We start from the raw sequence: 72,089 nt of genomic DNA on the forward strand, positions 1-72,089 counted from the left end.
TACTCTTGACCGTCGCATTCACCTGAGCAGTCAGGCGAAGGGAAGAGTCAAGAAGCACCCCCAGACTGCGCACGGAGTCCTTCACGGGGAGCGTGACCCCATTCAGAACAGGTGGAACCACCGTCATTCCTGGTCCAGGGGAACCTATCACTAGTACCTCCGTTTTTTCTGGATTAAGCTTGAGTCGGTTTTCCCTCATCCAGCCCATTACTGACTCCAGACAGGCCACGAGAGGAGAGACGCCATCCCCGGTCACTGCATCAGTCGGAGACATAGAGAAAATGATTTGGGTGTCATCAGCGTACTGATAACCCCGCGCCCCATATCTCCGGATGATCTCTCCCAGCGGTTTCATGTAAATGTTAAATAGCATGGGGGACAAAATGGCTCCTTGAGGGACCCCAGTTTTAAGGGCCCGCTCACTGGAGCACACGTCCCCCAGCTGCACCATCTGGGACCTCCCAGAGAGGTAGGAGCGGAACCACTGGAGCGCAGTGCCCCCGATTCCCACCTCAGCCAGGCGCCCCAGAAGGATACCATGGTCTATGGTATCGAAAGCCGCTGAGATGTCCAAGAGCACCAACAGGGACACGCTTCCCCTGTCAATGCCCAGACGGAGATCATCGACCAAGGCGACCATGGCCGTCTCAACCCCGTGACCCGCCCGGAAGCCAGTTTGAAATGGGTCCAGATAATCCGTTTCATCCAAGACCGCCTGAAGCTGGATCGCAACCGCCCTCTCAATCACCTTCCCCAAGAATGGTAGCAGCGACACCGGCCGATAATTATTATGAACCAGGGGGTCAAGGGAGGGCTTTTTTAGGATCGGTCTTACTATGGCCAATTTAAGATCCGATGGAAATCGTCCATCCCTGAAAGATGTATTAATTATCCGGCGTAACAAAAGTGTCACCGCCGGTCCCCCCTGGGCCGCTAACCATGAGGGACAGGGATCAAGAGAGCAGGTTGTTTTCCGAACACTTCCGAGGATCTTGTCCACATCCTCGGTACTCACCGACTCAAACTGATCCAGTATAATAATTATAAATATCTAATGCCATTATTCCTGCTTTCTGCTTTCTTTTCTCTATTATATTTATTTTATTCAGTACTCTTCCTATTAAATTTGACATTTGTCTTCCTTGCACAAATCCACATTGATCATTTTGAATATATTTATATATAAACTTATTCATTCTTTTTGCCATTATGGCTGTTAATATTTTAGCATCCTGATTGATAAGGGATATAGGTCTATATGACCCTGGGTCTAACAAGTCTTTATCTGGTTTTGGAATCAGTATTATCATTGAATGATCCCATGATGGTGGGATCCTTTCTCCATTTAAAATTTTATTGTATAACACTTCTAATTTAGGTATTAAAACCTTTTTAAAAGTTTTATAATATTCTGGTCCTAATCCATCCATTCCTGGTGATTTCCCTCCTTTTAATTTATCTATCACTTCTTCAATTTCTTTTTTCGAAACTGGTTGTTCCATTATTTCTTTATCCTCTTCTTCTATCTTTGTTCTCCAATTTTTCTCTATATATTCCTCAATTTTGTCAATTGAACTATCCTCTGCTGTATATAAATCTTTGTAGTATTCTTCAAATATCTTTATCTTTTCTTTCATCAGCATACATTTTTTCCCTTTTTTGTCCTTTATAACTCCTATCAGATTTTTCTCTTTCTTTTTTTGTGTTAATCTTGCTAACATTTTTGAATTTTTGTTACTATATTCAAAAAACTCCCTCCGTAAATATATCAAATTTTTCTGGATCTGATCTATTTCTATCTTCTCTAATTCCTTTCTTTTCGCTTGCAGCTTTATATATATATATTTACTTCTATTCTTTATATAATCCTTATTTAATTTTTCAATTTCCGTTTCCAATTTGATTTTTCTCTCTTCCTTTTGTCTCCTTACCTTGCATGTCTCCCTAATACAAATCCCTCTTGCCACTGCTTTCATAGTATCCCATAATAAAGCTTGAGAAATCTCTTTATTATTAATATCCCATATAACCTGCCATTCTTCCTCTATTTTATTCACTATTTCTTTATTATTAAGTATGCTAGTGTCTAACCTCCATCTTTTTGCTTCTCTATAATCTTTTTAATTATGAAATCCATGTTTACTATTCCATGATCTGTAACTTTTATTCCTTCTATTTCACTATTTAATACCCTTGACATCATATTTTTGGATACAAAAATGAAATCTATTCTAGAATAATTTTTATGAATCGCTGAATAGTAAGTATAGTTCTTTTCATCTCCTTTAATCAATCTCCATACATCTTTCAATTCTTTCCTATTCATTATCTTGTTCAAAGGTGTAATCTTATTAAGTCTGTCCCTTATTGTTGGGTCTGATTTATCTTTAACCTTATCCATGACCATATTGAAATCTCCTGCCATAATTGTGTAATCTCCCTGCATATCCTCCATTTCCTTAAATACTTTTTCATAAAATTCCATTTGATTTTCATTTGGAGCATACACATTTACCAACAAGTATTTTTCTCCCCCCATCGTTCCTTGCACCAATACAAATCTTCCTTTTTCATCTGACTTAAATTTTAGTATATCAAACCCACATTTCTTAGATATTAAGGTTGCTACTCCTCTTGCTTTAGAAGTACCATATGCTTTTTCATATGTGGCAACCCAGTTCATCTTCAATTCCGACAATCCTGATTTTGCTTGGTGCGTTTCCTGAATAAAAAAATATCCGCTTTCTGTTTTTTCATTAATGATTCAATCCTTTTCCTTTTAATTACAGACCCCAGTCCTTTCACGTTTAATGTTGCTATCCTTATTTTGTTATCCATGTTGCTATTCTACATCTTCTATCTAGGCTCTTCAGTGCACTACCCCTACAAACATTTCCCCCCTCCCTCCCTCCCTCTCCCTCCCGTCCCTCCCCCCCTTCCCCATTTAACCCACCTATCCCTTCTTCCCCTCCTCCATCCCCAAGGTCTTAGACCTCGCCCATGGCTTCTATTAGCCCACCAGGAAGGGGGGGGGGGGAGAAAGAAGCCATCTCTCCGATGTGTGGTCCATTTCTTCCTCCTGGTTGTTTATTATTAATCTCTCCTGTCATGTCCTTTTAAAAAAAAAGAAGAAAGTGAAGAAAAAGAAGAAAAAGAGAAAATTATAGAATAGCAAAAAAGTCAACGTCCTTGTCCTTGTTTTCTATCATTCCTTGGCTCCTCCAGCTGCACCCTTGTCGCTCTCTCCTCCTTGCTTGGCCAGATCCAATTGCTCCAACAGCTGCAATCCTTGCTCCATGGAGAAAATCTTGTGCTGCTTTCCTTTCCATTGAAATTTCAAAAATACAGGATAGCCCCAACTGTATCTTATTCCACTTTTTTGCAGAACTGCAATACAAGGCTTAATGCTTCTTCTCCAACTAATAGTCTCTGGACATAAATCATTGTAAATTTCAATTGTGGTGGTTCCATATTTCAGTCCTCCTGAGAGTTTCCTGATTTCTTTCATTAACTGATCTTTCTTGTAAAAACTTGTTATTTTCATGATTACATCTCTAGGGGTCAAGCCCCTTTTAACTGTTGATGCTCTGTGTAGTCGTTCCACTTCCTCCTCTGCCCAAGTCATCTGAGGGACAATGCTTTGTAGCCATTTAAGGATTTCTGTTTTTAATGATCTGGATGTTTCATTTGGCAACTCAGGAAAGCCTCGGATGCGGATATTATTCCTTCTGTTACGATCCTGCAAGTCAATAATTTTCCTTTCCAGCTGGTCCAATCTGGTTGAATGTTCCAAAGTTATTTTTTTTATCTTTCTTTTGACTTTGTATTAATTGAACTTTTTTATCCACTTGTTCAATTTCTTTTGTAATCATCTGAAAAGATTTGTTCATTTCACCCATAATTGTCTTAGTTATAGTTTCTGTTAAAATAGCATTATTTTTAATTATCAACTCGTTCATGGTCTCAAAACCTTTGTTTTGGTTTTCAGTGAGAGTTTTTTCTAACCATATCTTTATTTCTTCTTGTTTTGGCTCTGTTCCCGGAACTTCACCATGTTCTTTAGGTCTAGCTCCATTTTTTCCCACCGCCTCCATAGACGTTGTCTTTTTCATTTCTTTATTACAAGTTCCAAGCTTCTCTTCTGAACTTATTCTTTGCAAACGACTATAAGCCTTGTCGGAAGCGTGTTGTTTAGACTCTCTTCCCCAGTTTATCACTGTTTGTTTGAGTTCCTTATTTTTCTTTTGGCTTTTAGACATCTACCAGCAATCCAAGCGTCTGCTCGGCTGACAAACCTCTAGCTGGCAATGCCATATGTAAGATTGCTGTTTATTTCTCTTCCTTCCCTTTAAAACTTTAATTAAACAGTTCCAATCTGCTCTCTTCCCTTTCCAATATATTTATTTGCAGTTACTCACAGTTTTTTTTCTCATTAGGAGAGATTTTTTTAGCTTTTTAGGCTTTGCTTTCAGGAGCGGTCAATCTTAGCTGCTCACACCATCGCTCGTGGCTCCTCCCCCGGCTTCTGTTTGGTGTGAAATGTGAGGCGGAGGGGGTCAATGGGGGTGACACCAGGAGCGACCAACCCTAGGGACCCCACTGATCTGGCCCCATCCCCTGCCAAAGTGGGAAAGGCTTTACATTTGGTGTTTCTTCAGAAAACCAAAGCAGAGGAAAAGCTTTCTTCAACACTTTAACTCTCACAAAAGGTATGAACAGACACACTCCTCTCCACCTTGAACTGGGCCCTCTCCGTAAGACTCTGGTGGGGCAGGAGTGGGGCTGTGCCTCAGGAGAGGAGACCAATTCAGGGGGATTCAGAAGACAAAATGCCAGTAGCCCCTTTGTACTCCTGCACCCATTGGGAAGGGAGTATAGCTCAGTGGTTGGAGCAGCTGCTTTGCATGGAGGAACTCTGAGGCTTTGGCTTCACAGCCTCTCCCTCCCTTCTCCTGACCCTAAACTAGCCCTGGAGAGTCACGGCTGGCCTTCCCTCTGGACCCATGGCTCTATCAGGGGAGAGACCCTCAAGGAGGGTGACCAGATGTCCTCTCCACAAAGGAGGACAAGGCACTGCAAAGAGGAAGACATTCAAGGAAAATGGAGGGCTGTTCTCTTTATTCAACATTATTTCCTGTTCTAGATCAGAGTCTGATTTTTCCAGTATCGTATTGTTTTTTATCCATTAGGAAGAGCTTTCTTAATTGTCTGTAAAAGAACCATGAAAGATCATTACCCTGATCATTAGGATCTTCTCATGTCTTTACTCTATATCCAGTTCTATCTATTTGGGTTAATTCGTATAGGAGATCCAATTTGCGTCCTTTTTTGAATCTCTGGTCTCTTTTCGCAGGAACTTCATCTCAGCCCCCTTGAACACAGCTTTGGGGCACCTTTTGCTGGAAGTGACCCAAGTGCAAGACCACCAGGACCCCTGCCCACCTGATGGCCGACACAGAGGCCAAGCAGAGGGAGTTGGGCTCCAAGAGAAAGAGGATGCAGAGATACAAGAACTCTTTGGTGAGTCGAGGTTCTTGTCTATTAGTTCCATCTGTGTCACTGCTGGGCCAGCTCTTGAAAGCAGGCAGAGAACATACTCTCCCAATTTAGCAGAGACAGTCCTGGTTAATCCTCTGTCACCCCACTTTTTCATGGGCTTTTGAAAATGTCCCAGTTGTTCTCTCATCCTCCCATTTTCCCCCTTCTAAGCTCACTTCAGCTCCTGAGTGTCATTCAGTTTGCACCCCATCAACTCAAAAGTGGGGAGAGGAGAGGAAAGAAGGAGACATGATATTGCCCTTCGCAGGAGGCTGAAGCAAAAGCAAACTGCTGTGCCCTTCCTAGCTTGTGTGATCTTCCTCATAAACAACTTTGGCCATCTTCACTGCCTTCTGGGTTGCTTATCCACGTGTGTCTTGCTTTTCCAATCTGTCAAATATTGGGCGCTATGGGAGAACATCTGTGGATGTAAATATGGAGTGGGTCCAGTGGCCCTCAAGCCCAGAGTGCTCCCCAGAAATGTTTTTTAATAATGACATTTGGTTCTAAAATTTGGGAAGAAATATGGTCTAAACGCACCATAATTCTTTGGTGGCTAAATGTACTGTATGTGTTGGGATAGTCAGTATCCTAATCCATCATCAATATCCCAGCCATGGCCTAAATTATATTGTGTATTATATTGCATATTATATTGAAAAGATTCAAGACAAACTGGATCTCAAAGACAGTAGCTTTTTTCTTGCTGACAGAATTTAAAGTTTACTTCCTGGACTGAATTCAAAAGTGATGAAATAATATTTGGATGCACCATGTTCTTTCCTCCCCTTTTGCTTAGTCACTCTCTGGATGAGGGCTATTGTCTGTTGCAGGTGACCTTTGCGGATGTGGCAGTATATTTCACTGAGGACGAATGGAAACTGTTGACAAAGAAGCAGCGGCTTCTGTACAATTATATAATGATGGAGAATTATGAAAATGTGGCCTCTGTGGGTAAGGAACCGGAATCCACTAGCATTATAGAGTCATAGAGCTGGAATAGACCACAAGGGCCATCCAGTTCAACCCTCCTCTGCCATGCAGGAATACACATTCCAAGCACCATCCAGCCTCTGTTTAAAGACCTCCAAAGAACAGGACTCCGCCAAACTCTAAGGGAGTATATTCCACTGTGGAAGACCTTTTAATGTCCCAAAGTTCCTCCTAATCATGAGGTGGAACCTCTTTACCTGTGGCTTGCATCCACTGTGGTGTCTCCTTTTTTCTGTAGTAGAAGAAAGCAAGCTTGCTCCATCCTCAATACGACGACCCTTTCTGATCTTTAAACATGGATATCATATCCACTCTTAACTTTCTTTTCTTCAGGGTAAACATACTCAGCTCTCTAAGCTGTTCCCATGGGGTGAAAAATGGCTTTATGTTTTCCAGATCCTTCACCATTTTGGTAGCCCTCCTCTGGGCATGTTCCAACTGAATTTTGGAGCCCAGAACCAGACACAGAATTATTCCAAGTGAGGCCTGACCAAAGCTGAATAGAGTGGCACTATTACTTCCCTTGATCTAGAAATTATACTCATATTGATGCAGTCTAGAATCACATTGGCCTTTTTAGCTGTCGTATCACACTGTTGGCCCATGTTCAACTTGTGGTCTACTAGGAGTCCTAGATCCCTTTCAAGTGCAGTTTAATTGTGATAGCAACATCCTGTACAATATTTTAATTTGTAGTTTAGTGAGGCACTATTGGAGAGACACCAAAGGAGAGGGGCCTTGGGGATTGGGAGGCAGCCACGAACCTGACAGATTTTAAGACCTGGTTTGAGAGAACTTATGAGAATTGTGCCAAATCTTTGTTTTCAGACATATTTAGGGGTTCCATTTAGCAATTATGAGTAATATCTATGAAGGGAGGAAAGCGGGACACAAACCTGCTTTTCTTCTAATGTTTCTTTTCCAATCTGAGTTTGCTTAGTTCTATGGTTGATTCCAGAGACCCTTTGTTACCCAAAATGCTGGAGTCTGGGAAGAACACTCCCAAGTGCTTTGCTTTTAGGGGAATGTGGTACTTAGTTGAAAGCAGATATATAGTTTGGTTGGGGCAAAAGCAACCTTGGGATTCAGGTCAACTATACCAGGCCTGGAAGCACAGAGAACTCCAAAGGCATTTGAAATAGGTTTTTATGTTTTATTTAAGGGGAAAGCAATATACACGCATATACAAATATAGGTGTTCACACACACACACAAGAACTAGTAACAAAGGTGGGTGAATAGTGTGAGGGTTTGCTAATGATAAACCTTTACCTAGGTGGATCTTGATTGCAGTTGTTGAGGGTCCAGAATAGTGAGAGAAGTCAGGAACTTCCATGGCAAGTGGGGTTGGTGAGTGTAGTGTGTTGTTTAGCCATGTAAACCGACAGACTATCTGTCTGTAATTGTACTGACGTTGAAGAACAGTCAGTCAGGGCAGATATTTATACTGTAATTGTTTCTTGGGGTCAGAAACTGAGTGCTGAAAAAGGTTTATATCATTTAGAAAGATTCCTGGGGGAGAGAATGGTTTGAAACCAAATTGAATACAATGGGTGCTTGGTGGAAATATCTCAGACAGAAAGGATTAGCACACTGGCTCTTGGTCCTTCTTGGCTCTGAATTCTTATTGCGTTCACAAGCCAATATACAGCGCAATCTGAGGGTAACACTCCTAGATGCTGCTCAAGAATAACATTGCAGAGTATGGAAACAAATATCCAGATATAGATATTGGCAATACACTGGCCACTCTTCACTTAAAAATAAATCAGAAACACAATTGGTTTTATTTAAATCCTTGGATGCTCTCTCTCTTGAGTTGTAAAATAATACAAATATTTGCAGGCTCTCCTCTCTGACTTCCATCAACTTCACCATCTCTTGCTCACACAACTCTTATCCAATCCATACCAATCCGCATGTGAGCTGCATACTATATTGGTTGTGAGTCATCTCCTGGTGCCAAACAGCAGTTAGCTTCCATCATGCCTTGGGCTCTGACTCAGGACTATATGGCAGTCTCACAGGATATGATGCCACCTGTCAATCAAAGTATTTTTGCACATGTTTAATGGAATATGTTTTTCAACAGTCCTTTGACTATCTGCTTCCACTGATTCCCTCATGAAAATTCCCTCAATCTCTTCTTTGGTAGCTCCTATAAGTAAGAATACAATCATTATATGGATTTGGGGGCATCCAGAGCAGGGTCATGCTCAGGTCACTCACACCAACTTTATTAATCTAATCTAAAATAGGGAGGGGTGAACGTGGGGCTAAATCTTGGGATAACATCTTCTCTTAACACTGAGATTGTCTTGTCTGTCATTTTCCTTGTTTACAGAATCACTTGTCAGTCATGAGAGAATCCACACAAGAAAGAAGTCACATAAATGTCAGCATTGTGGGGAAAATTTTGCTTACAAGTCAATCCTAGTGACACATCAGAGAGTCCACACAGGAGAGAAGCCATACAAATCCCAATAATGAATTAACATTATTTTTGTCAATAATGAATACAAAAATATATTTTCAATCCAGTGGTGCTAAGAAAAGGCCCTTGTGATTTTGTTTGTAAGCTTTGTCTGTCGATATGTCTGTTTGTGTTTGTGTTCTAAAGTTGTATTTTGTTATTTTTAGGTTTTAATTGCTAATAGTATAGATAATTACTTTGGGTTGTAAATTTAGCTGGGGATTGTGGGTTGTGGTATAGGTTAGGTAGTTCGGGGGCTGGGATTTGTTATAGATGTGTAGAATAGTTATGGGAATGATAGCTTTTGCAATGTGGGGGATGTTGGCTGAAGAAAGTTGGGGGCAGGTATTGATAGAAAGGGATAGTTTCTGGGAATGGCAAAGGGGGGCTTGTTAATTGTGAGGCATAGACTGTGGGAATTGGAGGTGGGGGCTAGGATTGGAAGAGGGTGGAGTTTTTGATGTTGGGGTTTTAATGTACTGTTTGCTTGGCGTGGGCAGTTCTGACTTAAACATTGAATTTCTGACTCTGTTTTCTCAATAAAGTTCTTTGTTGTTTCAACACACTGGACTCTTTGATGCACAGAAGTTCTGAATTTGCCTGAAACTGACCTTTTCTTCTCGCTTCAGTCCTCAGCTCCATTCCCAGCTGTAAGAACAGAAGAGGCAAACACACACACACACACACACACACACACACGAACATACAGGATACACAGAGAGAACTATATTTCCAAAGCAGAGCCTTCCTTTCCTGCCTTTCCCTCCTGAGTCCAGCTCTGAACCTTGGGCTCCATTGCGGTCTCCAGGAAGGAAGGAAGAAAGGAAGGAAGGAAGGAAGGAAGGAAGGAAGGAAGGAAGGAAGGGGAGGCCGCTGAACCCACAGAGCATAACTTCCTTTCCCGCAAAGGCCCCCAGCGGAATAAGCAGCAGCATCTAGGCCCTGGCAATCCCTGCACATGCTGAGGTGGGGCATCAAGGGGGATGTTGAGGTCGCCCAGGACTAAAAGCCTAGGCGAATCCAGCAGCAGCACAAAGACCAGTTGTGTTAGCTCCACTGGGGAGTCTGTTAAAGAACAGTGCGGACAGTAAACCCACAGAATCCCCAGAGTTTCCCTAGTCTTTAAGCTGAGGCAAATACATTCGATGTGGTCCATCGTAGGGATAGGTATCCTGGCCAAAGCAAGATTGTCTTCATCTACCAAAGCGACGTCCCCTTACCTGCTCACTGATTGAGAATCCGGCTGGTAAGGCCTGATCCCAGGTGGCAGAGCTATCATTACCCAGCCAGGTCTCCGTGAAACAAGCCAGGTCAGCCTCTTCGTCCAGTAGGAGATCATGGACTATCTGCGTTGTATTTTTGACTGACCTGGCATTACACAAGTGCAGGGAAAGTTTCTGGGGTTGGTTTGGTATGCTCTCCAGCCCTTTTGGGATAGCTGGGTGAATGGAAGGGGAGAGAGATATCTGTCAGGGTCCTAATTGCAGCCCCTTTTGCAACACAAAAGGCAGTATTTGAAAAAGGAAGAAGAAGATACATGTAATAGAAGTGACTTTTTTGTCAGGAATGAAAGAAAGTATAGATATATCACTTTTATAACCATATCAATTAACCTGACCCCATTAACCAATAAAGCTAATTAACTGGATAGCCCTTTCCTGCGCAATGTCCTCCCAGCCAGGATTCTGGCAGCGTTTCTAAAAACAATTAAGCTCTCATGTGCCTTTTCTCAACCACTGCACCTGTGGCTTTCGACCACAGAACTCAGCCACACAACAGTTTTAATTAACATTATGGCTTAACTATATATATATATATATATAGAAACCCCATCAATCCCAATCTAATATGATACTATATGAAAATATAATAAGCATAAACACATAACAACATAATACAATATAACGATACCAATAACTATGTTCCCCCTCCTTTTACAGAGACCAGTCTTTTAAACTCCAGCCTCTGTTAGAAGGGTGATTCCCACACATTCCAATCCTAGCAAACAATCACATTCTTTAGCCATGGTCTCCCTGCCTCTTTCTAGTATCTTCTATTAAAGCACATATTAAAGCATATTATTTTAACCCACCATAAATCCCATCTATCTTAACTCTAATCTAAACCTAAACCTACAACCTTTATGGCATAAATGTCAAATGAATAAATGCATGAATAAAGATATTCATGACATATTGTGATTTCAGGCTGGTGCTCCTTCCCTGAATGAGACTGGCCCATTGCAACCTGAGGCTGATGCTTCTTGCCTGAAACACTGAGACTGGCCCATTGTGACCTCAGGCTGATGCTCCTTGGATGAAGGATTGAGACAGTACTGTTGTGACTTCAGGGTGGTGCTCTTTACCTGAAGGATTCAGACTGGCCCATTGCATGTCAGAAACAGTGTATAAGGGTTCTGCCATAAAGAGTAAAATATTAGGGTTTGGTTATTAAAGTAGGAGCTATAGTTGTAGTTCATAGTAGGTAGTGTAGAGTGATGGGTTATAGAGAGCATTTAGGGGGAAATGTTAGAAAGACATATCGAGTGGCTTTTAGATTCAGGAGGGCGTTTGGAGAGGGGCTGGGGTTGCAGCTGTAGATGGTTATCAAGGAGGAGTGAAGTTGGCTTGGGAAGACCGCTCTTCAAGGTGAGTCTGTCTGGGAGAAGGGAAGGGAAGTAGAGACAACCTTGGTATCTATGAAACCTCTGCTTGTGTTGCTTTATCTTGGGAATTGGGGGCTGGCTTAGGGGCTGAGTGGGTTAAGAAGGGAGCAAGTTCCTTTGGACTTCAGACTTTGCAAAAAGGTGTTAATGGATGTTTCTGCCTGGATCTATCAATAAAGCTTCTTTTGTTTCAAATGAGCTTGATTTTTTGAGCACAGGACTGACTCCAGATATCGCAGTTTGCAAAGTCTCACAGTTTTAACTCCAATGGAGACCCAGGAACAAGAAGAGCTCTTGGAGAACCCGGTGGTTCTGGAGATCCTGGTGGTGGAGGAGCAGGTGCCTTCTTCAGAGGAACTAGGGCCAAGCCCAAGACTGGGAAACCCCCTGAAGCTCACACCATCCAGGCCACCACTGGAGGATTTGGGTTTCTGGCCCCAGAATGGGGAAAGGAAGGCCGTCGGGGGGCAGAGAGACATCCTGGGACCTGGCAGTGGGGAAGTCACTTGACAGCCGCCCCAGGACAGAAGAACCCCAGGTAGAAGTTTATTGAATGGAGGAAGACATAAAGGAATTAAAGGACCTTATGAAGTGGATGGTGTCCAAGTTAAAGATGTAAGAGAAATGTGTGAGTTCTGACTTAAACCCAGAGCTGAAGAACCAAAGAACCAAGGAATGGTGTTTTAAATCAAGCTAAAGAACTAAACAAGATGGTTCCGCGCAGAGCATTGATGTGAAGGAGGGATTTGGCAACTGAGACGAGGAAAGGCTGAGGAATTTGGAAGCTGAAGCCGGGTGCTGTTCAGGTGTGTCGAACTATGACCGGGAAGGTGCCTTTTCTCCTGAGTCGCAATAAAGAGGAACTGACAGGACAATGGACTAATTTGAACAGAACGACCTGCCTTTGAACAGCTGTCTCCTCCCGAAAAGAAGAAGTTGAGTAATGGGCTGCAATGTTGCAAGACTTCAGCAACCAAAAGCCACAGAGAAGAAAAGTATAAGGATCCTTGGCTTTTACCCTAATTTTGTTGGCACCAAATGCGCAGCAATGATGTCATCCCCAGCCTTCGAGGACAACTGATCAATGTCCGGTGGAAGGAAAGTGTGTGTGAGTATTGTATGAATGTGTGAGTGAATGAAAGAGCTCTTGATAATCAATGTTTGTATTATTTTTGTGATTTAATAAATGTTGCATGTGTAGTGTTTAAACCCAAATTTGGTGTCTCACTATCTGTGTTAGCCCTGCTCTGAATAAGTCAACAGAAAGAGAAATTTTCATTACATGCTCTCAGGCTAAACAGGTTGCCCTTACAAACTTGGGCATAACAAAGATGTGGAGGAGGAAGATGTCAGAGGCGAAGTGAGGGCAGCTGATGCTCCTTGCCTGAAGCATTGAGACTGTCCCATTGTGACTTCAGTCTGATGCGCTTTGCCTGAAGCATTGAGACTGTCCCATTGTGACTTCAGTCTGATGCTCCTTGCCTGAAGCTTTGAGACTGTCCCATTGTGACTTCAGTCTGATGCTCCTTGCCTGAAGCATTGAGACTGTCCCATTGTGACTTCAGTCTGATGCTCCTTGCCTCAAGCATTGAGACTGTCCCATTGTGACTTCAGTCTGATGCTCTTTGCCTGAAGCTTTGAGACTGTCCCATTGCGGTTTCCAAATCCTTCACCATTTTAGTCACTCTCCTTTGGATGTGCTCCAGTTCATCAACATCCTTTTTGAATTATGACGCCCAGAACTGGACACAATATTCCAGGTAAGGCCTGACCAGAGCAGGAAAGAGTGGCACTATTAATTCCCTTGATCTAGACAGTATACTTCTATTGATGCAGCCTTAAATCACATTGGCCTTTTTAGCTGACGCATCACACTGTTGACTCATGTTCAGCTTGTGTCTACTTCATTCTTAGATCACTTTCACACGTAGTTTCATTCATCCAGGTGTCCCCCATCCTACATCTGTGCATTTCATTTTTCCACCCTTAATGCAATAACTTACATTTCTCCTTGTTGAAATTCAATTTGTTAGCTTTGGACCAGCTTTCTAGTCTATTCAGGTCATTTTGAATCTTGATCCTGTCCTCTGGGGTATTAGCTACTCCTCTTAACTTGGTGTTATCTGCAAATCTGATAAGTATGCCCCCAATTCTGTCATCCAAGTCATTGATAAAGATGTTGAATAGCACTGGGCCCCAGACAGAACCCCACTGGACACCCCACTGGTCACTTCTCTCCAGGATGAAAAGGAGCCACTGTTGAATATCCTTTGGGTTCGGCCGGTCAACCAATTACAAATCCATGTAACAGTTTCCTTGTCTAGCTTGTTTCATGTTTTTGTTTTATATACCGTTTAATTTGGTTTACTGCTATTAGTGAATTGCCAAGAGTGACCACCAGATGGCGCTCCAGGACAGAACTTGGTGAGAAGCCCAAAGAGGCTGCAGTGCCCTGAGTATCCACAAGAGGGCGGTGTGGTATTAGGAATGTTCTTTATGGATAAAACCGAAGTCTATGGGGACTAATGTGATTTTCCCATTGGCTCCCCATTCCTGAGGGGGCGTGGCCTCCTTCCCTTTACCTGGACCTTCCTCCGCTCCCATTGGCTGCCTATTCCCCCCCCCCCCCCAGTTGCCCTGAAAGTAAATGGACCACCGGAAGGAAATGGGGGGAATGGACCGTTGCATCATGGGAAATTTGCAACCAGGGGTTTGCGGTTGTGAAACAGAGCAGAAGCAAAGCTGCGTTCCACACCAGACCAATTCGGAGTGGAACTGGAGTGAGCTGGGAAGCGATTATTGTGAATTCGCTTGTTACCAATTTCACCAAAATTGAGGGGTCACTTTGGAATCACTGCGGAAGCCCCACGGAAGGAGCCCCATAGAAAGGAACTGCGTGAGATAATACTCACGTTGTTGCCTGAATTTGCATCGTTGGACCCGCAGTGGCTTCGGATCTGAGCTGCAAAGAGCTGCAAAAACCTCCGTGTGATAAACACAGTCTTTGATATTTCACAAGGCTCTGTGTTTTTGGGAACAAGAAAGTAATTACTTTGTTGTTGATAATAATAGTAATAATATCCCATTCTCCCTCATAAAGGGACACAACTGGAATTACAAGTTTAAGAAAATAAACTCTCTTTCCCTGGAGTTTGCACCCATTGCTCCGTCTCCTGGTCTCCTCCGCTGGGAGGAGGGAGAGCGTGGAATTCTGGGAAAGGCTGGAGGTTGGCTTGGAGCCTGAATAGGGTTTCCTTGGCAGGAAAGGGAAGGTGGGTGCCTCGAGATGGCGATGGGGGACCCCCAAATTTGGTTCCTCTGTGAGAAGGATGCCTGAGGGGGAAGAGCCCCCATTTTGGAGCCAAGGATGGGGGTCTGGAGGGTCTTCTGGAGGGAGGCAGCTTTGGGGGCTGGAAGCAAGGAAGGCCCCCTCCTCCTCCCCTCTTCTCCGGCTGCCAGGCCTCCTCTCCTCTCTTGGGAGTCTCTATGGGGCCATGAGATTTTAGAGAGGGATCCAAGAGAATCAAAGGGAGTCTGTGACCAAGGAACCTCAGAATATGATCAAGACTGCAAGGTTCTTTCTGAGGAAGGAGAGGCAAACTAGGAGAGGCTGCAGCTGTTTGCTTTTGCCTGAGCCTCTGGGAAGGGCCCCTCTTCTCCTTTCTCCTTGGCTGTCTTCATGGAGGGCAGACTCCTTTTGCCCTTTGGACTCAGTTTGCAACAATGGCAGTGAGCTCAAGAGAAGGGGAGAAATGGCAGCAGGAGGAGGAGGAAACTGTGGACTTTGAAGAGCAGCTGAAAAGGTGGGAGGCAGAGGATGAACCAGGGGAGGGTCCCTGCCAAACTGGGAGAGTTGGAGGGCATTCAGAAGGACCTGGGCCTGGAAATGGAGGAGGAGAAGGGGGCTTGCAAAATAACCTCCATGGATGAGGAAGCTGGGCCAAGTCCATGACATACAATGGCCCAGTGAAACGATGTCCATGTTGTAGGAGCCAGTGTGGCCTAGTGGTTTGAGCATAGTGGAACTATGACTCTGGAGATAAGGGTTTGAATCCCAGCTACAACACAGAAACTCTCTGGGTGACTGGGCAAGTCACACTCCCTCAGCCTTAGGAGAAGGCAATGGGAAACATTAAATACAGACATTTAAATATTGCAATTGCTATGGTTGTTGTTATTGGGTTGTTGTTGTTATTGCTGTCTATCTATACATTACGATTTTATGTAGATTATTGAAATAAAAAAATTAAAAATATACCCATTAAAATCAACCAGATACATGAGTCCTAACCAGTCCTCCTCCTATTGACATCTTTGGGAGTGATGAAGGCTGGGGCCAACCTATGACTCCAATCCTAGCCCCAGTTTCTGGAAATTACGGGGATTTACAAGCCGCTCCTTTTAACGCCAGATCAGGGCCATGTCAAATACGCTGCTTTTTGCAGCTCTTTTTTGCACTATGATAAGGCTACGCCGTGGCCTTGATATGGCCTTTCCGTGGGGCAAAAAGGAGCCCCTTTCTGTGCTGCGGAAAAAGTGCCATATCTGCCAATGGTGTGGCTTTTCTGCATTCCTTTGGCACTGCGTCATCTGGATGTAGTGCCAGAGGAACGTCGTGACGTCACCTGCGATGTGGTGCAGTCTGCAGCGTCACACCGGCATGCGGGAAGAGTCAGGGAGTGCGCTGTGCAGACGCCATCTTTGCCCTCATGCTGGCTAACGATGCTGGTCTGTACACCCCGAAAGGCCCAGTCTTAGTCTTTCAGTATTAACAAGATTCTCTCTCTGAGGGTTTGGAGGCGAGACTAATAATAATAGTAATAATAATAATAATATCATCACTAATTTATATCCTGCTTTCCAACGGATTTATTTTGTATTTTAGAGATGGTTCAGGATTGATTTGCCCTTAGCGCTGTTGAATTGTATTTTCAGTGATCTGTGAAAGATTGCATAAATGTGTGCACATAAAAACACTTTGTATTTTCTGCAGGTGTGGAAAGAACCAAGATGCTTCCAAAGGAAGGGAGAGAAGAGAAACGACCCTCAATTCCTCCTTTGTGGAAGAAACTGGAGGAAAGAAGACCTCCGGACAGGTTAGTGTCCAGACCTCCTTTTTTGTGGTGGAGCCATTGGGAATTTGACTGACTAGGATGCAGTGGGAGTGTTATTTACAATCCTCTGTCTTTCAGCGAAGGCTATTTTCTATTGCAGATCACCTTTTGAGATGTGGCAGTCTTCTTCACAGAGGAGGATTGGCCACTCTTGAGTCCAAAGCAGAAATTTCTCTACAACGAGGTGATGATGGAAACCTATGAAAATAAGTCCTCTGTGGGTAGAGTGGGGGCAAGTGCTCTAGAACGCTACATTGCATGCAACACTGGTTCCAATTTAATTTTTATAGCAACATCCAGTGAAATCATGGAATTTGTAGTTTCTAGAACTGCCCACATTACACCGGTTCTTCAATCCCTCCACTGGCTGCCCATTAGTGTCTGAGCAAGATACAAGATGTTGATTGTAACCTTTAAAGCCCTACATGGCTTGGGTCCAGACTAATTGCGGGAGTGCCTTCTTCCACACAATCCTCCCTGCACTGGAAAAAGTCTCCTAAAACCTAAGAAGGCTAGATTGGCTCCAACAACCCAGAGGACCTTTTCTTCTGCCACTCCTAGGCTTTGGAATGACCTGCTGGAAGAGATCCATCACATCACCACCTTAGAAGCCTTTAAAAAGGCTGTAAAGACGGAGCTCTTTCAGCAGGCCTTTCCAGATTAGGGCTTTTCACTGTCACTGACACTGTTATTGATACTGATACCCAGGCTACCCTGCATAGATAGAAGTTCTCCCCTCAGCCTCTCCACCCTAATTTTAGCCCATTTTTTCTTTTTCTTATCTGCATTGTAATTTATCTTACTTAGAGCCCAGACAGACAGGCCAAAATAAAGCTGCTTCTGGTCACTTTGGAGGTAGGCTATTTAAATGATGCATGTGTCCTAAGAGGCCAGAAGCCATGCCAAAGCCATGCTACAGTCCTAAGGACTGGAGCACAGCTTTGGTGCAGCTGTGTAGTAGTAAAGTAAATATGAAATAGACAAAGAAAGGAAAGTTATGATACATGGTAAAGTATAGAATAAATTAGAAGTGAGGAAGCTGAAATAAGATTGGTTTTTTGGGGATATATTGAGATGCAGAATCTGTGGATCCTGAGAGCTGACTGTGAAATGTTAAAAAGCAGTTGAAATCATCCTATTAAGAGAAATGCAACCCATGTCATTGGACTCATGGAGAAGTGGTCAGATGGAACCAAGGAGAATGTGTTTCTTTGGTTGGTTTCCCTGGAAAGAACTGAGAATCTTGGCCAAGGTGGGAGTTGAGTCAGTTGAGGCTGAGAGAAGGAGGAGAGACCTCAGGACAAGAGCATTTCTCTGGGTTAGTTTGCCTGTTTCCTATTTTATGTTAGTGTTTTGAGTACTGTCTTTCTTACAGTGGAACCTACTCCTTCTTTGTGAAGGCATCACAAGTTGGACTGGTTGATCTCACCTGAAAGCATCCTTCTTATTCATTCATTCCTATTGTACGTTCTTTGAACTGTATGGTTGTGTTATTTATTACATTTCATCCCACCTTTCTCCCATGGGTGGGTCTCAAGGTGGCTTAGGATACAAAATAAAGAATGAACAAAGGCATTTCTTTAAAAAGAACACATGCTAGTAAAATGAGGATACTGCTATTCCTTCGGTTGGAAGTTTGTTCTCCAAGATCTGCAAGGGATAATCTACAAATGTTAACTGGGAGGGAAAGAGGACATTGGAGGGCAATGGCTTGGAGTTATATCACATAGACAGTAGTGAATGGAGACTTCCATGTTAGTGAGTTGGTGAATCTGCTCTGTCTTTTAGTCTGAGCTCTCTTTGGTGCTGACTCTATTTTGGAAATGGGCTCCAGCCCCATGGATGAAAACCTGGAGGAAATTCAATGCCCCAATAATATGGAAGTCACAGTCTGTCAAAGTTTACATGAACTGTGTGAAATGTGGTTTTCGTTTTGCTGTTGTCTGTCCTGAATTTCCCATCTCCACTAAATGACCCCAAGATCAAGCAAGAAGAGAGAAGGAGAACACTGTGTCTCCTTCCACTTTTTCAACCTCATGCAGTAATGTATGAACCTCTTTCATGGCCATTCTTAGAGACAGTTTGGCTCCTTAAAAAACACAAGGCTTGTAATCTTTCACAGAAGACATATTATTTGGGAGGCAGTTCAAGAAAAATCCTACCAGGAAGGTGCCCTCCATTTCTTTTCTAGGCATAGAGGCTGGTGGGCTTTTTCATCCACAGTCATACGGTGTAGGTGGCCTATGACAAACCTCCTTTGAACACAGACAAATGAAGAACTGCCTTCCGCTTGACCACTAGTGAACCTGTTAAAGGTTTACATGATGAAGTGAGTTCTGCCTGATATATCCTATGATGCTTTTTCTGAGTTTCACTTAATTTGCTCAGGTAAAATTGTATTTATTTGTTAGACTGTTCTTATCCTTTAAAAAAAATCTTCTCCAGACAAAGGACTTGGAAAGAAGAAAGGTCCCTCCACAAAATTTTCTGGCCTTAAGATGAATGAGAAAGGCATCATGCGAAATGAAGAAGAGACGGCGATCCTGAACCAGACAATTCTTTCTGACCCAGAGGAAGGGATCCAAGTGAGTCTGGGACACTTTTATGCAAGAGCTTCTTGGCCTTAGGAGAAAAGCCGCAATATGGAAAAGGGGCACCAGCTCATCTTTCTACTCTTTGTTCAAATGGACAGGTTTTCTCTGACCTACGGAGTCAAAGCAGCCCATTTGGATGTTGAATGCGGATTGGAGGATGACTCACATTTGCCGCTGGGATCTTACTGGCATGGCTACAGAAACATGGATCTCATAGAATCAGAGGACGACCTGGAACTAACTGACAAGGTACAGAAGAAGCCTATGCACTTTCCATGGTGTTTTAGAGTTGGGCAGCATGTTCGCATCTGGCTGTCTTGCAAAGAGAGTTAGTTATTCCTCCCCACTGAGAATTTATCCTTTAAGTAACAGAGGTCAGGGCAGGGCAACATTAAATCCACCCCAAACTTTTTACTGAACTCTCTTCCCCCCAATTAATTCAATGCCTTGGACAGTCAGAAAACCAGCGTTTTCATGTTTAAAATACCATTCAAAAAAAATATTTTGTAGTAGTTTTTCCTTAGGGCTTGGGAAGCTGTGTATTTTATCCTCCTTTTCCAGGTTAACTCCCATTCTTCCATCTCTTTTTTTTTTAAATAATCTTTATTAAATTTCCAAAATAATATACATATAAAAAACATATAGATATCCAATCCATTATTGCATTTCAACAAAAAAACAAATTTCATACAATGAAGGAGCTTCATCCTGTTAGATTGGTATCTAGTGGCCTAAGTTGACTTAGGCCATTCTTCCATCTCAATATTGTGTCCTGGTTTCTTGGCCATTGAACCATGTTTTCTTGAACCACTTCAGATTTCATATCATGTTTTAACAGGATTGTATACAATCTCCCCACAAGTGAACATTTCCTGATAGCAAGCACATTTCCTAGTATTTCTGTACTAATTATTTCTATTCCATATGTTTTCATATCCAACAAAAACCTCTCTCTTATTTGCCTGAAAATAAGCCCATTACATTGTTTACCTTCTTCTCTTATTTCCTCTAATGTTTTTAATTTAATCATATTGCCTTGGTTATTTAACAAATCATTGTATTATTATTATTATTATTATTATTATTATTATTGCGCTTCTCCAAACAGATCAAAGAGGCTAACAGTAAAAGCATAAGTAAAATACAATAGCAACTTATCATTGTTGCATCCAAAACTCTCCCAATTCCTCCCATCCACATTAAAATACAATTAAATTCTTAAACAATTATTAAAATAATTATTAAAAACAGAGCAGAGGCAGTTAGAGCAGTTGTTGAACAATTTATTAAATTAATTGGAGATTGCTGTAATGTTAATCTGAAAAGGCCTGCCGGAAGATATACGTCTTGATCGCATTTTTAAAGCCTTCAAGACGGGTGATATATCAGACCTCTTCCGGAGGCCATTCCATAAACTGGGAGCAGCAGAAGAGAGGGTCCTCTGGGTAAATGCAGAGAGCCTTGTTATGGTTGGCTGCAGTAACCTTTTACTAGAGGACCTCAATGTGTGGGGCAGATTGCGTGGGAAAAGAGGATCCTGTAAGTAAGCTGGACCCAAGCCATGAAGGGCTTTAAAGGTTATAACTATCACCTTGTACTGTCCCCGGAAATTAATGGGCAGCCAGTGAAGAGAGGTTAGTATAGGTGTGATATGGTCACCTCTAGATCTTCCAGTGACCACTCTGGCTGCCATATTTTGGATTAGTTGAAGTTTCCGGACTTGATATAAGGGTAGCGCTATGTAGAGCACATTACAGAAGTCAAGATTTGAGGTTACCAGCGCATGCACCATAGTTTTTAGGTCTTCAGGTTCCAGGAAGGGACGCAGTTGGTGTATCAGTCAAAGATGATAACAGGCATTCTTGGCCATCGCATCTATCTGAGCTGACATCTGGAGCAATGGATTCAGGAGCACCCCCAAACTGCAAACACAGTCCTTTAGGGGAAGTGTGACTCCATCCAGGACCGGTTGACAAACCTCCATACCCAGATTAGGACCTCCAACAACATGCACCTCCGTTTTATCTGGATTCAGTTTCATTCTTTTCTTTCCTTATCCAGCCCATTGCTGCCTCAAGACATTCATTCAGAGGGAGATGCCTTCTTTAGTTGACACTGAGATATCTCTGGATGTCATGAGCATACTGATAGCACCCGCCCAATGCCTCTGGATGAACCCTCTTGGCGGTTTCATGTAGATGCTGAATAGCATTGGGGATAGGAAGGCGCCCTGGGGAATGCTGGATTTAAGCTCCTTTTTAGAGGAGCAACTGTCCCCAAGCATCTCCATCTGGAATCTGCTTGAGAAATAGGACCGGAACCATTGCAATGCATTGGCCCCTATCCCCAATTCTCTCAGGAGTTCCAGAAGGATGCCATGTTCACTAGTATCAAAAGCCACTGAGAGGTCCAAAAGCATCAACAGGGTCACACTTCCCCTGTCAATACTCAAGTGGAAATCATCTAAGGTGAGCATAGCAATCTTGACTCCGTATCCCATCCTGAAGCCAGTTTGAAATGGGTCTAGATAATCTGATTCTTCCAAGACTACTTGGTGTTGAAGAGCAACTGCCTTCTCAATCACCTTGTTTAGAAATGGAAGATGGGAGACCGGTCTGTAATTCTTCATGTCCAAGGGATCTAGGGAGGGCTTTTTCAGAAGAGGCCATATCACTACTTCTTTTAAGCAAGATGGAAAATAGCCTTAACTAAGAGATGCATCTATGATATATCTCAGGTGAGTCCTCAAAGCATCTCCTCCTTGGATGACCAGCCATGAAAGGCAAGGGTCGAGAGGGCAATTTGTCTTCTTCACACTTCCAAGGAGCTTGTCCACATCCTTGGTACTCACAGATTCAAAATGATCCAGTATGATCTTATTCACAGAGTCACTGGACACCTCACCTATAGCCTCTAATCGAATGTTTTTACTGTTTTACTGTTTTTATACTATCATTGTTTAATCCAGTTTTAGTATTGGGATCGGGGTGGGCATAGGGATTGATTTCTTTTGGATGTTATTGTAATCTCAATGTATTTTATTGTTGTAACCTAGAAATAAATCTATTATTATTATTATTATTATTATTATCATCATCTTATGCTGGTATTGAAGTTGGTTCTTCTGTGAGAGATTTTATCTGCGAAATCAGGGGTAGGCAACCTGCGGCCCGCGGGCCAGATGCGGCCCAGCAAGGCCTTGGGACCGGCCCCAGCCCGGTCCTGCCGCCGATTGCCGCCGGGGCCTTTGGGGGGCAATTGTCTATAGAAGGCTCAGAAACATGCATTTATATTAACATTTTTTAAAAAATTAGCAAATTTTTTCGCGTGTCCTCCATTTTATTAAAAAAAGTGTCTTCCATTTGAAAATTTTGTCCTACATTTGTCCTGGTTTATTTATATATTTAATTTTTAAAGAAAATTATTTAATTATTTATTTTTTGGCTTCGGCCCCCCAGTTGTCTGAGGGACAGCAACCCGGCCCCCGGCTCAAAAAGGTTGCCTACCCCTGTGCGAAATGGTCATTTAAAGCATCACACTGAGCTGTGGTAGGCTCTAACAATGGGTTCTGGGAGGTGGATTTCTGGATCAGGTCCCAGATGCTCCCCACTTCAGCAGTCCCTTTATGCTTCTCTGCCCTTGGCACTTTCCCTCCCTCCCTCCTCCTTCCCATCCTTTAACCTACATCCCTTCAAGGGGGTCCAAGGCCCTTTCAGCATTTTCCCAGAACCGGGAGGGGGGTAATCTTTCAGGGGCTGAAGGTCTTTCTCCTTTTCCTCCTTTGCAGGGTTGTTGTGAAGGAAAATCCAAATCTTGTGGGCCTCTAAGTCTAGTTCCGAGGTTACCATGGGGGTGTCCCTCTTCCAGAAGGGGCTTTGGGTCCCTCCATCTGCCTTCTCTTGTCTGTGTCCTAAATTTGGGCTCTTCTCTCCTGCCCAGATAGAGCCCCTTCCCCAAGACCCCAGGGAAAACTCCTCCCACCCAATAAATGTTATTTCCAATGAGGCATAAGAATGGAGGGTCTTTCCTCTGCCCCACTTTCCAGGAGGAAGGGGGCTCCTCAAAGCCCTTTTTACCTTTGGATCCTGATCCCCTCCATGGCCATACCTCTCTCCAAGGGTCCCTCCTGCCCTCTTTTCTCCTAATAACCCCCCAAGTACCTAGGCCTCAAGGAATCCCCTGAGGAGAACAAAGGCAAAGAAAGAAGGAGAGGAGGCCTGGGAAGCCTGCTCCCTTTCTTTGGGGAGAGAAGAGGGGCTTTCTTCCTTCTTATAACCCCGAGCCCTCCCCCCCGGGAGACCCTCTAGCCATTCCTTCAATAGAATGAGAGATCTCCCCACTTCCTTGCCTCTCTCAGAACAGACTGTGAAAGCAGCAATGGCTTCAGGTGTGAGACTGCGCAAGCACACATACATCGAAAGGCCCCTTCTGATCATGCACAGGGATCACCAGGGCCTTACTGCTGCTGCTGTTCATTCTGCTGGCGGCCTGTTCTTATAACTGGGAATGGAGCTGAGGGCTGAGGAGAGAAGAAGGTGTCAGTTTTGTGCAAATTCAGAACTTCTGTGCATCAAAGAGTCCAATGTGTTGAAATAGCAAAGAACTTTATTGAAAACACATAGTCAGAAATTTAGTGTTTAAGCCAGAACTGCCCTCCCCAAGCCAAAGGATATATTGAAACCCAAAACCTAAAACTCCACCTTCTACCAAACCTAGCCCCCACCTACAATCCCCACCATCTATCCCCCATTATTAACCAGCCCCACTTTGCCATCCTTCTCACATGCACAATCTCTCCCTGCCCCAGACATTTGAAGAAGCTAGCTCCCTTTCTGTTACTACCGGTCCCCAACTTTCTTCAGCCAACATCAAACAAATTCTGAATGCTATCATTGGTATTCTAGCTAGCTTCAACAAATCCCAGCCCCCCGTCTAACTAACCTAAACCATGACCCATAATCCCCAGCCAAATTTATAACCCAAAGCAATTATCTATACTACTAGCAATTAAAACCTAAACTCAACAAAACATAACTTTAAAATATAAACAGACATATGGACAGACAAACCGTACATATAAAATCATAAGGGCCGTTTCTTAGAACCAGTGGATTGAAAAAAGATTTTTGTATTCCTTCGTTACAAAAAATAATGTTGGTTCACTGCTTGGATTTGTGTGGCTTCTCTCCTGTGTGGATTCTCTGGTGTGTCAGTAGGGTTGACTGCCGAGAAAAACAGTTCCCACAATGCTGGCATTTGTAAGGCTTCTCTCCTGTGTGGATTCTCTGGTGTGTCAGTAGGGTTGACTGCCGAGAAAAACAGTTCCCACAATGCTGGCATTTGTATGGCTTCTCTCCTGTGTGGACTCTCCGATGTGTCACTAGGTGTGACTTCTGAGAAAAACATTTCCCACAATTCTGGCATTTGTATGGCTTCTCTCCTGTGTGGACTCTCTGATGTGTCACTAGGTCTCCCTTCAAAGAGAAACAGTTCCCACAATGCTGGCATTTGTATGGCTTCTCTCCTGTGTGGACTCTCTGGTGTGTCAGTAGGGTTGACAGCTGAGAAAAACATTTCCCACAATGCTGGCATTTGTATGGCTTCTCTCCTGTGTGGACTCTCTGATGTCTCACTAAGTCTCCCTTCATAGAGAAACATTTCCCACAATGCTGGCATTTGTATGGCTTCTCTCCTGTGTGGATTCTCTGGTGTGTTAGTAGGTGGGACTTTTGAGAAAAACATTTCCCACAATGCTGGCATTTGTATGGCTTCTCTCCGGTGTGGACTCTCTCATGACTGACAAGTTCTTCTGTAAAGAAGGATAATGAGAGATAATACTGAATATCAGATTTAAGAGAGGAACGTTTTAGCCCAAGCCCACCTCTCTATGAGGTGAAGAAACCCAAATATCAGTGTTTGGTAATATGCAAGAATCAATGTATATATAGATGGAATAAAGTATGAGAGTGAACCAAAGTACACATTTTAGAATAGAGGCCTCTGGGAGAGTGGAATGCAGAAGGGGGGCAGATGTGAAGTTCTTCAAGGTGAAGCATTTGTCCAAGCACTTAAAGGCAACAAAGAGCCTTAGGAAAAGACTGATATAGAATGTAATTTCACTGGCAGAAGTTCCTCTGAGTGCCACCATATCTGATAAGGGGCAATGGGGTGTAGCCAAAGGTATTTTAAAGTATATTTAAATGTATTCATGTATCTGAACTATGATTGTTGGAAATGTATATGTTTGGAGTGTGAAGTGCCCAATAAAGTGATGAAGATGAGTTTTCTTTGTTTGTTTTCCTATAAAGGTAGCCATTTTCTTTGGCTCTGGGCCTCAGTTTTGTTAGAATGGGAATTCTACTGAGGACAGTTAGCTTTGAATAAATCTGAATTGTTAACAAAATCTGGCTGCTCTGCCTTACTCTATTCTGTCACAACCTTTTAAAGCCTATCATCCACAACACCTATTTGATATTAAATTAATAAAGTTGGAGTGGGTGACTTGAGCATGATCCTGCTGCTTATGCCCCTAAATACATGGAACGATTGTATCCTTACTCATATGAGCTAGCAAAGAAGAGACTGGATGGGGACTGCCTTGAGGGAGTCAGTGGAAGCTGATAGTCAAAGGGCTGTTGAAAAAATATTCCATTAAACATGAGTAAAAATATTTTGATTGACAGGTGGCATCATTTCCTGTGAGACTGCCATAGATTCTTAAGTCAGAGCACCTGGCATGATGCAAGCTAAGTGCAGAGGATGCTTCATGCTGTGTGGCACCAGGAGATGAATCACAGCCAATACAGTATACTCCTCACATGTGAATTGCTGTGTATAGGATTGGATTGGAGTTGTATATACAAGAGATGGCGAGCATGATGGAAGTCAGAGAGGAGAGCTTGCAAATACTTTTATTATTTTGCAACTCAAGATAGAGAACTCCCAAAGATTCAGATGAAATCAACTGTGTCAGTGACTTATTTTTAAGTGTGAAAAGTGGTCAGTGCATTGCCAAAACCTGTACCTGGAATTTTTTTTCCATACTTTGCTAAGTTGAGCTGCATCTGGGAGCATCATGCTCACATTGCGCTGTACATTGGCTTTTGAACAGGACTGGAATTCAGAGCCAACAAGGACCTGAGGACCGGTGTGCTAATCCCTTATGTCTGAGGTATTTGCACCAAGCACCTATTGCATTCAATTTGATTTTGGACTATATTTTCCCCACCCAGAAAACATTCTAAAGTGATTTAAACCTTATAGAAAACTCAAGTTCTGCCCACTAGCAACAATTTCAGTATAAATATTTCAGTCTTGTTGCAGACAGAATCTCTGTTGGTTTACATTGCTAAACATCTCACTACACTCACCAGCTCCACTTGCCTTGGGAGTTACTGACTTCTCTCCCCATTCTGGACCCTCAGCAATTGGAATCAAGTTCTGTCTAGGTTATGTATTACCATTAGCAAAGCCTAACATCTATTCACCACTCCTACCTTTGTTACCTAGTTCTTGTGTGTGCATGTGAACACTTATATGTGTGTGCGAGCGTGTACAGTGCACCTATGTCACATGCGGGCACGCCTTGGGCAGATTTCAGAATACACTAAAAGCCACAGTAGGAAAAAGGGAGGCGTGCCCCATAAGGGTTAATGGCGCCTGTGACTGTGCCGGGCACGGACATTCCACTGCGCGGAGCACCATTCATGTAAATAGGGCTCAAGAATACACTGAGTTCCCCTAATGCCGGGGGGGGGGGGGACGGGATGACTCCCGAGGCCACTGTTGCCCCAATCTCCCCTTTGAACGAAGTATGAAATTCCCCTAAAAGCATAGCACTTGGGAGTGTCCTCCCCAGACTCCAGCATTTCGGGTAACAAAGAGCCTCTGGAATCAACCATGGAGCTAAGCAAGCTCAGGTTGGAAAAGAAACATTAGAGAAAAAGGAATTTTTCTGTCGCCTTTTCCTCTCTTCATAGACATTGCTCATAATTTCTAAATGGAACCCCTTAATATGTTTGAAAACAAGGACTTGAGCCGGTTCTCACCAGTTCAGTTCTTAAAATCTGTCAGGTTGGTGGCTGCCTCCCAATCCCCAAGGTCCCTCTCCTGGCCCTTCCCAGAGGTCCCTTCCTCTCCGCACAGAGCTAGGTGATCCTGGCTTTGCTCCTGCCTTCCCCTCCTGGCTCCCATAGCCTGATCCCCTTCCCTTTCTCCCTCTGCTCCCCAACCTTCCCTCTTGCCATCTGCACTGCTTCAGCATCTCATATTCAGCTTCCCTGCCTTTCAATTTTTCACTTTCTCTCCGTCTCTCTATCACAGACACATACCCACAGAGTGTGATTCAAAAAAAGGATACTTTGAGGCTCATTGGTTGATAATGGCAGGATAAGCAATATACAAATAACTCATTGGCAAAGGCAGAGCAAGGGGGCTTGGACTTGGACTCCAATTTTGGTGAGGGTCAAGCACCAGGGAGCAGCCTTAAAACATTATAAGACAGGCATGGACTACTGATGGGGTTTGGAGGAGACCTCAGGGGCAACCCCACATTGTATTGCCTGGGGGAGGTGAGTGAAATAATATTTTGCCCCTCAACATCCCACAGCATCCCTTTGGGGAAATGGAGGCCATTTTGCCACTTTTGGGCCCTCTCTGAGCCATTGCAGACCCAAGGGAGGTCTTTCCCCCAAGAAGACTCTCCAGAGCCTTTAAAGGATGGAAGAGGGGCCAAAAGAGGTAGGAAACTTGCCCAGGGATGTGCTGAGTACCATTTGGGTGAGAAAAGTATTAATCTCTATGGCTTTTTCCTACAAAATCCTATAATGGGCAGTTTAGGATGGAGTATTTAGAATCCTTAGAACCTGGAGAGCAATAGTGCCTCAGTGAACTACAGATTCAAATATTCTACAGGATGTTGCTATCACAATTAAACTAGGCTTGAAAGGGATCTAGGACTCCTAGTAGACCGCAAGTTGAACATGGGCCAACAGTGTGATGAGGCAGCTACAAAGGCCCATGTGATTCTAGGCTGCATCAATACAGGAATAGTTTCTAGATCAAGGGAAGTAATGGTGCCACTTTATTCTGCTTTGGTCAGTCCTCACTTGGAATAATCCTTTCTCCAGTTCTGGGCCCCACAATTCAAAAAGGATGTTGACAAATTGGAGCATGTCCAAAGGAGGCCAACCAAAGTGGTGAAGGGTATGAAAGCCATCAAGCTCTATGAGGAGCAGCTTAGAAAGCTGGTTATGTTTATCCTGGAGAAAAGAAAATAAAGAGTGGATATGATAGCCATGTTTAAATATTTGAAAGGGTGTCATGTTGCGCAAGCAGCAGGCTTGCTTTTTGCTGCTACAGAGAAAAGGAGACACTACAATGGATGCAAGACACAGGGAAAGAGGTTCCACCTAAATATTAGGAGGAACTTCATGACAGTAAGAGCTCTTTGACAGTGGAATATACTCCCTTAGAGTTTGGTGGAGTCCTCTTCTTTGGAGGTCTTTAAAGAGAGGCTGGATGGCCATCTCTTGGGGGTGATTTGAATGTGTATTCCTGCAGGGCAGAAGGGGGTTGAACTGGATGGCCCTTGTGGTCTATTCCAACTCTATGATTCTATTATTCTAGTGGAACCAAAGCAACATGATAATATAGTATGAAAGGACCCTCAGTCTTTATAGAACAAGCAACGGATTCAGGTTTCTTACCTACAGAAACCACATTTTCATAATTGTCCATCATTACATAATTGTACATCAGTCTCTGTTTCTTGGTCAACAGTTTCCATTCATCCTCTGAGAAATATACTGCCACATCCGCAAAGGTCACCTGAAATAGAAAATAGCCCTCATCCAGAGAGTGACTAAGCAAAAGGGGAGGAAAGCACATGGTGCATCCAAATATTATTTCATCACTTCAGAATTCAGTCCATGAAATAAAGTTTAAATTCTGTTAGCAAGAAAAAAGCTACTGCCTTCCCCCCCCCCCTTTTTTTTTTATTGTGGTAATACACTTTTTTTTTTTTACAAAGCTTGCATGTTTACAACAAGATAAATAAAAACATATATCAACAAGCTATAAATCTGTTAGGCTTATTCCTGATAACTCTCCACAAGAAACTGTATAATTTTATCTTTTAATACAACATCTTATTCCTCTATCTCTAGGTATGAATAGAAAGGTTTTGTTTCTTGTACCTCTCCTTACTGAGCAGCCGCTAAATAAAGTCTTACAGCTTCCCAATCCTTTCCCCATTTAACCATATCCTTCTTGTTTATTAATGCTGTTAATCTGTCTAGATCTTTCAATTCTTGAATTTCGTTTTGCCAAGTCTCTATTTGTGGGATTATTATAGGTAATTTCCAGTTCTTTGCTATTATCCTTCTGGCAGCTGATATTAAGTATAATATTTCCCAATATTTCCTTTCTTCCTCTGGGTCTAGTAATGAAGTCTTGCTTAACAGATATATTTCTGGTCTGAACTCAAAATCATTTTTTAATATTAACTTTATTTCCAAATGAATCTTCACCCAAAATGACTTTATATATATGCTTTGCCACCACATATGTAAATATGTACCCATTTCTTTTTGGCATCTCCAACACCAGTTATCCTTTACTTTATAATTTTTTCTAGTGAGCATGGTGTTTGATACCATCTATTTACAACTTTAAAATAATTTTCTTTTATTGTTTGTGCTACAGTATTTATTTTGTTTTTAATCTAGCTTTCCCCCATTTTTCCAAGCCTAAATTGTATCCCAACTCTTGTGCCCATTTTATCATCGAATCTTTAATTTCCACTTCTTCAAGGGATCTTTTCAGTAAGATGTTATATATTTTACATAATATATTTTTTTCATCTTCTTTCATTAATATTCGTTATATTCTTTCTCAAAACCAAATAAACTCTTATCCTTTGTAAATCTGGCTTGGTAGACCTATTGTGACAAGGTCTATCATGCACATGATGAATTGGCCACAAGGCCATGAAGGTTCATGTTGCCAATCTCTTCCTTTTAGTTGGTTTCAAGGTGCTACAAGATTCCTTTGCATACTGTTGGGCATGCTTTGAATGTGATTTCCTGCATGCCAGGGGTTGGACTTGATGGCCCTTGTGGTCTCTTCCAACTCTACGATTCTATGATTCCTTCTTTAAGTTGAATATAATTCAAGCAATTCATATGGCCTAGTTTAGTTATGATTTCTTCCTTTAACCTTAATATAACATTTCCTTCATTATCATGAGTTCATATTTCTCTGTACCTTATCCATTTCTGATCTTTTCCCCATTGGCCTAAAAAAGCCTCCTGTGGGGAAACCCAAAGTGAAAGTCCAATGTAAAACATTTTTTCACAGTTAGCCAGTTATTAATGAAAGGTTTCCTCAATAGATGTCCATTAAAGACTTTGTCCCATTTGTGCCCATCATACTCATCATACATATGCAAAAAAGGTACTGCCTTTGAGATACAGTTTGTCTCAGATATTTTCAACATAATATACAATATAATAAACAGTATAATTTAGGCCATGGCTGGGATATTGAGGATGGATTCGGATACTGACATTCCCAACACATATAGAACATTTAGCCACAAGAGAATTATGGTGCATATAGCCATTTCTTTCCACATTTCGGAGGCAAATGTCATTTTATAAAAACAGTTCTGGGGAGCACTCTGGACTTGAGGGCCACTGGGCCCACCCCCAATTTAGCTCCAGAGATGGTCTCCCATATCCCCAACATTTCACAGACAGGAAAAGCAAGGCACATGTGGACAAGCAACACTAGAAGGTGGTGAGGATGGGCAAGTTGTTTATGAGGAAGATCACACAAACTAGGAAGGGCACAGCAGTTTGCTTTTGCCTCAGCCTCCTGGCAAGGGAAGACCCTGGCAACCTATCTCCTCTCCTATCCCCCCTTTTGGGTTGATGGGTACAAACTCCTTGGAAGTCATTTTTCACCGACCCAAGAGAGCTGAAGAGAAGGGGTAAAGTGGGAGGAGGAGAGAGAAACCGGGACATTTTTGAAAGCCACTGAAAAAGTGGGGTGGCAGAGGATTAACCAGGACTTTCTCTGCCGAACTGGGACAATATGTTCTCCACTTGCTTTCATGAGCTGGCCCAGCAGTGACACAAATGAAACTAATAGTCAGGATGGCAACTCACCCAAGAGTTCTTGTACTTTGCCAGCCTCTTTCTCTTGGAGCCCAACTCCCTCTGCTTGGCTTCTCTGTTGGCCATTAGGTGGGAAGGGGTCCTGGTGGCCCTGCACTTGGGTCTCTTCCAGCAAAATATGTCACAAAGCTGTGTACAAGGAGACCAAGATGAGGTTCCTGAGAAAAGAGACTAGGGTTAGGCTTGGTTTGTCAAGAAATCCTGCATCACTCAAAGACACATAGAACAGCATGCTGCTACTGAGATATGCAGGTGACATATGCCTCCTTTGGGCCAATGCAGAGATGGGCATCCCCTTCCTCCCTCTACACCAAACAAAGCCCCCTGGACCTAGCATAGATTCACTGCTGCTCCCCTACACAACAGATACTCCATGTTAAAACACTTTTGACATTGCTATATTGCGTAGCATGTGAGGCAACACGTTAACGTATGGTGCCAGATTCTCCACCTTGACTATAGTCAGTAGATTGTGAGCTGAAGAAACACCTGTCGCTTTCTCAATGAGCAAAGAGACACTGTAATCTTCTCTCAGATGAGGCTTTTATTCCTATAAGAAATTCCACTGTGTACAACATTATATACATCGACACTCTCCACCATCCACACCAGTAACAACCTACTCTGAGGCACACACTGTCTGACTCTTCCTCAGTGACAGTTGAGAATGACAGCTGACAGTTGCATCAACATTCCAAGGATGCACTGTTTAAATGCTGACACATCTAACTGCCACTAGAGCTGTCAATGACTTCCACAACAGCTCCACCTAGTGGCCACATGCATGTCATTTCCTCAGACCTGTTCACCATGGTCCTGACACTCCATGCCTTGTGAGAGTGGAGGGGGGTCAGGGGATGGGGAATTGTAGAGGACCCTGGCTATGTCCCTGTAGCTAGATGTGAAATGAGTGCATCATCTGCTGAAACCTCCTGACCTGGCTCTTTGATCTTTATACATTGCCTTTATCCATCTTAAATAAGAAGCTCCTGTTTAGATTTTTTCATGTCTTGCAAATGACATATCCCATCCTATGTTATCGAAGGCCTTTTCTAAATCGACAAAGATAAGTGCAAGTTATTTTTTATAAACCCAGTGAAACAAACACCTTACAAAGCTCTAGTAAACACCATGTACACACACAGTCCCCACACAAAGGAGTCACTGGCTCACTGTGTGTCTGGGTCTGGAAATCTCACTTCCACCTTCCGGGAAGACAATGTTGCCAGAGACTGAATTTGGGGCTTTATGCCTGCAAAGCATGGGCTCAGTCTCTCAGCTGCAACCCTTCCACACAATCCTGGACTGATGCATTTAAACAAAGTCATCATTCAGCTCCAGGAATAAAGGCCTATCTTCAGTACAAAGACCCTGATTCCTGCAGCCCCAGAAAGGGCTCTTCTGCAGTCCTTTATGGCCGGAGCTTCCCTGGGTCAGAGGCCGTCTCCTCAGCCGTAGAGAAGGGTTGCTCTGAGTGCGAAGGAGGAAGAGGTCCACAGGGCTGAGGGAGGGAAGGCAATGGGAAAAGGTCAGTGCCAATGGCCATGGAGGGCAGAAGGTGACAATGCCTAGGAAACTCCTCTGAGTCCCAGCCATTCTAGGAATGAGTGGCAGGAGTGAGTCCAGGGGGCTGAGGGGGTCCCCTTTCCCAAAGGGGGAGGCAAGGACCGATGGACCCTCCCCAGCTAGGGCCCAAAGGGAGGGTCTCTTTCCCCACCTCTCTCTCCCAGCCCCGAAAGCCCAGCCCTGGGTCCCCTGCCTCCCCTTCCTCAGACCCCCACAGGCCCCTTCCTTCCTTCCTTTCTTCGCCTCAAAATGGAGGGTCAGAGGCACAAAGGGACACCCTTCCTTTTTGCCCAAGGAACCTGGCCTCCTTCTCACTCTGGAGCCTCAGGAGAGAAAGAGAAGCCTCTGTTCAAATGAGGCCTCAGAGAAGGTTCTGGAACATTATTTCCCACAGTCACAAGCAGCACAAAATGGCCACCAGAACACAAAATGGCCGCCTCTGCCTCAGCGCCTGGCAGTTTTCAGTTTGTGGCCTTCAGGGAAACCAAAATGGAGGATGAAAGGGCCCCAAAGTCAGAAGGGACCCAAACAGGACTTCTAAACCTTAACAAAACCTAAACATTTTCCTGATGCTATTGAAAGGAGGAACCTGATTAATTACAATCAATAGTGAAAGATATCAATATTAATATTAAGAGTGTCCATCGTCCACAACCCAGCTCAGGTCTTGACCGCTCAGGGAGGCCAGTCCAGCTGCAGGTGGCCCTCTGTCTGTCCGTCTGTCCTCCTTTCTTTATGCATTCCTCCTCTTTTCCCCAGCATCAGCCCCTTTCCCAAGAAGGCTGCATCTGCACTTTAGAAATAAGGCACTTTACGGTGTGTATGGATATTCGAGAAAATTATATAAAGATGCTGCATAGATGGTATCTCCCTCCAACCAGAATTGCCAAAATGTATAATATTAGAGAGACAGATTGTTGGAGGTGTGGTAAGCATTTGGGAACCTTCTATCACATGTGGTGGACTTGTCCGGTAATACAAAAATTCTGGAAAGCGGTATATAATTGTATAAAAAGTATATACAATATAAATGTAAAGCTAACTCCAGAAACGTATTTGTTAAATATTGTCACTGATACAGAGGGCAGAAAATATTTGAAGCCAGTACTCTACTTAATCACAACTGCAAGGATAGTAATCGCCAGAAATTGGAAAAATCAGGGAGAAATAGATGTAGAGGAATGGTTGATAAAAGCATTGGACGTAGTAGAGATGGATATGATTACTATACGTTTAAAGGATTCTGTAAAATTTGAGGATAATTATGAAGATATTTGGTTACCCCTAGCTGAATATTGCAAGAAATGCTGGACATGATTTGGAGCGCCCCAACAAATATATATCTATAACTTAAGGTTAAGAAATGATAGGACGAAAAGAGTGGAAGTCCCCCTTGAAGAAAAATAAAAAGAAGAGATGGTTATTCCCAGATGAATTGGATATAATAGAACAAATAAGAAATAGAAATGAGCAGTGGATACCATAGTACCCACTAGATAAACAGTAAAGGAAAAAGAGAAACTTAAAGAATGATGCGGTAAGGAAAGCGGATGCAAATCGAGGAAAGAAATAAGAAATTAACAGCTGTATAGATATAGAAAGAAGAAGTGTAAAAGGGAACAGAGGGATCTGAAACTGGAAGACTCCTTTATTTTATGTTTTGTGTAGTTGATTTATTGACTAGTTTCTCTCTGGTTTTTTTTTTTTTTCTTTTTCTTCCTACTTCTTCTTTTTTTTTCTTTTTTATTCACTGTTATGTATTTTGCTTAAATGAGCGTGTATATATGTATGTAAAGATTATTTAAAAAAAAAAAAAAAGAAATAAGGCACTTTGACACCGCTTTCACTGCTCAGTGCTGTGGAATCTAATCTAATGAGAGCGATTTTGTATCAAGTGTTTTACAATTTTAATGAGGACTGCAAGAGAAAACAAATTATTTGTAAGGGTAAGTATAAGTAGAACAATATATATTTACTTTTTACTTATTAACAGATAATTTAAAAATGAATGAGATAGAAATAAAAGTTTGTCTGGTAGTTTGGAAGCATCGGATGGTAAATGCGAGTAATAGGTTTGTCTTTAACCCTCAGTGCTATGGAATCCTGGGATTTTACCTTTGGACACTTAGCCTTCTCTGCCAGAGAGCTCTCATGCCACAAAAACTAGAAATCCCAGGATTCCATAGGATGGGACCAGGAGAGTTAAAGTGGTTTCAAACCGGATTATTTCTGTAGTGCAGATACAGCCAAAGTCGGTTGTAAAAAGATAGAAACACCCATGTCAAATTTTATCCTGTTAAATATGGTTTTGCCTTTTTTGAAATATAAGCAGGTTGTTTTTCTGTTTTACCCTTATTCTTCTTATTTGTGTTTGTTTGTATGTTTGTATGTATCATTCTTGATAATATGAGATGGTCGGGTCTGCCTCCTTCCGTCTTCCCTGAAAATGTATTAATAAGAAAACTGGGGAGACTTTAAAAAATTCCAAAGGAGCTACATTTGGCTTTTTTGGGGGGACAAGCTTCCTCTTAGAAGCCAAAGCCCAATGTTTGTGAAGAAGAAGAATAAGGCTTGTATTAAAACTATCCTCCCCATTTCTGATCCCTTTTAAAACCCATGTTCCCCAGAAGGAGCAGAGCTGTGTAATAAGAAAACCCTCTCAGGAAAGAGACACAAAAGACACACAAAGAGACACACTTCCTTCCTTTTGGCCCAAGGAGCCTGGCCTCCTTCTGACTCTGGAGCCTCAGGAAAGAAAGAGAGGCCTCTGTTCAACTGAGGCTCAGAGAAGGTTCCGGAACGTTATTCCCCACAATCACAAATAGCACACAAAATGGCCTCCGGAACACAAAATGGCCTCCGGAACACAAAATGGCTGGCTCTGCCTGAGTAGTAGATACTCCAAGGAGATATTTACTATAAATAACAAAATATGACTGAAATATAAGTCCTACAAGATATTAAGAATCTTGCAGGAACAATATTTGTAAGAATATAATATTCAATTTATAAAAGCTATTAAAATAATAAATAAACCGAAGCCTCCAATTCTGAGACTAACTTCCAAGATCCGCTCTTTAACTCTCTCTCTCCATCTCCAACCGACACAATTCCCCCAACTGTCTCTTGGTCTCTCAGGCCTTATATCTCCTTCTCACGGAAGCTTCCAGAAGGACGTTTATCTTGCTCTCTGATTGGTCAAGAGAGCCTTCCGTAGCAGTGATGTCACTCTGCATTTGCATAAACCTCCCTTTTCTGCCTGAAGAAGACCTCCATTGACTGGAGCCCAGTCATTACACTTTCCCAAGGCAAGGCTTGCACCTATTTCCCAATGTTGTTCTTGGGGTCTGCCTCCCAGTTGTTTCCAGGTCTTATGGTGACCTTATGGGAGTCTCTGAAGGGGTTTTCTTGGCAGGTTCCTTCAGAGTGGGTTTCCCATGGCCTTCCTCTGAGGCTGAGAGAGTGCAACTTATTATTATTATTATTATTATTATTATTATTATCATTGTTTATTTCTATAGCGCTGTAAATGTACACAGTGCTGTACATACAAATGATCAAGTCAATAAAAATAAAACCTGACAATCTACAAAACATGTATAAAACAATAGGCAATAATATAAAATAGAATTGGTTAAAATAAGCATCAACATCAACATGAGGGACGTTTTCGCCATGCTTCTGGGAAGCAAGCAGAGGACACCTCATCTTATGGTGTTAAATTGACCCAGGGGTCCCACAAAACATGGCGGAAGTGCCCCTCACATCCCAAGATCATGAAAAGACCCCAGACATTTTTGACCGCTGTGGGTTACAGAGAAGTCCCTGATGCATGGAGCCGTGGGTCATGCTTTGCCCACCACATTGTAACCTGAAAGGGAAGCCCAGGTGGGATGGGGAGAATCTTTTAAGGCATGTATTATTTAAACATGAGCTGCTTTGGATTCTTTCAAATGTGTATTTTTATTTCTTGCAACATAGTAGGGCCCAGGGCAGTTCACCAATGCTCCCAGAAAGAGATTTCGGAGAGGACTATTTTGGGTTCTTGGTGGGAAGAAGCAGTTGTATTCCATGGGCACAAAAGGAAGGTCCCAGAAGGTCCAATGCTTCAGACAGCGACTCTTCCCCAACCGCAGAGGCCCTGCTCCTAGGTCTCTGGCCTCTCAGCCTGGAGAGACACAGCTTCTTTCCAGGGAGCTCTCCATTCGGCCTCCCTCTCTCCTCTCCCAAAATGGAGGACAAAAGAAGGTTCTGGCTACTAGGGTTGTCATGACTCTCTTCTACAAACCTCCAGACGCAAGTCTACAAAAGCATATGCTACAACTTTTTTCACTCAGTTAGTCTCAAAGGTGCTACAAGATCCCTTAGGATACTGATATTCCTGAATAACATGGCTTATGGTTGAATCTGCACTGCAGAATTAATGCAGTTTAACACCGCTTTAACTGCCATTTCTCAATGCTATGGGATTCTGGGATTTGTAGTCTCTTTTCACACTAGAGCTCCCTGAGAGAGGCTACATAGCTCACAAAACTACAGATCCCAGATCTCCATAGAATTGAGCCATGGCAGTTAAAGCTGTGTTGAAATGCATGATTTCTGTAATGCAGATTGAACCTCTGTCTCTGAATCCTAGCCCCTTGGAAAAGACCTTAGCAAAGGTGAGTCCCCCTTGACTTCTATGGGGCAGAGAGGGAGGGAGGGAGAAAAGCCCCAAACAGCCATGAGACGAAGAGGGATTCCTACTCTAGGGATCATATCCAGAGGTTGCCATGCTGGCTGGACCATACAGCAAACCACAATCACACCCACAATCCACAAAACAGGGATACCTTTAGTGGCCAGCCAAAATCCACAAAATAGATAAAACAAGCTTTTGAAGCTCAACTGGCTTCTTCATTGGGCAAAACTGTTAAACATCAAACAGGAGAAAGGTATCACAGTTTTGTGGATTTTGGAGGTTGTTGTTTGTAGTGTGGCCAAAAAAACCTTCTCCTGGATATGCTTTCTAGATTTCAGGATTCTGTACTTTTTTTAACTTTATTGGTAAAAGGGGGAAAAAAACCTATGGGACCAACAACAATAACACAGATACAATTAAAAGACTTGACAAATACAAATATTCACAAGCGACAAAACTTGTTAAACATACTAAATTACATCCAAACTCACAATACATCCAACCTCAGATTCCACAACAAACAAACTAAAAGACTTCCAGTGTATGTTCTTTGCTGTGTCTGTTTTCTCTTTATCCGTTGTTTGCCCTTCAGTCTTCCTTCCTTTTTTGATATAGTCCAGCACTTTATCCCAGTCTTCTATCAATCTATACATTTTAGTTTTGTTTTGCTTCTGTAAGATCCTTGTGAGTTTATCTGCTTCCAATGCATCAAATAGTCCTAACAGCCTTCCTCTACTTCAAGAACTTTCCTTTGTCTCCATTTTTTTGCTAGGGTCATCCTTGCTGTTTTTGCTAGGGTCATCCTTGCTGTTTTTGCTAGGGTCATCCTTGCTGTTTTTGATAGGGTCATCCTTGCTGTTTTTGATAGGGTCATCCTTGCTGTTGTGTCACACCTTTCCCCGTTAATCACTGGGCAGTGAATCCTATCTTTCCCATGGCTCCCCACATTTCTCCTAACCTGATCCCCATTCGGCCTCTCCCTGTCTCCCTGCTTCCCTTCCTCTGTTCCCTCTGGAACTGCCGCTCTGCTGCCCCTAAAGCAACAGCAATTCATGACCTTTTTCTCTCTAAATCCTTTAACCTCCTCGTTCTCACAGAAACCTGGCTCCCAGCCCATGATACTACAACCTCCGCTGCCCTTTCTTTTGGTGGTCTCTCCTTCACCCACTCCAGCCGCCCTGAGGGTCGAGGAGGAGGGGTTGGTATCTTGCTATCTAACTCCTGCCAGTTTCAAGTTCTATCTTCCCCACCAGCTATCATTCCTCTTCCTTTGAGTTTCATCCTATTAGACTCTTTTCTCCTCTACAGCTCCGTGGTGCAGTTATCTATCGCCCTCCTGGTTCTGCCACCCAGTTCCTCTCAGACTTCGAATCATGGCTGACATTCTTTCTTTCAGATTCAGTCCCCACTTTGATCCTAGGTGACTTTAATATCCACGTTGATGATTCCAATAACCCGACAACATCTCGCTTTAACTCTCTCCTGGCTTCTTTTGGCCTCCAACCACACTCCAACTCTTCAACTCATTCTCTTGGTCACTGTCTTGACCTGGTTCTTGCTGCAAACTGCGCCATTTCTGACTACCTGGCACCTGACTTTCCACTTTCTGACCATCATTTAATCTCCTTTCCTCTAGATGGATTAGGGGGAAAAAATAGACAACTTAGCTAAAGAGATATCAGGAGTGAAAGTGGAGGTGAGGAAGTATTAGAAAGAACGGAAAGTCTGGAAAAAAACAGAAGAATTGGAAAAGGCTCAATTAAGGGAACAACAGAGTAATCTTCTGCAGCAGGTCAGATATAGGGAAAGGGCAATTAAAATTAGGGAAAGTAAAGAACAAGACAAATATATGACAAAATTATACCTATGCTGGGAAAATATGTGGATATTGAGGAGGATTTGATGGAGGCACAGATTGATAAGATATTTAGACTTAGCTCAAAGATAGCAAAGGAAAGGAAATTGGACAGAGACATTACGGTATGTTTTACAAGCTCAAGGATGAGAGAGCAAATATTGTAAATATGAGAAAAAATTGATTGTGGAAGATAGAATAGTGGAAATTTATAAGGATTTACCATTGCAAATAATTAGAAAGAGACAGGAATATAAATTCCTAACAATATTCTTTTGCAGTAAGAATGAGATGCTGTACAGATGGGATAAGATAGAAGGAGTGATCTTTCATTACCATCAGAGGAGATATAGGATAAGTACAATAGAACAAGCAAAAGCCTTTTATGAGAGATTAAGCAGAGATAACAGAGAGCAAGAAGAAAGAAATAAAGAAAGGGACAAGAAGGAAGGAGAAAGTGTAAATAGACAAAGAGAAGAAAAGACCCAGAGAAAAGGGCAAGGAAGGAGAGATAATCTAGGGATTAAGGAGGTAAATACTGACAATTTGGAAAAAAAAGCTCAGAAGAGGGTTACTCAGGAGAGATAGGAAAGTCTACATAAAAGACATAAGAACCTCTCTAAAAGGAAAATGGGGCTTAAAATAGTTTCGTGGAATGTAAAAGGAATAAGCCAAGAGAGAAAGAGAAAGCATGTAATGCAGTATCTAGGGAAGAATAATTTTGATTGATTGTGTTTACAGGAAACAAAAATAAAAGATGGAGATATAAAATATTTGAGAAATAGTAAATTGGGGACATTATTTTGTGCCACAGTAAATAAAAGGAAGAGGGGAGTTGCAATCTTTGTGAATAAAAGGTATGCAGCAAAGCTACTGAAGAAAGATAAAGACGGTAGATTCTTGTGTGTGGAGATTTTGATAGATAATGTTAAATCTGTACTGATTAATGTTTATGGGCCATTAGAGAAGAAGGAAACCTTTTATAGAAATTTGGCGGAGGTTAAGAGAGAAGTTGATAATGACAAATTAATCTTGACAGGAGATTTCAATGGAGTTCTAAATCCAATTTGGGACAGGAAATCCCAGAAAAAAGTAATTAAGAAAAGACAAGGAAAATTACCAAGAGGTTTTTTGTTTTAAAAGAGGAATTTAATTTGTTAGATGTTTGGTCACATTGTAATGGGAACAAAGGAGGGTATACCTTCTATTCAGATGCACATAAATCCTTCTCAAGGTTGGATATGTTTTTCGTGACGAAGCAACTGGTTACTAAAGAGAAAAAAATGGAAATTTGTCCAAGGACGATGTCGGATCATAATATGATAGAGCTGAAATTAAACATAAATTAGGACAAAAATATAGGATGGAGAATGAAAGAGGATATCCTAGATGACGAAGAATTTGTAAATAAGGTAAAGAGAGAGTTAAAGATATTTTTCAAAGAAAACAGTGGAAAGGAGGTAAAAATGAAGGTTGTATGGGATACTAGTAAGGCATTTGTAAGGGGACTATTTATACAAAGAACAATGGAAATAAAAATTAGAAAAGCAGAAAGAGGAAAAAATTAGGAATGAATTTAAAATTAGAGAACAAAAACTACAACAAACAAAAGGGGATAAAAATAATGAATGAAATAAAACTATTGAAAGAACAATTAGAGAAAAAAATGACAGAGGAAATAGCTATAAATTTAAGAAGATCAAAGCAAAATCAATTTGAGAATGCTAATAAAATAAGCCGACGGATGGCTAATAGATTAAAGAATGAGAGAGAAAAGAAAATGATAACTAAAATTAAACAAAATAACACAATCATAACGGAACAAGGGAAAATTAAAAATACTTTCACTACATATTTTGAAAAATTATTTGAGGAAAAAGGTGAGCAGATATATATTCAGAAAATCAGTTAATAGAAATAATTGATAAATATAATGAAATAAAATTAAGATCAGAACTATAGTGTTTAGGTCTTCAGCTTCCAGGACTGGGTGCAGTTAGCATATCAACTGAAGGAGATAATAGGCACTCCTCGCCGTCACATGTATCTGAGCTGACATCTGGAGTGATGGATCCAGGAGCATCCCCCAAACTACTAACATAGTCCTTTAGGGAAAGTGTGACCCCTTATACAGGTGGATCACACGTGTCAAACCTCCATACCTGGATTAGGATCTCCAGCATTACGCAGCTCTGTCTTATCTGGATTCAGCTTCATTCTGTTTTTTTCTCACCCAGCCCATTAATTCTTCAAGACATTCATTCAGAGGGGAGATGCCTTTCTTAGTTGACGCTGAAGTCCGGGACATGGAGAGATATATCTGGGATTCCTCAGCATACTGATAGCACCCCATGCCATGTCTCCAGATGATCTCTCCCAGCAGCTTCATGTTTATGTGTCCTAAGGAACATCAGATTTAAGCTCCCTCTTAGAGGACCAACTATCCCCAAGAATCTCCATCTAGAATCTGCCCAAGAGATAGGACCAGAACCACTGCAATGCATTGCCTCCTCGTCCCCAATTCCTTCAGACGTTCAAGAAAGATGCCATGGTTGATGGTATCGAAGGACCCTGAGAGATCCAAAAGCACCAGCAGGGTTGCACTTCCCCTGTCCATACTCAAGCGGAGATAATCTACTAAGGCGACCATAACAGTCTCGACTCGGTATCCCATCCTGAAGCCAATTTGAAATGGGTCTAGATAATCTGTTTCATCCAAGACCACGTGGAGTTGAAGAGCATCACCTTGTTTAGAAATGGAAGATGGGAGACCGGTCTGTATTTGTTCATGTCCAAGGGATTTAGGGAGGGCTTTTTCAGAAGCGGCTGTACCACCGCTTCATTTATGGAAGATGGAAAATAGCCCTCCCTCAGAGATGCATCTATGATATATCTCAGGTGAGTCCTAAGTGCATCTCCTCCTTGGATGACTAGCCATGAAGGGCAAGGGTTGAGAGGGCAAGTTGTCTTCTTCACACTTCCAAGGAGCTTGTCCATGTCTTCAGTACTCACAGATTTAAATTGATCCAGGATGATCCCATTCACAGAGTCACTGGACACCTCACCTATAGCATCAGCAATAATGTCAGCATCCAAGTTGGCTCTTATCTGAGAGATTTTATTTGCAAAATGGTCATTTAAAGCATCACAGTGAGCTGTGGAAGGCTCTAATAATGGGTTCTGGGGGGAGTGCCTGAGTCAGGTCCCAGATTCCCCCCTCCTCCCCCCAAGACCCCAGAGAAAACTCCCCCCCCCCCCCAAATAATGTTGTTTCCAATGCTATTGAAGCCAAATCTTCTCCAAATGAGGCATCAGAAGGGAGGGACTCTTCTCTGCCCCACTTTCCAGGATGGAGGGGGCTTCTCAAAGCCCTTTTTATCTTTGGACCCCCCTCCATGGTCATGCCTCTCTCTAATGGTCTCCCCTGTCCTCTCTTCTCATGATAACCCCCAAGTACCAGGGCCCCAAGGAATCCCCTGAGGAAGGGGCAGGGAAGGAAAGAGGGAGAGGAGACCTGGCAGGCACCCTGTGTTTTGGTTGGGGGGAGAAGAGGGGATTCCTTCTTCTTATAATCCCCAAGCCCCCCCCCCCGAAGACATTCCAGCCATTCCTCTGAACGAACAACAGTTTTCCCCCATTTCCATCCTTCCTTCCCTCAGAACAGAGTGTGAGGGCAGCAATGGCTTTAGGGCTGAGATTGTGCATGCGCACATACATCCAAAGACCCCTTCTGATCATGCGCAGGGATCACCAGGGCTTTACTGCTCCTGCTGTTTATTCCATTGGCGGCCTTTGAGGGAAGGGAAGGAGTGTGCCGGGGGTTCAGCAACCTCCCCTTCCTTCCTTATTTTGAGGACACTTCGAAGAGGCCACAATGGAGCCCAGGAAAGGCAAGAAAGGAAGGCTCTGCATTGGAAATATAGTCTATGTATAGTGTATGTATGTAGATATAATACACACACACACACACACACAAACACACATATATACATATATATAAATGTATGTGTGTTTGCCTCTGCCGTTCTTATAGCTGGGAATGGAGATGATGACTGAGGAGAGAAGAAAGGGTAAATTTTGGGCAAATGCAGAACTTCTGTACACCAATGAGTCCAGTCTGTTGAAACAACAAAGAATTTTATTGAGAACACATAGTCAGAAATTCAGCGTTTACGTCAGAACTGCCCACTCCAATCCAAACAATGCATTAAAACCCCCAAACCTAAAACTCCACCCTCTTACAACCTAGCCCCCACCTTCAATTCCCACAGTCTATGCCCCACAGGTAACAAGCCCCCCTTTGCCATTCCCAGAAACTAGCCACCTTCCTGTTAATATCAGCCTCCACTTTCTTCAGCCAACATCCCACAAATTCCAAACGCTATCTTTCCCAAAACTATTCTAACCAACTGCAACAAATCCCAGCCCCCCATTTAGCTAACTTATACCACGAACCACAATCCCCAGCCAAAGTTACAACCCAAAACAATTATCTATCCTATTAGCAATTAAAACCTAAATCTAACAAAATACAATTTTAAAACATAAACAGACATATGGACAGAAAAACAAAATCAGAAAGGCCTTTTCTTAGCACAGCAGGACTGCAAATATATTTTTTGTATTCCTTATTGACAAAAATAATGTTAGTTCACTGCTGGCATTTTTATGGCTTCTGTCCAGTGTGGATTCTTTGATGTCTCACTTGGTGTGACTTTGAAGTAAAACATTTCCCACAATGCTGGCATTTTATGGCTTCTCTCTTGTGTGGACTCTCTGATGTGTCACTAGGTTTGACTTCGAAGTCAAACATTTCCCACAATGCTGGCATTTGTATGGCTTCTCTCCAGTGTGGATTCTTTGATGTCTCACTTGGTGTGACTTTGAAGTAAAACATTTCTCACAATGCTGGCATTTGTATGGCTTCTCTCTTGTGTGGACTCTCTGATGTGTCACTAGGTCTGACTTCTGAGAGAAACATTTCCCACAATGCTGGCATTTGTATGGCTTCTCTCCTGTATGGACTCTCTGATGTGTCACTAGGTCTGACTTCTGAGAAAGACATTTCCCACAATGCTGGCATTTGTATGGCTTCTCTCCTGTGTGGATTCTTTGATGTCTCACTTGGTGTGACTTTGAAGTAAAACATTTCTCACAATGCTGGCATTTGTATGGCTTCTCTCCTGTATGGACTCTCTGATGTTTCACTAGGTCTGACTTCTGAGAAGAACATTTCCCACAATGCTGGCATTTGTATGGCTTCTCTCCTGTATGGACCCTTCGATGCATGACAAGGATTGACTTGTAAGCAAAATGTCTCCCACAATGCTGGCATTTATGTGACTTCTTTCCTGTGTGGATTCTCTCATGACTCAAATCTTTTTCTGTAAAGAAGCACAGTGACAGATAAGACTGAAAATCAGCATTAAGAGAGGAGGGTGTTACCCATGATTTAGCCCTCATTAACCCCTCCTTATTAGAGATTAAATTAAGAGAGTTTCTGCTAGTAACCCAAGGATGACCGTACTACTTATGCCCCTAAATCCATGGAACAATTGTATCCTTATTTATAGGAGTTAACAAAGAAGATATTGGAGGGGACTTAAGGGAATCACTGGAAGCAGATAGTGAGAAAAAGGAATGTTGCAAAAATATTCTGTTAAACATGTGGAGAAATAGTTTGATTGGCAAGTGGCATCATATCCTGTGAGACTGCCATAAAGTCCTGAGTCAGAGACCAAGGCATGATGGAAGCTAACTGCAGAGGTCCCTTCATGCTGTGTGGCACCAGGAGATGACTCACAACCAATACAGTATACAGCTCACATGTGGATTGGTGTGGATTAGAGTTGTGTGTACAAGGGATGGTGAAGTTGATGGAAGTCGGAGAGGAGAGCTTGCAAATAATTGTATTATTAGGAGCAGGTAACTGTTAAAGTTGCCAGATATTGTGCATCTGCGATTATTTGTAGCAGATTTTTTTTGGAACAGATGTAGAAACACCTATGAAATATCTTGAAATAATTATGACCCAGAGTCAGGCTATTACATTTTTATACAACTTCCATTTTGGAATTAATAGGATTGTATACGGTGTTTTCTGCACTATATCCATTTGACTGTTCTGTTTTATATGAATCATTTTAGAAGTCTGAAGTTAATGAGTGGGTTGCCACTATAAACACTATAAACACGCCATGTGCAGCTTGTATTCTGCTTGAAATGTTATATAACTCAGCTTGGGAGATACTCGATTAGGATACAACTTTCTAAGCAACCGTGCCAAAGCTACTATTTTAAGTCTATATTTCTCAAAGTTATTTGGGACAATTTTTACCTGCCAGGTTTAGGATTTCATTTTATGGATTGATGTTTACCCTTATTGCTACAATACAAATTACTTCTTGTGATGCTTTGTGTGTTTTTCAAGCTAGGCGATCCTGGCTTTGCTCCTGCCTTCCCCTCCTGGATCCCAGAGGCCTGATCCCCTTCCTTTTCTCCCTCCGCTCTCCAACCCTGCCTCTTGCCCATCTGCACTGCTTTACCATTTGACCTTCAGCATCTCTTCCATGCCTTTCTGTTTTTCACATTGCCTCCATCTCTCTATCACAGACACACATCCACAGAGTGTGATGCACAAAAGGGACACTTTGAGGCTCATTTCTTGAGAAAGGCAAGACAATCAATATACAACTAATGCATTAGGAAAGGCAGAACAAGGAGTCTGGGACCTGGTTTCTGATATTAGTGAGGGTCAAGTGTGAGGGATGAGCCTTAAAACAACCTTAAGGCATCTCTAAGACAGGGATGGACTACTGTTGGGAAGTGGGGTGGTCACATTGGACCCCAGGGGATCTCAGGGGAAACCCCAAATTGTGTTGCCTAAAAATATGGTATAATGTTTTGCCCTTCAATATCCCACAGCATCCCTTTGTGGAAGTGGAGGCCGTTTTGCCACTGTTGGGCCCTCTCTGATCCATTGCAGGGCCAAGGGAGGCCTTTGTCCCATGAAGCCTCTCCAGAGCCTCAAAAGGCTGGAAGAAGAGCCACAAAAGCCAGGAAACTTGCTCAGGAATGGGCTGAGGACCATTTAGGGGCAAAAAGCATTAATCTCCATGGCTCCTTACCACAAAATTCCAGAATTGGCAGTTTAGGATTGGATATTGAGAATCCTTACAAAGAGGAGAACAATAGTGCCTCACTAAAACTAGAAATTCCAAGATTCCACAGGAAGTTGTTATGACAATTGAATTACTTGTGAAAGGGAACTAGGAATGGTAGTAGAGCACAAGTTGAACATGTGTCAACAGTGTGATGCAGCAGCTAAAAAGGCCAATGTGATCCTAGGCTGTATCAATAGGAGTATAGTGTCAAGATCAAGGGAAGTAATAGTTCCACTCTATTCTGTTTTGGTCAGAGCTCACTTGCAATGATCCTGTGTCCAGTTCTGGGCACCACAATTCAAACAGAAGTTGAGAAACTGGAGCATGTCCAGAGGAACGAAACCAAAATGGTGAATGGTCTGGAAACCATGCTCTCTGAGGAATGACTTAGGGAGCTGGGTATGTTTAGCTTGGAGAAGAGAAGGTTAAGAGTGGATATGACAGCCCTGTTCAAGTATTTGAAGAGATACTGAGTATGGAGCAAGCTTGCTTTCTGCTGCTCTAAAGCAAAGGACACAGAACAATGGATGCAAGTGTTAGGAAGGATCGAATCAGAGGAATTTAATTAGCTCAAATTTACAAGAGGCGTGTCCTAACAACGCACGCAGCGGATTGGGTCCCTATGTGTATACCAGAGGTCATATAGTCCAACCCCAAGAAACAGAGACTGCAATGTCGATGAGTTGCAAATAAAATATAAACATTTATTAAAGCCACACAACCAAAAAGGGATCACACACGCACATGCACATTCAGTGCTAAAGCAAGGGAGGGGAAGAGTTGGGGGTAAAGGAGAAAGGATACAGGCACCGTTGAAATATTTACCTTAGGAGTCTTCTCCAAGTGACAGATGTGAGGGATGTTGGTAAGTGAACACGGCAGCGGGGAACAGAAAGCAAGCGGCAACCGCGATGGCTAGGAGCTAAGTTCCAGCGGGCTAAGCTAACAAGAGGCCCGAAAGAGACAGTGGGCTTTGGCTTGCCCAAGTGATTTCAGCAGGGCACAGTGCCCAAGAGAGCTCCGGAGCGATTGCTCGACAGAGTTGAGGTTTGGAACTGTAGCTCAGAAAGCCCAAAGGAGGGCTGGAATCTGGGTCTTATTTATACTGCGAAACGTATCCTCAGGCTATAGCTACCTGCGGAACAAAGGTCTTCATGGCTATCTATTGACTAAGACTAAAGTTAAACAATGGATACACAAAAGGGTCTGCCACTTCTTTGGGAGAAGACTACTATGTAGATGGCTGGGTACTTAATACCATCAATAGGTGAGGCAAACTTCCTTTGTCCTCATTCAGGTTGCCTGCGACAATGGCAACTCCCAGAACTGGTTTTAAAGGTTTAAATCTACCTTTCTGCTTTAGCCATGGCCTGCTAGGCTTGTCTGGCTACGTGGTCAGCTCGCTTTTGGGATAATGGCGGCTGTGATGGGGTCAGTCAGGGGTCATGATTTTTGATCGCTTGGTACCCAAAATTTATATGAATCCAAACTCGATCACACAAGCCACAGGAAAAAAGGTTCCACCAAAATATTAGGAGGAACTTCCTGACAATAAGAGCTATTCAACAGCACAATATACTACATCAGAGCATGGTGGCATTGCATTATGGTTATTATTATTATTATTATTATTAATTTCAAATTAATGGACATGGAACAATGGATGCAAGCCACAGGGACAAGAGATTCCACTTAAACCTTAGGAGGAACTTCCCGATAGTAAGAGCTCTTCAAAAGTGGAATATACTCCCTCAGAGTTTGGTGGAGTCTCTTTCTTTGGAGGTCTTTAAACAGAGGCTGGATAGCCATCTCTTGGGGGTGCTTTGAATGTCTATTCCTGCATGGCAGAAGATTGAACCGGAGGGTCCTTGTGGTCTATTTCAACTATTTGATTCTATAATTCTAAAGTGGAATCATAGCACTCTGACAGTGAATTATGAAAGGGCCCTCAGTCTTCAAAGGAAGTGAAACGGATTCAGGTTCCTTACCCACAGAGGCTACATTTCCATAATTCTCCATCATCACATAACTGTACATCAGTCTCTGTTTCTTCGTTAACAGTTTCCATTCCTCCTCAGTGAAATATACAGCCACATCCGCAAAGGTCACCTGCAATAGAAAATAGCCCTGATCCAGAGAGTGACTAAACAAAAGGGGAGGAAAGCACATGGTGCATTGCAAATATTATTTCAACACTTCAGAATCCAGTCCAGGAAATAAACTTTAAATTCTGCAAGAAAGCAAAAAGCTACAGCCTTTGAGATCCAGTTTGTCTCGAATCCTTTCAATATAATATACAATATGATAAACAATATAATTTCAGCCATTTCTGGAATATTATTGATTGATTATCATACTGGCTATTCCAACATGTATATTAGTTTTCATTTAGCCATATTTCACCTAATTTCAGAGGCAAATTTCATTTTTAATAAACAGTTCTGGGGAGTACTCTGGGCTTGAGGGTCACTGGGCCCACCCTCAATTTAAGTCCAGAGATATTCTTCCATATCATCCAGCATTTCACAGATGGGGAAAGCAACACACATGTGGACAAGCAACACCAGAAGGGGATCAAGATGGCCAAAGTTGTTAATGATAAAGATCACACAAGCAAGCAAGGGTACAGCATTTTGCTTTTGGCTCAGACTCCTGGCAAGGGCAAGACCCTGCCCCCTTCTCTCCTCCCCTCTCCCCTCTTTTGCATTGATGGGCTGTAGACTCTTTTGAACCTGGAATGCACTTTGCAGCAACTGAATGGACCTGAGGAGAAAGGAGGAAATGGGAGGAGGAGAGTGAAATAGGACATTTCCTAAGCCCCTGAAAAAATGAGGAGACAGAGGATTAACCAAGACTCTCTCTGCCAAACTGGGACAGTATCTTCTTCGCTTGCTTTCGTGATCCAGCCCAGACACAGATGAAAATAACAGTCAGGATGGCAACTTACCACAGAGCTGTTAACCCTCAGCAGCCTCTTCCTGTTGGAGCCCAGCTCCGTCTGCTTGGCCTTTGTGTTGGCCATCAGGTGGGCAGGGGGATCCTGGTGGCCCTGCACTTTGGTCACTTCCAGCAAACAACGTCCCAACACTGTGTACAAGGGGATCGCGATGAAGTTCCTGAGAAAAGAGACCAGGGTAAGGCTTGGTTTAGCAAGAAACCCTGCAGCAGTCAAAGACACAGAGAACAGCATCCTGCTGCTGAGATACGCAGGTAACATATGCCTCCTTTGGGCCGATGTAGAGGTGAGCATCCCCTTCCTCCCTCTGCACCAAACAAAACCCCCTGGACCTAGCACAGACTCACTGCAGCTCCTCTACACAACAACTACTCCATGCCTTGTGAGAGTAGCTGGGGATCAGGGGATGGGGAATTGGAAAGGGTCCTGACTATGTCCTCATAGCTGGATGTGAAATGAGTGCATTATCTGCTGAAACCTGCAGAGGTGCACAATGCCCTCAGAGGAAGATTTCTTCAGTTTGCTTCTGACTACAGAAACACAGCTGGATGCTTCTCTAATACCTCACACCAACACTCTCACCAGGCATGGAATGGCCATGCAGGATGGCTTCCACAACTCTATGGTAGGACCTGGGTCAGTGAATGGCCAGTTGTAGCCTGATTCCATTTGGAGCAACACTGGAGCATAGAGGGTTGTGCTGGGTCAGGCTGTCTGGCCTGGTGGTTCCTCATTCTCCCAATGGCCAAACCAGCAGAACTCTCTATGCTCCAGTGTTGCTCTGGGAGGAATGGGCCTACAACTGGCCATTCACCAGGGAGGCCCCCGGTCAAGAAGGGCAGGAAAGGAGCTCTCTCTTCTCAGGTTGCTCCCCTTCCATGGGATCGAGCCCTTCTCCCAGGATCAGGGGGCACCAGAGGATTGAGCTGATGGAAAGGGAACACCCAATTCCCATGGCAGCCTTCTGCATGCAGAGAAGTCACAATTCTGATAGTGTCTTTGCCCATGTGGAGAGTGCCCATTTTCCACACTGTTGCCTGTCCATCTTGTCTTGGGAATATCCTGTTCCAGCCACATGCAGACCTAAATCCTATCCTCTATCTTGTGCCTAGTCCTGATCAGAGTAGAATCACTGAATCAGTGGGATTTATCTAAGTTGACTCACCAGTCACTTATGGGTTCAGTGGGTCTACTCTCTAGAGTTAACCAACAGGATTCAGGACTCCTCAGATTTTTAAATGCAGGAATGCAAATTTTTCATGCTGTGTCATCATCACTGATGAGAATTTGACTTGTCTTTCACACAGAGGAGGAGGGGGAGGACCTGCTTTATGTCCCAGGTGGAGAAGCTCTAGCTCTTGGGCTGGATGAGACATGAATTACCTTACAGATCTAATCCATGTCCTCCCATCATCGTGGCCCCCTCCCCATTTAAACACTGGTCAAAATAATTACTTTATTTTTGCAGATGAGACTATTTCTCTAAGCTTAACTGCTGTGTTTGTCTATGTCAGTCATAGCAGGAGCATGAAGTATGAACCTCCTCCCTCTTCTTGCTAAAGCCACATAGAAATTGAGGCATATACATTTGTGTGCATTGTTTCTGAATGGATCTATTGTTAAAATCACTATTTCTTCATTTTTCCTTGAATATTTTTAAAAAAGATGCAAACTGCTGAATACGTTGCATTTGATATAACAAATATCTATAAATGTATAGGTTTATGACTTGAATATTGCACCCTGGATTATGCTCATTTGGGGTAAATGAAGATGTATATAAATTCATCTTATAAACCCAGTGAAACTAATATTTCACAAAGTTCTAGTAAACAACACATACACACACAGTTCCCATAAAAAGGACTCACTTGCGCACTGTGTGTCTGAGGTCTGGAAATCTCCCTTCCACCTTCTGGGAAGACAATGCTGTTAAAGAGCGAATTTGGGGCTTTATGCCTGCAAAGCATGGGCTCACCCTCTCAGCTGCAACCCTTCCACACAATCCTGGACTGAAACATTTAAACAAAGGTCCTCTTTCAGCTCCAGGAATAAAGACCTACCTTCAGTACAAAGACCCTGATTCCTGCAGCCCCAGAAAGGCCTCTCCTGCAATCCTTTATGGCCGGAGCTTCCCTGGGTCAGAGGCCGTCTCCACAGCCGTAGAGAAGGGTTGCTCTGAGTGCGAAGGAGGAGGAGGTCCAAGGGCTGAGGGAGGGAAGGCAATGGGGAAAGGTCAGTGCCAATGGCCATGGAGGGCAGAAGGTGACAATGCCTAGGAAACTCCTCTGAGTCCCAGCCATTCTAGGAATGAGTGGCAGGAGTGAGTCCAGGGGGCTGAGGGGGTCTCCTTTCCCAAAGGGGGAGGCAAGGACCGGTGGGACCCCACCAGCTAGGGCCCAAAGGGAGGGTCTCTGTCCCAACTCTCTCTTCCAGTCCCCAAAGCCCAGCCTCCCCACTGGCCCTGAGTCCCCAGAACATTATTCCCCACAGTCCCAAGCAGCACAAAATGGCCACCAGAACACAAAATGGCCGCCTCTGCCTCAGTGCTTGGCAGTTGGCAGTTTGAGGCCTTCTGGGAACCCAAAATGGAGAATGAAAGGGCCTCAAAGTCAGAAGGGCCCCAAACAGGATTTCTGATCCTAAAGAAAGGTTTTCCTGATCGCACCCGATGGCTGTGAGAACACAAAAAGTCCCCAGACAGTCCCTTATCCTTGTTTGTTTGTTTATATGTTTGCTTGTTTGTTTCATTCTTGATAATATGAGATGGTCTGGTCTTCCTTCTTGCCTGAAAATCTATTAATAAGGAAACTGGGGAGACATTTAAAAACTCCCAAAGGAGCTCCTTTTGGCCTTTTTTGGGGAACAAGCCTTCTCTTAGAAGCCAAAGCCTTCTCTTAGAAGCCAAAGACCGATGTTTGTGAAGAAGAAGAATAAGGCTTGTATTAAAGCTCTCCTTCCCATTTCTGATCCCTTTTAAAACCCTTGTTCCCCAGAAGGAGCAGAGCTGTGTAATAAGAAAACCATCTCAGAAAAGAGACACACTTCCTTCCTTTTGGCCGAAGGAACCTGGCCTCCTTCTCTCTCTGGAGCCTCAGGAGAGAAAGAGAGGCCTCTGTTCAACTGAGACTCAGAGAAGGTTCTGGAACATTATTCCCACAGTCACAAGCAGCACAAAATGGCCGCCAGAACACAAAATGGCTGCCTCTGCCTCAGTGCTTGGCATTTGGCAGTTTGAGGCCTTCAGGGACCCCAAAATGGAGGGTGAAAGGGCCCCAAAGTCGGAAGGGATCCCAAACAGGATTTCCAAACCTTAACAACACCTAAAATGCCAAACAAAAAGAACAGTCCCAGAGTTCCATGACACTGAGCCATGGCCATTACAGTGCTTCAGAGCAAGAAGGCCTAGCGACAGTGGCATTAATGATGATTAAGGTCTGGCGGCAGCTCCATCCCCCCCCCAGGCCTGATATCATCATCATCATCATCGTCATCACCATCATCATCTTTGCTACAGCATGAGAGCAACCATTAAAATAATTGAAATCCCTTTTGGGGAGCCCCACTCTCCCACCTTCAGAGAGAGTGGGCCTTGCCTAGAAGGGCTGCTGGGCCTCCTTCCTCCCCTCCTTAATGGCAGTGGCCAAAGGAAAGCACCAGCAGCAGTAGGGCCAAGCCAGGCCCAGCCAGACCTCAGGGCAGCAGTGAAGCCTAGTGGTTCCAGGCCTTGTCTCTCTGCTGTCGCTTCACTCCACTCCCCCCTCTCTCTCCTTCCTTCCTCCCTTAATGTCTGTCTGTCTGTCTGTCTCTTTCTCCCTCTAAAACGCTGCTGCTCTCTCCTCATTCTCTCTTCCCCACCGAGAGCTAAATATAGAAGCTGAAGCTCCGCCTCTTCTTGAAGCTGGCCAATGGGGGCAGAGCAGCTGGAAGACCCCACCCACTGCCCCAGACTCACATTTTGCCTTCTGGCAGCCATTTTGTTTTCTGGCAGCCATTTTGTGTGCTGCTTGTGACTGTGGGGAATAATGTTCCAGAACCTTCTCTAAGGCCTTAGTTGAACTGACCATTGGCTTCTCTTTCTCTCCTGAGGCTCCAGAGAGAGAAGGAGGCCAGGCTCCTTGGGCCAAAAGGGAAGAAGTGTGTATTTTGTGTCTCTTTTCTGAGAGTGTTTTCTTACACAGCTCTGCTTCCTCTGGGGAACATGGGTTTTAAAAGGGATCAGAAATGGGGAAGATAGTTTTAATACACCTCACAAACCACTCTATGATATTGTGTAATAGAGCACCACATTCAAGACATATTAGTTCAAAACCACAATCATATCCCCTGTCCAAGCAAGAGGTAAACTACAAAGTGCCCTTCCATTACTCTTCCGAATAGATGGGAATTGAATCCAAGGCAAGTCACATGATGCGGATTCAGGCAAAGCAGAGCGAGTGCAAATTCTATCACCACACGGTGCATACCATTCAGATTCAACGATTTTAACTGGGACCCTTGCGCATGCTCAGTGGGGGTCTGAACGCATCCTGAACCTTTGCACTTCCGGGGTGAAGAAAGGAGCCTGGTTCCACTTTCACCTGAATGCTAGCCTCACCTGAATGACAGCTGCACCTTTCTTCCTCCCTTCCATTTCCCCATCCCTGGCAGCCAAATTCAGAGCCCCCATCCATTTCAGCCACATCTACATCTACCCTCCTGTCATTCTCCTCATCTATTTCATCTACATCTCTCCTTCCCTTCGTAACAGTTGCCTTCTCTTAAATTGCATCCACACTGAGGAGATAATCTGGTTTAACTCCACTTTAACTGTCCTGGTTCAGTGCTATGGAATTCTGGGAACTGTAGTGTCCTGAGACATTGAGCCTTCTCTGCCAGAGAGCTCTGGTGCCTCAGCAAACTAATTTAATTAATGAATACAAATTAATCAGATGCAACTGATTGGGGTAACTTCATTAGACTTTATTCCCAAACTAGATTAGTTTCATGGTATGATAAAATACGGCCATACCTCCTCATTTACAAATTTTACGGTTAAATCAAGCCATCTATACAGATTTTGAGATTATATTATAACATATTACATCTGTTTAACAAACTTTTTACAGTTAACTGCTATTAAGAGACAAAGCTATGAGAATCTAGGATATGGGGTGCACTATAAACCTTTTAATAAATGAACAGGAATTGCAATCCTATTTATACATATTATCAGACATAACTCCAGATAATGTTAGCCTTTTGGATGCCAGAAGGTTCCTCTCATTCTTCAGAGCAAGAAGCAACACTTCAGCTGCCTTCTAGAAGATAAAGCAAAAAGGCTTCCAAAAGAACTGAAGCCTTGGGCAAGTCACACTCTCTCAGCCTCAGAGGATGGCCATGGGAAACCCACTCTGAAGAAACCTGCCAAGAAAACCCCTTCAGAGACTCCCATAAGGTCACCATAAGACCTGGAAACAACTGGGAGGCAGACCCCAAGAACAACATTGGGAAATAGGTGCAAGCCTTGCCTTGGGCAAGTTTAATGACTGGGCTCCAGTCAATGGAGGTCTCCTTCAGGCAGTAAAGGGAGGTTTATGCAAATGCAGAATGACATCACTGCTACAGAAGGCTCTCTTGACCAATCAGAAAGCAAGATAAATGTTCTTCTGGAAGCTTCCGTGAGAAGGAGATATAAGGCCTGAGAGACCAAGAGACAGTTGGGGGAATTGTGTCGGTTGGAGATCGAGAGAGAGAGTTAAAGAGCGGATCTTGGAAGTTAGTCTCAGAATTGGACGCTTGGGTTTATTTATGGTTTTAATAGCTTTTTTTTTTTTTATTTATTTTTATTTATTTCATTTATTTAATAAAATAATAAATTTATTTATTTATAAAGGTTTATTTAACAGCTTGTATGAATTGAATATTATATACTTACAAATATTGTTCCTGCAAGATTCTTAGTATCTTGCATGACTTATATTTCAGTTATATTTTGTTATTTATAGTAAATATCTCCTTGGAGTATCTACTACTCATTGCTCCTTTTACACGTGTCTTGGATCAGTTGATGCTTGGAAAGATCAGTAAAGAAGTAGAAATAAGATTCCTTCTAAATGTCTAATTAACAATTTGTAATCCACTCTGATAGCCTTTTGGCTGAAGAGAGGTTATAAAACTATTATTATTATTATTATTATTATTATTATTCCAGGGTCGCAGTTTGGCTGCTTGGACCACCGGAGATCATCACAGTGAGTCAGTTGGAAAAGCCCATCTCACTCCAGAAAATAAAGGTACTTGAGGAGTTTGCACTCTGCGTCTTTCTGTAATAATAGCTATAAAACTGATAATAGCATTTGGGACATTTAGTGTTTTAATAACAAATATGGTAGATTTAAATGCTGCTTTAAAACCTCTTTCCATCTGCCAGCTTTGTGCTGGTTTTGGGGGGAAATGCGAAAGTGTTGGGAGGGAGGGACTTATTGTGACACCAGAGCCCTCTGACAGAGAAGGATCAATGTCTCACAAAACTACATTTCCCAAAATTCCTTAGCACTGACCCAGGGCAGTTAAAGCAATCTCAGATTGGATTATTGCTGCAGTGTGTTTTGGACTTAGCTGACCCTTGGCAAGTCACACTCTCTGAGCCTCAATGGCATTGGAGACCCCTCTCTGAAGAAACATACCAAGGAAACCCCATGATAAGGTTGCCTTAGGGTCACCATAAGTTAGAAATGACTTGAAGACACACATGAAGAACAGAAATAAGTCTGCAATTATTTCACAAGTTGTACATGGGAATGGGAGGCAGTGTTGTGCAGTGGTTTGAGTGTTGGGTTTCAACTCTGGAGGCCAGAGTCTAGTGCCCCACTCCTCCATGAAACCATCTGGGTCCCTTGGGCAAGAAGCCACACTCTCTCAGCCTCAGGGAAGGCAATGGCAAATCTCCTTTGAACAACTCTTGCCAAGAAAACCCCAGGAGAGGCTCCCCAGAAGTCGGCAATGAATTCGGGCCACTCCACAAAAAACAACAAAGCCTGAAAAAAGAGACAGTGTGGATTAGTGGCTGGAGCATTGGACTGTGACCCTGGAGCCCAGGGTTCGAATGCCCTTTTGGCCATGGAAACTCACTGAGTGACCTTAGGCAGGTCACACTCTCTCAGCCTCAGAGGGAGGCACTTGCAAAACCACTTCTGAACAAATCTTGCCAAGAAAACCCTGCAACAGGCTTTCCTTAGGGTTGCCATACGTTAGAAACAACTTGGAGGCACACAACGACAACAAGAGCAGTAACACCACTAACACAAGGCAGCTAGGTAGAAAGAAAGAAAGAAGACATGGGAGTTGTAGTCCTCAGTTCAGAGGGATTGGAGGGACCTTACTGCAGGGCAGGGCCCCCTTTTCTTTCTGGCCATGTGGATGCTGGGAGATCCTGTCCAGGAAATACACTTTAAGTCCCATTGGAAAGAGACAAGGCTACTACTGCCTTTCAGACCCACTTTGCCCCAAATCCTTTATGAGGCCAGAAACCCCTTTGTTAGGAAGCGAACCCTGAATATCTCAGGAAGGCCCTATATCTCCCAAGGCCCCCTCCCTCCAGGACCTCCTTCCACTCTTCCCCTCAGTCTCTCTCTCTCCCCTGAAGGCCTCAAATGTTAACTGCCAAGTGCTTAGGCGGAAGCAGCCATTTTGTGTTTCAGCTGCCATTTTGTGTTCTGGCAGCCATTTTGTGTTCTAGTGGCAATTTTGTGTTCTGGCAGCCATTTTGTGTTCTGGTGGCCATTTTGTGTTGTGGCAGCCATTTTGTGTTCTGGTGGACATTTTGTGCTGCTTGTGACTGTGGGGAATAATGTTCCGGAACCTTCTCTGAGGTCTCAATTGAACAGAGGCCTCTTTTCCTCTCCTGAGGCTCCAGAGTCAGAAGGGGGCCAGGCTCTTTGGGCCAAAAGGAAGGAAGTGTGTCTCTTTTCTGAGAAAGTTTTCTTATTACACAGCTCTGCTCCTTCTGGGGAACATGGGTTTTAAAAGGGATCAGAAATGGGGAGGACAGTTTTAATACAAGCCTTATTATTATTCTTCACAAACATTGGGCCTCTATTCTCCAGTGTTGCTACAAGTGGGATCAGGCTAAAACTGGCCATTCACTGACACAGGTCCTACCATAGAATTGTGGAAGCAATCCCACATGGCCATTCCATGCCTAGTGAGAGTGTTGGGTGTGAGGTATTGAAGAAGCATGCAGCTGTGTTTATGTAGTGAGAAGCAAAATGAAGGCATCTTCCTCTGAGAGTCACTAGGGAGGTCAGGAGGTTTCAACAAATGATGCAACCATTTCACATCTAGCTACGGGGACATAAACTCTTTTGGCTGGAGGTTTCAGCAGATGATTTATTTATTTATGATGCACTCATTTCACATCTAGCTACAGGGACATAACCAGGGCCCTCTCCAGTTCCCCATCCCCTGATCTCCAACCATCCTAAGAAGGAATGGAGTATCTGTTGTGTAGGGGAGCTGCAGTGAATCTATGCTAGGTCCAGGGGGCTTTGTTTGGTGCAGAGGGAGGAAGGGGATGCCCACCTCTGCATCGGCCCAAAAGAGGCATATGTCACCTGCGTATGTCACCAGCAGGATACTGCTCTCTGTGTCTTTGAGTGCTGCAGTGTTTCTTGCCAAGCCAATCCTAACCCTGGTCTCTTTTCTCAGGAACTCCATCTCGGCCTCTTTGGACACGGCTTTGGGGCCTCTCTTTCTGGAAGTGACCAAGTGCAGGCCTACCAGGACCCCTTGACCACCTGATGGCCAACACAGAGGCCAAGCGGAGGGAGTTGGGCTCCAACAGAAATAGGCTGCCAAGATACAACAGCTCTTTGGTGAGTCACTATCCTATTAGCTTCATCTGTGTCGCTGCTGGGCCAGTTTGTGAAAGGAAGCAAATAAAATACAGTCGGCCCTTCTTATACACTGATTTTTTATACACGGATTCAAGCATACACAGATTGAAAATGTTCCAAAAAAGTATAAATTTACCTTGATTTTCCATTTTTTATAAGGGACACCATTTTGCTATGTCATTATATGTAATGGGACTTCAGCATACACGGATTTTGTTATACACGGGGGACCTTGGAACCAAACCCCAGCGTATAACAAGGGTCCACTGTACTGTCAGAGTTTGGCAGAGACAGTCCTGGTTAATCCTCTGTCACCCCACTTATTCAGGGGCTTTTAAAAATGTCCCAGTTGGTCTATCCTCCTCCCACTTTCCCCTTTCTCAGCTCACTTCAGTTCAGCTCAAAAGTGGGGAGAGGAGAGGAAAGAAGGAGACAGGATATGGCCCTTCCCAGGAGGCTGAAGCAAAAGCAAACTGCTGTGCCCTTCCTAGCGTGTGTGATCTTCCTAATAAACAACTTTGGCCATCTTCACTGCCTTCTGGGTTGCTTGTCCACATGTGTCTTGTTTTTTTCCCATCAATGAAATGTTGGGGGCTATGGGAGAATGTCTCTGAATATAAATTGGGTGTGGGCCCAGTGACCCTTAAGCCCAGAGTGCTCCCCAGAACTGCTTTATAAAAATGACATTTGCCTCCGAAATCTGGCAAGAAATGTCTAAATGCACTATAATTCTTTGGTGGCTAAATGTACTGTATGTGTTGGGATAGTCAGTATCCTAATCCATCATCAATATCCCAGCCATAGCCTAAATTATATTGTGTATTATATTGTATATTGAAAAGATTCGAGACAAACTGGATCTCAAAGGCAGTAGCTTTTTTCTTGCTGACAGAATGTAAAGTTTATTTCCTGGACTGAATTCTAAAGTGGTCAAATAATATTTGGATGCACCATGTGCTTTCCTCCCCTTTTGCTTAGTCAGTCTGTGGATGAGGACTATTTTCTATTGCAGGTGACCTTTGCTGACGTGGCAGTATATTTCACTGAGGAGGAATGGAAACTGTTGACGAAGAAGCAGAGGCTTATGTACAGTTCTGTAATGATGGAGAATTATGAGAATGTGGCCTCTGTGGGTAAGTAACCGGAATCCACTAGCATTATAGAATCATAGAGTTGGAATAGACCACAAGGGCCATCCAGTTCAACCCACTTCTGCCATGCAGGAATACACATTCCAAGCACCATCCAGCCTTGGTTTAAAGACCTCCAAAGAAGAGAACTCCACCAAACTCTAAGGAAGTATATTCCACTGTCGAAGAGCTCTTACTGTCCCAAAGTTCCTCCTAATGTTTAGGTGGAACCTCTTTCTCTGTCGTTTGCATCCATTGTGGTGTCTCTTTTTCTCTGTAGCAGCAAAAAGCAAGCTTGCTCCATCCTCAATACAATCCTTTCCAATATTTAAACATGGATATCATATCCGCTGTTAATTTTCTTTTCTCCAGGGTAAACATACCCAGCTCTCTAAGCCGCTCCTCATAGGGCTTGATGGTTTCCAGATCCTTCACCATTTTGGTTGCCCTCCTCTGGACATGTTCCAACCTGTCAACATCCTTTTTGAATTTCGGAGGCCAGAACTGGACACAGGATTATTCCAAGTAAGGCCTGACCAAAGCTGAACAGAGCGGCACTATTACTTCCCTTGATCTAGAAACTATACTCGTATTGATGCAGCCTAGAATCACATTGGCCTTTTTAGCTGCCGCATCACACTGTTGGTCCAAGTCCAACTTGTGGTCTACTAGGAGTCCTAGATCCCTTTGAAGCACAGTTTAATTGTGATAGCAACATCCTGTAGAATATTTGAATTTGTAGTTTAGTGAGGCACTATTGCTTTCCACTTTATAAGGATTCTAAATACTGCATTGTAAAGTGCCAATTGTCAGAAGCAGGTTCTGTGGTTCATCCAGAATGGTATTAGGGTTTAGGGGGGATTGTTAGTAGTTTAAATGCTAGTAGTTTTAAGTAGTTGGTAAGGATATTGGGGCCTAGAATGGCTTTGGGGAAGGGAAGCAATTGTGGAGGCTATTAACTGCCTGGTCTTTGAACTCTGGGTGGCAGACATGCCCCAGAGGGGAGAGGCGCATGTGAACGGTGGAAGAAGAAGGCAAGCGGTACCTTGGCAGCCAGGCTGGTTAGGGGCTGAAGGGGAGGAAAAGGGAGGAGTGTGAAGGTAGTTAACGATGGAGGGAAAAGGTTTAGACACTTCAGAGACAGCTTAGACTTATTAATGGACCCTTCTGCCTGAGTTTCTCAATAAACCTTTTGGTGAAAGCAAAGGACTTTTTAATTCTGAAACTAAGTTCTGCCCCCAGATATCTCACCAATGCTAGGATTTTGTAGGAAGACAGCATGGAGATTACCAGTAATGCATTTCTCATTGAAATGGTAGCACATCTCTGAGTATGTTTGCTTTTTTGGCCCTCTTCCAGCCTTTTGAGGTTCTGCTTCACTTCCCCAAAGGGATGCAATGGGATACTGAGGCACAAAACTTTATTCCTATTTTAAGGCAATACAATGTGTGGTTGCCCCTGAGATCCCCAGGGGGCCAATGTGACACCCCCAATCCCCAACAGTAGCCCATCCCTGTCTTAGAGATGTCTTAATACTGCTCCCTGGTGCTTGATCCTCACCAAATCAGAAGTCCAGGTCCCAGCCTCCTTGCTTTGCCTTTCCCAATGAGTAATTTGTATATGGATTATCCTGCCTTTCTCAACAAATGAGCTTCAAAGTGTCCATTTTATGCATCACATAAATGGGTGTGTGTCTGTGATAGAGCGAAGGAGTGAATGTGAAAAACAGAAAGACAGGAAAGAGATGATGAAGGTGAAATACTGAAGCAGTGCAGATGGGCAAGAGGGAAGGTTGGAAAGCGGAGGGGAAAAGGGAAGGGGATCAGGCTTAAGAGGGGGATGAAATGCACAGATATAGGACGGGAGACACCTGGCTGAATGAAACTACATGCGAAAGGGATCTAGGAGTCCAAGTAAACCACAAGTTGAACATGAGTCAACAGTGTGATGCGGCAGCTAACAAGGCCAATGCAATTTTAGGTTGCATCAATAGAAGTATAATGCCTAGATCAAGGGAAGTAATAGTGCCATTCTATTCTGCTTTGGTCAGGCCTCACCTGGAATATTGTGTACAGTTCTGGGCACCACAATTCAAAAAGGATGTGGAGAAACTGGAGCATGTCCAAAGGAGGGCGACTAAAATGGTGCAGGATTTGGAAACTATGAGGAACGACTTGGGTAACTAGGGATGTTTAGCCTGGAGAAGAGAAGGTTAAGAGGTTATAGGATAGCCCTGTTTAAATATTTGAAGGAATGTCAAGCTTGTTTTCTGCTGCTCCAGAGACTAGAACACGGAACAATGGATGCAAACTGCAGTAAAAGAGATTCCACTTCAACATTAGAAGGAACTTCCTGACAGTAAGGTCTGTTCGACAATGGAACAAACTCCCTCTGAGATTTAGGTGGAGTCTCCTTTCTTAGAGATCTTCAAACAGAGGCTGGATGGCCATCTGTCAGGGATGCTTTGATTCCTACATGGCAGAATGGGGTTGGACTGGATGGCCCTTGTAGTCTCTTCCATCTCTATGATTCTAGGCCTATGGGAGCCAGGAGGGGGAGGCAGGAGCAAAGCCAGGATTTCCTAGCTCTGTGCGGAGCGAAAGGGACCTCTGGGAAGGGCCAGAAGAGGGGCCTTGGGGATTGGGAGGCAGCCACCAACCTCACAGATTATACTGATGATAATAATAATAATAATAATAATAATAATAATAATAAGTTTTATTTGTATTTACCTGTCTCTCTCAATGGAGCGAGGCGGAATTACAACCGTAAAATAACCACAAAACAACAATAGCATCCAATTTACACACAGTAAAACAACAAAACGCTTAAAACTCAATTTGGGACAAATAAAAACATCATTTAAAATACACAGTTGTGATCAGAAGTGGAATTTTTCCTTAAGTTCTTTAAAGAGGTCAGCTGGGTAAGCCTGCCGGAAGGGATCCGTTTTAAGTCCTTTCTTGAAAGCATCCAAGGTGGTGTTAAGACGGATCTCCTCCGGCAAGTTGCTCCATAACTTGGAGGCCATGGCTGTGTATGCTCTGTGAGAAGTTGTTCTTAGCCTGACCTTTGGGTAATCTAATAGATTCTTCCCAGATGTTCTGAGAGTGAGGGGCGGATGGTGTAGGGAGAGGAGTTCCCTCAAGTAGCTCAGGCTTTAAAGGTAATAAGCAACGCTTGGTATTGCGCCCGGAAGCTAATTGTCAGCCAATGTAGGGATACTGGTGTTATATGGTCTGACCTAGATGTTCAGGTGACCAATCTGGCTGCCACGTTTTCAACTCACTGAAGCTTCCAAACTTGGTACAAAGGTAGCCCCATGTAGAACACTGAACTTAAGAAATGAACTTGAAATCAGGCCCTTGTTTTCATACATATTAAGGGTTCCATTTAGCAATTATGAGCAATGTCTATGAAGAGAGGAAAGAGCAACACAAACATTCCTTTTCCTCTCATATTTCTTTTCCAACCTGAGCTTTCTTAGCTCTGTGGTTGATTACAGAGGCCCTTTGTCACTCAAAATGCTGGAGTCTGGGGAGGAGACCCACAAGTGCTATGCTTTTAGGGGAATTTAATACTTAGTCCAAAGGAGAGATTGAGGCAACAATGACCTCGGGATTCATCCCAACTATACCAGGCCTGAAAGCACACAGAACTCCAGAGGCATTTAAATAGATTTTTGTGTTTTATTTAGGGGAAAAGCAAAATACATGCACGCACACACACATATACACATATAGGTGTTCACGCACCACATGCAAGAACTATGTAACAAAGGTGGGAGTGGTGAATAGTGTAAGGCTTTGCTAATGGTAATACATCACCTAGATGGATCTTGATTCCGATTGCTGTGGGTCCAGAAAGGGGAGAGAAGTCAGTAACTGCTATAGCAAGTGGGGCTGGTGAGTGTAGTGAGGTGTTTAGCAATGTAAACCAACGGAGTGTAAGTCTGCAACTGGACTGATGCTGAAGAACAGCCAGTTGGGGCTGATATTTATACTGAAATTGTTGTTTGGGGGCAGAAACCGAGCATTCGAAAAGGTTTAAGTTGCTTTAGGATGTTTCCTGGGTGGGGAAAGAATTGTCTGAAACTGAATTAAATGAAATGGGTGCTTGGTGGAAATACTTCAGCCAAAAAGGATTATCACACTGGCTCTCAGGTCCTTCTTGGCTCTGAATTCTGGTACCATTCAAAGCCAATGTATAGCACAGTCTGAAGGCGACACTCCTAGAGTTCAATAATAACATAGCAGAGTACAGTAGCAAATCTCCAGATATAGGCATTGGCAATGCATTAACCACTTTCCACACTTAAAAATAACTCACAGACACAGATGATTTCCTCCAAGTCCTTGGAGGTTCTTTAGCTTGAGTTGCAATAGAAAACAAATATGTACCAGCTCTCCTCTCTGACTTTCATCAACTTCACAATCTCTTGTACACACAACTCCAACCCACATCAATCCGCATGTGAGCTGTATACTGTATTGGTTGTGAGTCATCTCCTGGTGCCACACAGCATGAAGCATCCTCTGCAGTCAGCTTGCATCATGCCATGTGCTCTGACTCAAGACTCTATGGCAGTCTCACAGGAAATGATGCCACTTTTCAATCAAAGTATTTTTACATATATATATATTGGAATATTTTTCAAATGCCTGACTATCTGCTTCTACTGATTTCCTCATGACAGTTCCCCTTCAATTTCTTCTTTGGTAGCTCTGTGTAAGGATACAGTCATTATATAGATTTGGGGACATCTAGAACAGGGTCATGCTCAGGTCACTCACACCAACATTATTAATTTAATCTCAAATAGGGAGGGATGAACATGGGGCTAAATCTTGGGGCAACACTTTCCTCTCTTAACACTGAGATTCAATCTTGTCTGCCATTGTCCTCCTCTACAGAAGAATTTGTCAGTCACGAGAGAGTCCTCACAGGAGAGAAGCCACATAAATGCCAGCATTGTGGGAAATGTTTTTCTTCCAAGTCACACCTATTGGCACATCAGAGAGTCCACACAGGAGAGAACCCAAACAAATGCCAGGATTGTGGGAAATGTTTTTCTTCCAAGTCATACCTATTGGTACATCAGAGAGTCCACACAGGAGAGAAGCCATACAAATGCCAGCGTTGTTGGAAATGTTTTTCTTCCAAGTCATACCTATTGGTACATCAGAGAGTCCACACAGGAGAGAAGCCATACAAATGCCAGCGTTGTGGGAAATGTTTTTCTCGGAAGTCACACCTATTGGCACATCAGAGAGTCCACACAGGAGAGAAGCCATACAAATGCCAGCATTGTGGGAAATGTTTTTCTCGGAAGTCACACCTATTGGCACATCAGAGAGTCCACACAGGAGAGAAGCCATACAAATGCCAGCATTGTGGGAAATGTTTTTCTTGGAAGTCACACCTAGTGACACATCAGAGAGTCCACACAGGAGAGAAACCATTCAAATGCCAGCATTGTGGGAAATGTTTTTCTTCAAAGTCATACCTATTGGCACATCAGAGAGTCCACACAGGAGAGAACCCAAACAAATGCCAGGATTGTGGGAAATGTTTTTCTTCCAAGTCAAACCTAGTGAAACATCAGAGAGTCCACACAGGAGAGAAGCCACACAAATTCCAGAAATGAACTAACATTATATTTATCAAGAAGCAAAACAAAGAATATATTTTAAATCTTGTGGTGATAAGAAAAAGCCCTTGTGATTTCGTGTGTTAGGTTTGTGTGTCCATATGCCTGTTTATGTTTTTCAATTATATTTTGTTATTTTGAGTTTTTAATTGCCTTTATTATAGCTTATTGCTTTCGTTTATAAATTTGAGTGGGGATCATGGTGGTGGAATAGGTTAGTTAAACAGAGGAGTGGGATTGGCTGCAGCTGGTTAGAATAGTTATGGGAATGATGGCATTTGGAATTTGTGGGATGTTGGCTGAAGAAAGTTGGGGACAGATATTAACAGAAAGGGCTAGTTTGTGGGAAGGGCAAGGGGGGCCTTGTTATCTGTGGGACATAGACTGTGGGAATTGGAGGTGGGGGCCAGGTTTGGACGAGTGTGATGTTTTAGATTTTGGGGTTTTAATGTTTGCTTTGCAGAGGGCAGCTCTGACTTAAACACTGAATTTCTGGTTATGTGTTTGAAATAAAGTTTGTGTTGTTTCAACACACTGGACTCATTGTTGTACAGAAATTCTGCATTTGCACAAAATGTACCCTTTCTTCTCTCCTCAGCCCTCAACTCCATTCCCAGCCATAAAAACAGAGGCAAACACACATATATACTCAGAGAGACAGAGCTATATGTACAAAGCAGAGCCTTCCCAGCCTTTCCCTCCTGAGTCCAGCTCTGCAGCTTGGGCTCCATTTCGGAAGGAAGGAAAAAAGGCCGTAGTCCTTCCCTTCTTCCAAAGGCCGACAATGGAATAAACAGCAGCAGCAGCAAAGGCCTTACGGTCCCTGCGCATGCTGAGAAGGGGTCTTTGGGGCATCTGAAAGGAATGAAAGTGCCAAAGGAAGAGAAGCATAAAGGGACTGCTGATGTCGGGGGGGGGGGGAATCTGGGACCTATTTCAGGCACCTTCCTCCTGGAACCCGTTATTAGAGCCCTCCACAGCTCACTATGATGCTTTAAATGACTATTTCACAGATAATGTCTCTCAGATAAGAGCCAAATTGGACGTCAGCATTATTGCGGAGGCTGTAAGTGAGGTGTCCCTGAGTAAGATCATACTGGATCAATTCGAATCTGAGTACTGAGGGTGTGGACAAGCTCCTTGTAAGTGTGAAGAGGAGAACTTGCCCTCCCAACCCTTGCCCTTTTTATATCACCTGAGATATATCATAGATGCATCTCTTAGTTAGGGCTATTTTCCATCATGTTTAAAAGAAGCAGTGTTACGGCCGTTTATGGAAAAGCCCTCCCTAGATCCCTTGGACATGAACAATTACAGACCGGTCTCCCATCTTCCATTTTTAACCAACATAATTTTGAGGATAGTTGCTCTTCATCTCCAAGTGGTCTTGGATGAAGCAGAGTATCTAGACCATTTCAAATTGGCTTCAGGATGGGATACGGAGTCGAAACTGTTATGGTTCCCTTAGTAAATGATCTTTGCTTCAAGGGGGGATGTAACTTACCAAACTTTAAGCTGTATTATTATTATGCAGCTTGTCTCAAATGGTTAGAAGAATGGTTCAAATTAGAAAACAAGAATTTTTGAATATAGAAAAAGCTAACCTGAATCTTGGTATACATGCATATATGTGGTATACAAAAGCAAAAGATAACAATACTTTTAACCATCATGTTATAAGAAGATCATTGCTTAAAGCATGGTATAAAATGAGACATCAATTTTGGGGGTCATTGCAAGAAGCCTATTACAATAGAACAAAGGACAAAGATAGACAATGGCTAAGATATGGAGATTTAATAAACCAAACACCAGAAGGAAAATACAATATGAAATCTATGGAAGAAGTTAATGAAAGAGGAAACATGAAGGATTGGTTTTTATACAACTAATTAAACAATCGTTTTAAGGCAGACAATAAAGCTCCTGAGTTAACGATGGATAACAATGAAATAGATAAAATTATGATGGACCAAAAAGGTAAACACATATCCAAATATTATAAACCTTTAAAAGAAAGAGATCTAGAAGATGAAATTATTAAACACAGCATGGTAAGATGGGGACGTGATATAAATAAAACTATAACTATAGAGGAATGGGGAAAATCATGGAAAGGAACAAATAAATTAACTCTGTGCCAAAACTATAAAGGAAATGATATCAAATGTTATAGAGGTGGTATCTAACCCCCCAAAATCCACCAGATATACAAAGCTGGCAATACTAAGTGCTGGAAATGCGGGGAACCCGAGGGAAGCTTCTTTCATATTGGTGGACATGCATTAAAGCTAAAGGATTCTGGCAAAGGATTCATGGAACCATCCAAAACATTCTTGATATAAATATTCCCCTTTGAACCAAATGTACTTTTATTAAACATGACACACAACATCAGATCAGTAAAATACAACAGGATTATTTTATATATGGTCTCATGTGCAAGGATCTTATTTACTCAAGTTTGGAAATCTACCATTAATCCTCCTATCAAAGATTGGTTGATTAAGATACATGAAGCTAGAAATATGGACATAGTATCTGCCTTACTAAGAGGGAAACCAAAAGGATATTTAGAAATGGAATGGAGTTGTCTTAAAACATTTGAAGAAAAGGGAGAGAACATCCGTTGAATTAATAGTTAATATTTGGTCGATATTTGGTAATTTAAATACCATCATGGGAATATCTTAGTGTAATAAACATTTTTAAAGTAAAAAAAGGAAGACCCGCATCATTGTTGTGGGGAGCACCACACACCGAGTTGTATAGCCACATTCTGCGCTGCTCATGGTCTTTTTTCAGGTGAGCAATTGACAGTTTGAGGGTGGCGACACGCTCCAACGCTGCAATGGTAAAAGGAAGTGTTTAGGCTTTGCTTGTTGTTTCTTGCTCCCTTCACCCTTAAATGTAGGGACCATGCATACTACATTTTACCCCGGTCCCCAAACTGGTTTAAAAGTTGGAAGTTCACACTTGCGCCAATTTTAACACAACTTGATCAGGGGCTTGCACAAGAGATCTATGGCAAATCCACCTTAGCGTGGTTTTTCTGAAAGCGGACTATGGACCCTTTCTTTTTGAAAACAACCGGCTCTTCCCTGCTGCCGGCAAATATGAACTCAGCCCCGGTCCGATTGGGTCAGGTTCAGGGGGTAGATTACCCCGACTGAGGTAAAGGGTAGTAGGAACTTGTTTCCAGGGAGATTCGATATGGGGGCACCCGGATCTGCCCAGTTCTATCCAGGGCAAATGAGGGAGTGGGAATGGGGCCTTTGTGAAGGTGGGGGAACTGGCCTTCCTGGTGCTTTCCCTCCAGGTGAGCCATGCATTGGGCAAGGAGTCCCTCTCCTCGTCGCCTGCAGCCTTTGGTTCCTCTGGAGGCAGGGCTCTTCTCCAGCATCACCTGGAATAACGGACCAGAGCAATGGACAACAACAGATGGATGTGTGCATGTGTGTTTCTGCATATACATATATGTATATATGTGGAGGCAGCTCTATCTAAGATCACTCAGACTTATACCTTCATGAGCCATACCTGGCCTTCATTGGCTGGAATCCCAGTCCCTGCCTCCTTATGTTCTGGCAGCCATTTTGTGCTGCTTGTGACTGTGGGGAATAATGTTCCAGAACCTTCTCTGAGCCTCAGTTGAACAGAGGCTTCTCTTTCTCTCCTGAGGCTCCAGAGTCAGAAGGAGGCCAGGCTCCTTGGGCCAAAAGGAAGGAAGCGTGTCTCTTTGTGTGTCTTTTGTGTCTCTTTTCTGAGAGGGTTTTCTTATTACACAGCTCTGCTCCTTCTGGGGAACATGGGTTTTAAAAAGGATCAGAAATGGAGATGATAGTTTTAATACAATCCTTATTCTTCTTCTTCACAAACATTGGGCTTTGGCTTCTAAGAGGAGGCTAGTCCCCCAAACAAGATATAATCCATTTTGAAACCGCTTTAACTCTCCTGGCTCCATTTTCTGGAATCCTGGGATTTGTAGTTTGTTGTGGCATGAGAGCTCTGTGGCAGAGAATGTAAAATCCCAGGATTCCATAGCACTGAGTGGTTAAAGTGGTGTCAAAGTGCCTTATTTCTATAGTGTAGATGGAGCCTTCTTGGGAAAGGGGCTGATGCTGGGGAAAAGCACTGGGGACCTCTGGAAGTTTCAGCAGATGATTTATCTATTTATTTATGATGCATTCATTTCACATCCAGCTACAGGACATAACCAGGGCCCTCTCCAATTCCCCATCCCCTAATCCCCCACCACTCTAAGAAAGCATGGAGTATCTGTTGTGTAGGGGACCTGCAGTGAATCTATGCTAGGTCCAGGGGGCTTTGTTTGGTGCAGAGGGAGTAAGGGGATGCTCACCTCTGCATCGGCCCAAAGGAGGCGTATGTCACCTGCATGTGTCACCAGCAGGATGCTGTTCTTTGTGTCTTTGGGTGCTTCAGGGTTTCTTGCCAAGCCAATCCTAACCCTGGTCCCTTTTCTCAGGACCTTCATCTCGGCCTCCTTGTACACGGCTTTGGGACCTCTCTTGCTGGAAGTGACCAAGTGCAGGGCCACCACGACCCCTGCCCACCTGATGGCCGACACAGAGGCCAAGCGGAGGGAGTTGTGCTCCAACAGAAAGGGGCTGAGGAGGTACACCTCTTTGGTGAGTCCCCATCCTGGTTATTAGTATCATGTGTTTCACTGCTGGGCCAGCTCATGAAACAAGTGGAGAACATATTCTCCCAATTTGGCAGAGACAGTCCTTGTAAATCCTCTGTCACCCCAATTTATCAGGGGCTTTCAAAAATTTCCCAGTTTTGTTCTCCTCCTCCCACTTTCCCCTTTGTCCTCAGTTCACTTCAGTTCCCACAAAATGAGTGCCAAGGAATTTTCACCCCATCAACTCAAAAGTGGGGAGAGAAGAGGAAAGAAGGGGGCAGAGACTTGTCCTTGCTAGGAGTCTGCGGCAAAACAAACTACTGTGCCCTTCCCCGCTTTTGTGACCTTCCTCATAAACATCTTTGGCCATCTTGACCACCTTCTGGTGTTGTTTGTCCAGATGTGTCTTTCTTTCCACATCTGTGAAATGTTGGGGGATATGGGGGAACGTCTCTGGATCTGAACTGTGGCCCTCAAGCCCACAGTGTTCTCCAGAACTGTTTTTTAAATATGACATTTGCCACTGAAATTTGGCAACAAATGGATAAATGCACTATAATTCTTTGGTGGCTAAATGTAATATATGTTTTGGGATAGTCAATATCTTAATCTATCCTCAATATCCCAGCCATAGCCTAAGTTATTTTGTTTATATCTTATCTTTGGTTTATATGTTATATATTGTGTATATCGAGCTAGAATAGACCCTTTCAATCAACTACTAAACGATTCTTCAACAGATAGGTAAATTCAGCTGATTCAGTGGGTCTACTCTGGTGAGGACCAGAGGCAGTTTTGCTTATGTGAAATCGCAATACTTGTGAAACTCAGCTTATTCCACACATGGTTGTAAATCCTATGGGATCAATAGGTCTTCTTGGGCTGAGACTAACAGTATGATTCAGGCCCTTATCATGGTAATGAAAATCATTTGATGGTTCAGACTGAATAATAGTGAATCAAATATGATTGGGTGGGTTATACTTATAAGATGTAGTGATTGTGTGCAGAGGGATTTTGCAGCACCCTTGAGACCAACTGTGTGAAAGATGTTGCAGCATTGAACCTGGTCTGTGCCCCTTCCTCTGGCAACAGCCCACTGACCCTCTCCTCTCACCCCCTCAGAGCTCAGCCCCAGTGGTCAGTGGGACGGGAACGGGGCTTCCCAGCCACAACACATTGCAATGGGCAACATTCCTCTGGCCATGCAAGCAACTGCACAAGACCGTTCCTGGGAGGAACAAGAAGGGATAGGAAATGTCCAAGACCCAGGTAGCCCCCTGTCCTTTTGGACTCTCACTCTGTGGGGCTCTTGCTACTGAGATGGCCTCAGGGAAGGCAGAGCACCTGACTTCTAACCTCAATGTGTCTAGTGATGGTGGGGCTGGGGTGTCTTTTCCAGGCATTCCTCGCCCTCCGCAAGGGCTGCCCCACCTTCGACCAGAGCCAGTGATGAAGCCACCATGGTTCTCCAGCTCTGGCAGAGTTTGTCCTTCAGCCCTCCCTGTTAGCTCACCATTTCCTCCAAAGGAGACCATACTTGAAGGCCACAGACCCGGTCAGTCCCTTGGAGGGGACGGAGAGCTGGGGGGCTCTGGAAGAAAATGGAGTGGGGTGAACCCAGGAGGAAATGGATGGGAAACAGGATGATGTGAAAAGACCTTCCTATTGACACCCAGAGAATGTCAGAAACTCAGAGCTTTGCTTCCCAGATTTTATCCTACACAAACACACACACAATTGACATATCCAGCGGGAGCCATGTTGGCCATATAGCAGTAGCATCCCAAATCCACAAAACTAGGATATCTGATATGTTATATGGATGTGAATATACCACATTTTAGACTTCACGGGAGAATGATAAAGAGAAGGCCAATGGATGGGACCTGTACTATTTGAGGTTGCTACCTCCAACAAAAGTTTTAAAATATCTTTTAAATTGGGACAGCATTGGCATGTTTTACCTTATCAACACCTACAAGTTTTCCTGTGCAAAAGCATGGAGCCT

General features: G+C 43.3%; 1 protein-coding gene across 1 annotated transcript; it reads right to left on the reverse strand.

Moving 5' to 3' along the window:
- Positions 1-24,006: 24,006 nt before the first annotated feature.
- LOC149290373 (uncharacterized) lies at positions 24,007-30,651 on the reverse strand. Its single transcript, XM_089489313.1, has 3 exons — positions 30,643-30,651; positions 29,085-29,205; positions 24,007-25,186 (listed from the first exon to the last, which is right to left on the reverse strand). Exons 1-3 carry the CDS (start codon positions 30,649-30,651, stop codon positions 24,537-24,539), a joined length of 780 nt encoding a protein of 259 aa, XP_089345439.1. The 3' UTR covers positions 24,007-24,536.
- Between the last annotated feature and the right edge of the window lie 41,438 nt (positions 30,652-72,089).

The sequence above is a fragment of the Sceloporus occidentalis genome, unplaced genomic scaffold, assembly GCF_023333645.1.
Source record: "Sceloporus occidentalis isolate IW3139 unplaced genomic scaffold, rSceOcc1.0.p SCAF_39, whole genome shotgun sequence".
Lineage (NCBI taxonomy): Eukaryota > Metazoa > Chordata > Lepidosauria > Squamata > Phrynosomatidae > Sceloporus > Sceloporus occidentalis.

What these genes read in the sequence shown, in the direction of transcription:
- LOC149290373 (XM_089489313.1), bottom strand. An exon ending in TGAAAATGTGGTTTCTGTAG is followed by an intron (nt 25,187 to 29,084) that starts GTAAGAAACCTG and finishes CCTTCTTTACAG; the next exon opens with AAGAACTTGTCAGTCATGAG.